At 51.2% G+C, this 69,095-nt stretch overlaps 4 protein-coding genes across 5 annotated transcripts; 1 reads left to right on the top strand and 3 right to left on the bottom strand.

Moving 5' to 3' along the window:
- Positions 1 to 1,280: 1,280 nt before the first annotated feature.
- Positions 1,281 to 4,674, bottom strand: SOST (sclerostin). Its single transcript, XM_044250400.1, has 2 exons — positions 4,455 to 4,674; positions 1,281 to 1,702 (listed from the first exon to the last, which is right to left on the bottom strand). The coding sequence occupies exons 1-2, from the start codon at positions 4,672 to 4,674 to the stop codon at positions 1,281 to 1,283; spliced, it is 642 nt and encodes a 213-aa protein (XP_044106335.1).
- Positions 4,675 to 11,956: 7,282 nt separating this feature from the next.
- On the bottom strand, positions 11,957 to 24,765 carry DUSP3 (dual specificity phosphatase 3). Its single transcript, XM_044247819.1, has 3 exons — positions 24,588 to 24,765; positions 21,594 to 21,820; positions 11,957 to 15,729 (listed from the first exon to the last, which is right to left on the bottom strand). The coding sequence occupies exons 1-3, from the start codon at positions 24,710 to 24,712 to the stop codon at positions 15,524 to 15,526; spliced, it is 558 nt and encodes a 185-aa protein (XP_044103754.1). The 5' UTR covers positions 24,713 to 24,765; the 3' UTR covers positions 11,957 to 15,523.
- A 1,585-nt stretch (positions 24,766 to 26,350) lies between these two features.
- CFAP97D1 (CFAP97 domain containing 1) lies at positions 26,351 to 29,390 on the top strand. 2 transcript variants are annotated; one of them, XM_044250399.1, is made up of 5 exons: positions 26,351 to 26,474; positions 26,993 to 27,063; positions 27,343 to 27,461; positions 28,743 to 28,798; positions 29,299 to 29,390. In XM_044250399.1, exons 1-5 carry the CDS (start codon positions 26,351 to 26,353, stop codon positions 29,388 to 29,390), a joined length of 462 nt encoding a protein of 153 aa, XP_044106334.1. The 2 variants fall into 2 exon arrangements, with proteins under 2 accessions (XP_044106334.1, XP_044106333.1); XM_044250398.1 differs by lacking the exon at positions 29,299 to 29,390 and adding an exon at positions 27,855 to 27,978 and having other exon boundaries at positions 28,743 to 28,799.
- An 8,198-nt stretch (positions 29,391 to 37,588) lies between these two features.
- Positions 37,589 to 62,427, bottom strand: MPP3 (MAGUK p55 scaffold protein 3). Its single transcript, XM_044247818.1, has 19 exons — positions 62,358 to 62,427; positions 61,429 to 61,491; positions 61,116 to 61,234; positions 60,786 to 60,863; positions 59,351 to 59,431; positions 58,967 to 59,104; positions 55,234 to 55,315; positions 53,767 to 53,852; positions 52,306 to 52,380; positions 49,291 to 49,487; positions 47,247 to 47,311; positions 45,876 to 45,896; positions 45,342 to 45,383; positions 43,881 to 44,045; positions 43,697 to 43,777; positions 41,222 to 41,315; positions 40,931 to 41,039; positions 39,240 to 39,362; positions 37,589 to 37,900 (listed from the first exon to the last, which is right to left on the bottom strand). The coding sequence occupies exons 2-19, from the start codon at positions 61,451 to 61,453 to the stop codon at positions 37,724 to 37,726; spliced, it is 1,758 nt and encodes a 585-aa protein (XP_044103753.1). The 5' UTR covers positions 61,454 to 61,491; positions 62,358 to 62,427; the 3' UTR covers positions 37,589 to 37,723.
- Between the last annotated feature and the right edge of the window lie 6,668 nt (positions 62,428 to 69,095).

Here is a 69,095-nt window from a genome sequence, read left to right as displayed (position 1 = left end):
TTTGGATGACAGCTAACGGGCTTTGCGGTTTTTTCAGCATATGTACAGCACTTGTAAATTTTCCCCAAGTAATATTATTTTAATGTAAGATGCGCCACCACCGGTAACAGTAGTAAGAAGCTACTTGCTAGACAGAATCATGTCTGTGAGTGCTAGGCGGGAGGAGACACCTCCAAAGGGATCTGCTGGTCTTAATGGGGGGCTGGCTGTTCCTTGGGCCTGGCAAGCCCAGTGTCCTGGGACTTCAAGCTTCTCTGAAGAAGGTGACTTTAAAACATGGCCATGGTGGGGGATGCTGTTCTTTTGGAATAGGGGATTGATTCCTGGCCGTGCTCCCCCAGCCTTCCCTAGCCTTGGGACCTTCTCCTTCTCTACCCCAATTGCAGGTATCTTTTCTGCATCCTTTGGGGTGGAGTGGTGGAGGTAGGCAAACATCTGGGGAGCCCAGGCTGGAAAGAACGAGCTTCTTCCAGGAGCTTGTCAGCCCTAAAAAAGACACCCCCCCCACCCTTGTTTGGCTGTCAAATCAGAGGATTACAGTTCTGAATTCTAGCCATGACCATGACCATGGCAGTAATCCAATCCAACCCCCCTCTCTCTCCTTTGCCCATTCAAACGGCACCCAAGGCCTTGGAATCATGTGGCAGTAGATTCCTCGAGATACAAATCCCAGGCCCACCTTCATTTTCCAAAGAGGAAATTGAGGACAGACTCTGGACAGAAAGGGAAGAGTGCGGTCCAAGGTCATCGGGCGAGTTAGTGGCAGAGTCCAGACTGGAAATCCTATCTACAGACCCCAGTCCTGGGTTCTTGGCACAACAAGGCACTAAAGGCTTTAGGAGGGGGCAGAGGAGTGGAGGAGGAATCTTAGCGAACTTTCTTAACCAGTCCCCGGACTCTCATTCCCCACCGCTCCCATAGAAACCCTGGGCGGCGAAATGCTCGCTTTTCTGCAGTCCTCTGAAGTGGGACCAGCAAAGGTGGGCGGCCCCGGTGGGCGGGGCTGCGTGGCTCAGTGTGTGTGACTCTCAGCGCCGTCCCTGCCCTGCGGGACCCCCCTGGGTCGCAGGGGAGTGGGGGTGGGGAGGCTCTGCTGGTCCCCCTCCCCGAGATCCGCAGGGCCGGGCTCCCTCCTGCCGGAGCCCGGAAGGTTTCCGCCCCCTGCCCCGGGCTGCAGACATTTACAAGGAGATACAAACAGTCAGACCGCGCGCAGAGGGCAGAAACTCCGGCGCCCAGCTTAGGGCGCGGGTCGGGGAGCGCGGCGCGGCGGGCGGCCTCTAATAGGCGTTCTCCAGCTCGGCCTGGTTGGCTTTGGCACCCCGGGCGCGGGGCCGCGGCTTTCGGCCCTTCTGCGGCCGCGCGGCCTCGGGCCCGAAGTCCTTGAGCTCGGACTGGTTGTGGAAGCGGGTGAGGCGCTTGCACTTGCAGGAGGCCACCAGGCGCACTTTGCGCGCGCGCGGCGCCGCATCCCCCGGGCACAGCAGCTGCACCCGTTGTGCGCGGTAGCGGTCGGGGATGCAGCGGAAGTCGGGCCCGCTCGGGCGCCACCACTTGCCGCGGCCGATGGCGTTGGGCAGCAGGCGCGCGGGGCCGCACTGGCCGGAGCACACCAGCTCGGTGACCGGCTTGGCGCTGCGGCAGGGTCCGTCCGTCACGAAGCGGGTGAAATGCAGCTCGCGGCAGCTGTATTCGGACGCGTCTGCGAGAGAGGTTGCGTCAGGCTCGGCGGCCTCCTGCACGCCACCCACCCAGCCCAACCCGCCTTTTCCAAACCTGCCACTTTCCAGCTGCATTTGCCCAGGTATTCTGGGGCTGATGCAAAGACCTCTGGCCCACCCTTTCCCCCTAAAACTTTGGAGCCAAGTATCTGTTGGGGTTCAAATACCAGCTTCAACGCTGTGTGATCTTGGGCAAGTCATTTAACCTCTCTATGCTTCCTATCTGTAAAATTGGTTTGTCCTGAGCCGTTAGGGAGTGAATCCATGGCGTATACAACTCAGGGGCCGCGGTGAGTATGCGGTAAGAGCTGGAAGTACTGGCTTTTATTATGTGTTCTTCTCCAAGGGAGTCTTTTTCTCCCTCTATAAGTCACATCGTGTCCCGGAGTGCCTGGTCTAGGCAGAGCAAGTGCTAGCCACACCCTCTGCATGATGGCCTTGGCTTCTCCTAAATTCTTTTTCCAGCCACTTGGGAGAGTTGGTGAGGGGATGGAGAAAGGAGTAGGGGTTAATTGAAGGGAATAAATCAGGGCAGCTGCTGCGGAGGACAGAAATGGAAGAGGAGGTGGGGAGGAGTCATTAGACTTGAAAAGAGCCAGAGGCTGCTTGTCCAGGCCCCTCATCATCACAGAGGACCGGGAAGCCTAGAGAGGGAAAGGCCCTTGCCTGAAAGGCAGAGTTGGGTGTCCTCACTGTGCTTTCTTGGGGCCCCAGCCCCTCTGGGTTCCTATAAGGGTGGAAGCTGTGTGTCTGAGCACCCACGTGGGAGGTTGGGGTGGGGGTGGGGGCGGGGCACAGGGCTGCCTCTCACTACAGTTACTTCTCTATCAGAGGGGATGGAGCCCTGTCTGAAAACCTATAGGTTCAGCTGCTGCAAACACTTATTAAGCACCTGCTGTGTACTAGGCATGCTGCTGGGCACATCTCTTTTTTTGTGCCATTTTAATGGATCTCCGATAGTAGCCCAGCCTTGCTCCTGGGTTGGGGTGGGGATGGGGGATGGGGAAGATTGTGCTCTAAGGTCTGGCTTGGTCCCCCGAAGTCACCTTAATCAACTCTCCTACTGTGGGCTTAGACAGATGGGAGCTTTTTAAACAGCTGGTCCTCATATGAACATCTGTCTGTCACCCAAGGGGATGAAAAACAGTCCTGGGACCAAAAGCAGAGAGAAGGCCAAGAAGGCCAGGCCTCCATTCCCCAGGCCCGGAGAACCAGCAGAGCAGGGGAGAGGTGGGTCTGCCTTCCTCCAGTGGCTGAACTTCTGGTTTCTGGGCTGGCTTTCCACCCTCACCCTTGCTCCCAGGCTGCAGGGGGAGTGTGTGGGGGTGGCCTGTTTGCCAAAGGAAGGAGGCTTTTTGGGCTTTCCAAGAATAGTACCCCACATCAGGCACTTCTATAGAAGGTGACTTTGTTTTGAGCTTACAGCTTCCTTGGGGGCCTGTGGCTTCTCCTGGGAGCCCAGGGAGGTGGGTATTTTGTATTTGGACCCCATAGAGCCCAGGAAGCAGTCCCTTAAGCTTAATCAACCTTGCCTGGGTGGTGCGGGGGGCAGTGGCGGGGTGATATGCTCCTGCCCTCCCTTTTGAAGACTTGAGGCCTTCAAGTCTTCAGGCCCCCGGTGGGGCTGCCCCTTTGGCAGAGCCCCACATTCCCAGCTGGCTGTGGGGCAGGGAGAGAGGAGATGAGGGGGCCTGGGCAGTGGACTCCTCTCCCAACCAGACAATGACTGGAGGGCAGTGAGGCCCTCCCCAAGAAGTGTCATTCCGGCCCCACCCCCAGCGGCTCCAGCCAGCTGTGCACACGGCCCCCTAGGCTTGTGCGTGCAGACCTGATCAGAAGCCCAGATGTGCCCTCCACGAGAGCCCTTGCCTTGTCACAACGGTCAGGCCCCCTCCCTAGTAACGAGGCAAGGCTTGGACCTGGGGACAGATGGGGTTACCTGCATCCACTGCCCTCACAGAGGATGCTACTTCCCCTCCAGGGCCTGGACAAGCTGCTACCCAGGTCAGACTCTGCCTACAGCTTCCCGTTCCTTCAAGGGCCAGCTCACTGGGAAGACTCGGGGCGGCGGGAATGTCCTCTTCCCATTGCTTTGTGGGGACATGCTCTGGCTCTCTGTCCCCAGCACTCCCCCCATCCAACCCCACCCCACATCTTCCACCAGGGCTATCTTGGCATGGGATCAGACTGGGGTCAAATCTCAGCTCTTCTACTCCCTACCAAGTTAACTTCACGTCTGGAGCTTTTGTTTCTTCACTTTCCAATTGGGGACTCACCTCCGGGGGCTCCCCTGCGGTGGATCCCCGGGGTAGGGTTTAAGTACAACCTGGGTAGAGTGTCTACCTCCAGCAGGTGCTCACGGATGGGAGGGCTCCCTTGCCTGGTTTCCCTTCCAGGGATGCCAGCGGCCAGACCCGTCTCCTGTCTTCTCAGGAGGGGATTCTTGGAAACTGTCTGCCTTCGGAGGCTCTGAGCCGGTCCTGAAGTTATAGTCTCACCACCTCAGCATTGATCCTGCCCCAGGCTCCTGTGGCCAGCCGCCCCTACCCCAGCTTCCTGCCTCCTGAGCTGCAACACCAAGGCTATGCTGGCTTGCCACCTTCCCCCTGCCTCCAGGCAAGGCTGTCCCTTCATTAGTACTGACAGCGGGGCGGAAGGTCTACCCCAGGCTTCAAAACCTTCCGGAGAGCCACCCCTCATGTGAAAAATGCTCTCCTCTACCCCCATGCATACCTTTGGTCTCAAAGGGATGGTGAGGGGGCCTCCCTCCGTTCTCTGCCCGGTTCATGGTCTTGTTGTTCTCCAGCTCTGGTGGGGGCTCGGGGTACTCTCCAAGCTCGGGGATGATTTCTGTGGCATCGTTCTTGAAGGCCCGCCAGCCCTGGCCCTCCACCACCCGGAAGGCCGCATGTACCAGCAGGCAGACGAGATACAGAGCGAGAGAGAGCTGCATGGTGCCAGCCGGAGGAGGGCAGCCTGCCTTGCAGTAGCACAGGCTTCGGTCCCTAGCCTGGGACACGTTTGCCTTTTTAAAGCCCCCTCTGCCTGATGCCAACCAATGAGGACAGTCTGGGGCAGGGCTGGTCCCACGTTTCTCTCAGCCCAGGGGGAGGGAACAGGGTGTGCTCACTGCAACCCCTCCCCAAAGACTTCCCAGGCACAGCAAACTCCCACATGGCTCTGGTGCTCCCAGGTGACCTAGAGAGAGGGGTGTGTAAGGCGAGCCTGCCCTCCAGCACCTCCCACGTGCTGGCAGCTGCGGTTTTCAGATATCACAATGAGCTCCAGCTCGTAATCTTTACCTCCTTGGGCCTCTTGGGCTTTCTCAAAAACAAACTGTGGACCAGCATCACAAAGAAAATGATGGCTCTGAGCCCTCAAAGTCCCTTTCTCAGGCCAAGTTCATTTGTTACCCCAACAACAAATGGCCCAAGGTCTCTATCTTTGGTCCCCACAGACCGAGGCAGAGGCAGAAGAAAGCTTTTTAAGATATCTCACTGGTCCCAATTCCATGAGACTCAGCATTGATGATCCTGACCAAGAAAGCCCCTTGTTGGGAACCCTCTGGAAGGCAAGAGAGAAAACTGGAAAGCCACGAGGAGGGGAGGGCATCTGCTTGCGCGAGGAGGCGGGATTCTGGTTACAAGTCCAGGATGAGCAAATCGGCGGGCACTGGTGATGGAACCCGAGAAGGAGATCTTGGGGCTTCCGCGCATGGTGACAGGGGCTTCTCGGCCAAGACGCTCACTGTTGCTTGCAAACATATGTACCAACGGCAGTCATTTCCCTGGCCAGGCTGTGGTTAGGAATGGAGAACACAAAACCCCTTTTCTTAGCAAAAGCCAAGGCCAGCATTTTTAATGCTGATTCTTCATCTCCTCTTTTTTCCCCCTGTTCTCTAGTCCATTAAGACTAGGGTCTCTAGTCCTCAAAAAGAGCTTTGAGTCGTATATGGAAAACCTTGCTGGTGCATGCTTTGGGACGCATTCCACGAAGCCATCCTAGGTCCGGATAGCCACAAAGAGCAGAACGAGGGGAGGGGTAGAGGTACCGGGGAGGAAGGTTCACACCTGAGGTGCAGGAAAAGAAAGGAGAGCCATCGGAAGCTTTCACTGCTGGTGGAGGAGGAGGGGCACCGGACTCCTGGACCTGAAGGAGGCAGGGAAGATGGCTGTGGCCCAGGTCCCCTTGGTATTTCCACTGGGCAATGAATCAGCACGCCCCACCTGCAGAGCCTTGCGGAGGCCTTTGCCACCTGCCTTGACTTGTAAGCCACTGTGTCCATCTGAAGCCGTCTGTCCCACTTTCCACCATCCATCACTCCACACATAAATGCAGCTGCTCTGACAGTTTTACAAGCCAGACAGAAGCCCCTGCAGGAAGGGCTCTCTCTGATACCTGCTTCCTAAGTCAGCTTCCTTCGGGGCAGACGAAAACAGCTGTGCCCATTGTTGGATGTGATCTATCTCTCCCAACAGAGCCCCTGGGTGTTGTGAGAAGCTGGCCCTCTGCGCCCCCTCCCCTTGTCTCTGACCCTCCAGCCCCCTCTTCCCTTGCTCTGGAATGTGGACCATTAACCCGATCATGGCCGGACAACTGCCTTCTTGCCTCAGATTTGGGAAAGTGCAAGTTCCGAGGCCGGATACTTTAAGCGGCCGCGATCCGGACGCTGAAGCCCCACCTGCTGGTGGGAGCTACAGACCCAACCGCCTGAACCGGAGCTCGTGAGGCCCATCCCCGAAGCGCTGCTGCCACCTGCTGGAGACAGAAGGAAGAGCCAGCGGCTGGAGGATGGCGAAGGGTTTAATTTCATTTCATTGTTTTATTTGGAACTGAAGTCTTTTTTAAAAGAAAAAAGAGAAGAATCCAGTGGGTTTGAACCTATGAAGTGTGTCCATCCTTTTGAATTATTCTCTGCCAAGGTATAGCCCTGCTCTTCCCAGAACGGCTCACACAGAACCTGCTAGGATATCATCTGCTTTTTCACTTCATGCTAATCCAGTTTTATGTTTACTCAGTTTGAGAGCTTGTCATTGTTCAGAGTTAAATCCCTGGGGTTTTAGCTGACATCTGTTGCGGGTATGTTAGGTTATTTCCAATGCTTCCCTAACCTCAGTAGGGATGCTATGAATGGATTCCTTGTACAAAGTAATTTTTTGAGTTAAATATTGAGATCATTGTAAATTCACATGTACTTGCAAAGAATAAAACAGGAAAATTCCATGTACCCTTGGCCCAGTTACTCTCAACGGTAACATCTTGCAAAACTGTAGTACAATATAACCAGGATATTGACATTGGAACAATCCACCAATATGTATGTACCCCTGTGTGTGTGTGTGTGTGTATGTTTCAGTCTATGCCACTTTATCACATGTGTAAGTTCTAGTATCCAATCACAGATAAAGAACAACTTTGTGACCATGAAGATCCCTCTTGTTTTCTTTTGATAATGACATCTACCTCCTTCCCATGCCCCCGTCCTTATCTTCTCCCTTAACCCATGATACCACTAATCTGTCATTTCAGAAGTGTCATATAAATGGAATCAAACAGTATGTAACCTTGTAGGTCTGGCTTTTTTCGCTCCACATGAAGCCCTGGAGATTCATCTTGGTTATTTCATGTATCAATGATTTGTCTTTTTATTGCCAGATAATATTCCATAAAATAAGTTTTTTTTAAAAAGTTAGGGTTTGGGGCAACTGGGTGGCTCAATGGGTTAAGCTGCTGCCTTTGGCTCGGGTCATGATCCCAGGGTCCTGGGATCCAGTCCTACATCGGGCTCCTTGCTCAGCAGGGAACCTGCTTCTCTCTCTGCCTCTCCCTGCCATTCTACCTGCTTGTGCGCTCTTTCTGACAATAAATAAAATCTTAAAAAAAAAAAAGTTAGGGTTATTTCCAGAAGAGAACAATGGGTTTGGGAGGGTGAACAGTTGGCCGTGGGTTGCAGGGTTGTCTCCCAGAAAGCTCAGCCAGGTCCCTGGTCCCACCAGTGACATACAGGTAGACGTGTGCCTACACATCTTGGTTTGGCTGGGGCTGCCAAAATCAAGCACCTCAAACTGGGTGGCTCGAACAACAGAAATGCATCGTCTCATAGTTCTGGAGGGTGGAGCTGTGAGATCCAAGTGCTGGCAGGATAGGCTCTTTGTGTTCTCTGTGTTTCATGCCTCTGCCCTCGCTGCTGGTGGCTTTACTGGCAATCTTTGGTATTCCTTGACTTCTAGAAGCTTCCCCCGATCTCTGCCTTCATCTTCACATGGTGTTCTCCCTGTGTGCTTGTCTATGCCTTCATTCCCCCTTTTTTTAATAAGGACCTCAGTCATATTCAACTAGGGCCCACCCTAATGACCCTGTCTTATCTAATTATATCTGTTACAACTCTACTTCCAAATAAGGTCCTGTTCTGATGTACTAGGCATTAGGATTCAAGATATGAATTTTGGAGGGGCACAATGAGCCCACAGCAGCACGTGCCTCCACAAGGTGGCCAATGCTGGGTTTGGGCTAAAAATCTAAACAATTTTATTTGTTTATTTGAAAGAGAGAGAGAGAGCACAAGAAGGGGGAGCGGGAGAGGGAGAGGGAGAAGCAGGTTCCCCGCTGAGCAGAGAGCCTGATACGGGGCTTGATCCCAGGACCCCCTGGCATCCTGACCTGAGCACCTGATCGGAAGGCAGACGCTTAACTGACTGAGCCACCCAGGTGCCCCAATGCAGCCTGTCTTTGTTCAGAATTGAAAGCTTGTTCCATGGAGAGCGTTAGGGTCTTGGCACAGGTGGAAAGTGGAACTCTTCCACTTGTTTATTCAGCAGCTTCTGGGACAAAGCGAGGAGTCTCAGAGAGCATTCACACACACACACACACACACACACACACAAAAGCTTAGAATGGGCTAATGGCTCCCCCAGCCCTAGCAAAATAGTGCTTCCGTGTCCTTTCCGGTAACCAAGCCCTCCAAGGTGGGTCCCAGCTCATCCCCAACTGTCATTCAAGCTACCACCCTCTGCCTGGAGGGCCCGTGTCTGCAAACCCTAAATAAAAAAGTATTCATAAGACTTGTTAAAAATGGTAAAGATGGGGCGCCTGGGTGGCTCAATGGGTTAAAGCTTCTGCCTTCGGCTCAGGTCATGATCCCAGGATCCTGGGATGGAGCCCCGAATCGGGCTCTCTGCTCAGCAGGGAACCTGCTTCCCTTCCTCTTGCTCTTCACCTGCCTCTCTGCCTACTTGTGATCTGTCAAATAAATAAATAAATTTTTTTTAAAAAAATGGTAAAGCTGACTTTGCTCAAGGGAGGACTCTGGGGATAGGAACCTCTTCACTGGGGTCTTGCACTGGCGGAGAGAGACCGGGCTCAGCTCCAACCACAACAGGAAAGTGGGAATCTGTAGCCCAGGAGCAGGGTAGGGTCAGTGGCCAGAAAACCCCTAAGAGGAGCAGGGAAGGTGGGATAAACCAACCAAACCTGATTCCTGCCAAAGGCAGCCCCCCGGCGATCAGACTTCACCTGCGGGATGGTGGGGGTGAAGAACCCGATTTGATATTGAGGATGATCAGATGTGGAAGTTGGGGGGATTCTGGCTAAAATGGGACAAAAAGGACACAAACATGGAAGTCCAAAAGTCGGGGCCCAGTTGAAAAAAAGAGAATGAGTAAAGTCTGGCCAAAGAGAGGTTCTGTCTCCCTGTGTGTTTGGAAACTGACTACCCTCTTCCAAACCCAGCTGTACCTGCCCTCTGCTCTCTGTTCTCCTTTTCAAGTCCTCTCTCTCTTCTTTCTGTCCTCTTGCCTTTCAGGAAGGCTGCCCCAGTGCTCCATGCACGGGGAACGTTCCACTGGAAGGCCTTCCTATTCATGGGCTTTCAGACTAGGTTTCTCAGAACTCCACATTTCCACATGGATGTCTTATGGTTTTAAAAATATGGGGCGCCTGGGGGTGCCTGGGTGGCTCAGTGGGTTAAAGCCTCTGACTTCGGCTCGCGTCATGATCCCAGGGTCCTGGGATTGAGCCCTGCATCAGGCTCTCTGCTCAGCGGGGATCCTGCTTTCCCCCCTCTCTCTGCCTGCCTCTCTGCCTACTCATGATCTCTGCTGTCAAATAAATAAATAAAATCCTTAAAAATAAATAAATAAAAATATATTAAAATATGTACATTTCCATTATTTAAAAATATAATAAAGGAAAGAAAGGAGGGAGGAAAACAAACCACAAGAGACTCTTAATGATAGAGAACAAACTGAGGGTTCATGGAGGGAGGTGCGTGGGGGGTGGGCTAAATGGGCGATGGGTAGTAAGGAGGGCACTTGCTATGATGAGCACTGAGTGCCGTATCTAAGTGATGAATCACTGAATTCTACTCCAGAAACCAATATTGCACAGTATGTTAACAAAGTAAACTTGTTTTTTAAAAGATTTTATTTGAGAGAGAGAGAGAGAACACAAGTAGGGGGAGTGGGAGAAGGAGAAGCAGACTCCCCACTGAGCAAGACCTTGGAATCATGACCCGAGCCAAAGACAGTTAGATGCTTAGCCGACTGAGCCACCCAGGCACCCCCTAAGTAAAAGTTAAATAAAAATATAAACACACCCATTAATTAAATGTGTTGTTTCGTTTTTAATGAAATGGAGACCACTCATTCATTGCGTTGCCTCTAGGTTAACCCATTTTAGTGTAGACTTCAAAAACAGAATCTCTGTGCATTTGAACTTCTTATAAATGGGTCATCGATTCAGAAGGCTATGGCTCAGGGACTCTTTGTAAAAATTAGGCTTGGGCAAGCCACCCCTATAAAATTATATATTTTTTAAAAGTCATCTCTACACCCCAGCGTGGGACTCAAACTCATGACCCAGAGATCAAGAGTTGCACACTCCCACTGAGCCAGCCAAGCAGGGTACCCCCCCTCCACCCCCATAAAATTATACAAGAAGCACAGAACAATCCTCCTTATATTTGAGTACTGGGATGTGTTTGACACGGTGCCATCATAGCAGATGACAAAAATTAAGAGGATATTAAGCAGACAAACTGCAACTGTTATTCCTAAGTGTCATTTCGACATTCTGTGCTCATTAGAGCAGTCTGGACCTCTGAAATTAGAGTATACAGAAATCACAGCACACCATACACAACTGAATGCTAGGTAGCTAGAGAAATGAAGGGTACTCTAAGAAATAACTATTTGTTGGGCACCTGAGTGGCTCAGTTAATTAAGAAATAACTATTTGGATTTTTAAAAAATTTATTTGACACAGAGAGAGCACAAGTACGCAGAGAGGCAGGCCGAGAGAGAGGGGCTGAGCAGAGAGCCTGATGAGAGGCTCGATCTCAGGACCCTGAGATCATGACCCGAGCCGAAGGCAGAGGCCCAACCCAGACACACTCAAGCACCCCGAGAAATAACTATTTGCTAAGCACAAAAGCAAAGTGCAGAACGTTTTCCATGGAGATCTCTAAATGCACACGTTCACCAGTGTGTACTTATATATGCGTGGAATTTTTCTTTTTTTTTTTTTTTTAAGATTTTAGGTATTTGTCAAAGAGAGAGACACAGAGAGAGCATGAGCAGTGGGGAGCAGCAAGCAGAGGGAGAAGCAGGCTCCCTGCTGAGCAAGGAGCCCGATGCGGTGCTCAATCCCAGGACCCTGAAATCATGACCTGAACTAAAGGCAGACACTTAACCGACTGAGCCACCCAGGCACCCCAGAGAGAGTTATTTCTGTCAGGGAGAAAAAGCACCCAACTCTCTTGAGTTTTTTTATCAGAGAAAAAAAGCCAATGCTTATCACAAGGGAGATAAATGCTAACAGTAGAACTGAAGGCAACTGGGGGCAGGGCTGTGTTTGGGGGCTGCCCATTTGTAGGACCATTCAAACCCTAAATGCCACCTAAGGGCAACCCAGTCTCCTACTTTCTTAGGAACGTAAATCTACCTCCCTCATTTAGCATGGACCTCTCTAGTCAAGACTATTCTAGTCAATTATCCCTCAAAAAAGCTGCAATTTTTTAGAAATTAAATAAATAAAAAGATTATTCCCATTGCGGGAAGTTTCTGGTACTGGCAAGATGTTTAACCAACGACTACTGCATAAAACTAATCATCACAGGACTAAGAATGAGCTCGGGAGGGCTAATTTTTAGATGATACTTATTTTTGAAAGTTAGAAAAAAGCAAACATAAGAGCATCAGAGAAAATCAGCAGAGATAAGAAAGACCAAAAAAAGACCATTTCTATGTAATGTAAGACATTTATTTTGGTTACAGTTAGTGTTTTAACACTGATTTGTGATACAACAGACGTTAAACTCACTTTCCTTTAAAACCAATGTTAATACCTGCCCTTTTCTGTCCAGGAAACTCACGCTTTCACAGTCAAATTACCCTGAAAGCTGACAGGAGATAAATCAAGCTTCCAACCACTCTCTGCTCTCTCAACGGGAGAGGGCCTCTACTTCCAATCAGGATAAAGTCTTAACTTGGTTAAGACCAACACTGTTGGCTCTTCAGTGGTTCTTGATACTGGTTTTATGGCAGAAATCTCCTGTGAGGAAAGTGCATATCTTCCTATTATAAGATCAGTGCTTATTTGGATTAAAACATTAGCATCTTAACATTAACTTGTGACACAAAAGGCACCAACATTCCCTTTCAAACCATCCATCACCATGGGTGGAACACAGCGCCACCTGCTGGTCACCGTATTATTACATACCCTATAATTCCCAGGTGGTGGGAAATTCCAGGTGGGGATTCTCAGAGAACCCCATACAGTGTCAGAGCCAAAGGGACCTTAGAGGTCTTCTAGATGAGTCCCCTTGTTTTGACAGATGGTGGTTTCTGCTCTCCAGATAACTCAGAGTGGCAGAGAAACAGACCAGCCTGTGGAAAGTATACTGTTTTTAGATTTGAGAAGAAAACCATCTAGTACTCTAATTTGACCGAGGTGGGGGTTTGCTAGTCAAAGAAAGGGATCAGGTCACGGGGGAGGGTAAGGGCACCCTGAGTTCCTATTCCATCACTTCCCAGGGGTAGAAAGCCATCCAGAAAACGACCATGAGCAGCTGGGCACGTGCTGGCTCTTACACCATAGAATTTTATTTTACTCAAAAATTAGGAGCTAAATCTCATGATGTAAAGATAGGGTTTCTGGGACCAAAGACTACCAAGAAATCCCCGTTATCAGCATAAAAGTAATTGCCCAAGTAAAGGCAGTAATTTTCCCAGTGGCCTTTTCTCCCTCAGGCCCCCACCAAAAGGCCTTCAAGAGGTCCTGATTAAAGGAGCCTGAGTAGCTAGCTGCCCCTGTCCCATGGCGGGACCACTGCTGATGGGTGGGAGGGGGTGCCCTTCCCCCCAGTCCCAGAGCCTCTTCCAGAAGCAGAAGGGAAAGCTCCAACTTAGGGATGCTATGTGCTTCCTGGAGGAAGAGGCACACCTTCTAACCAAATCAGGGACCCAGGCTTCTTGCTTCCTGCTCCTGGAGCGGGGATGGGCTTGTATCAAATCCCTCCCACCCTCTTCTGGACCCACCCTCCCTCTTGGCACCGCAGCTTGAATGGTTGTACTCCATCCACAAAACTGGCTCCTAGGCACACCGGCTGGGTCAAGGGCATATGCCTGCCCCTGGACACTCCAAGGGGGTTCCTTTCTTGATGGGAAGCCTAGTATGGGACAAAAGATTCAGTTTCAGGAAGCAGCAAACCTGAAATCTTAATTTGGCTCTTCCTCAGAGCCGGGACGGATAGGCACCCTGCCCTCCGTCAGTTCCTTTTCAAAGGTCACAATACATGAATAAGCTCTGCCAACTGGATAGGGTTATTGGAAGGATCAAGTTAGATTAAGTGGGATGGTTCTTGGGAAACCAGAAGGTGAGGTACATGGGTTAGAGGATGGCCATTTCACTGAGGTGGGTTTATGTGGGCAGTCCCGTCTCTGGGAGAGACCACAACTCCTAGTTTGTTCGATGCGGCTGTGGTCACAGAGGAAAGCGACCGTCCAGACCCCGCGCTCTGGCCCTGTGACGGGAGAGGCCACGATACCCGGGAGTGAGACCCTGCGGCACCCTGCTTCTCCTCGTCTAGCCCGAAGCCCCTGGTCAACTCTGAAAAAGGCACATTTCCCCACCTCGACAGGTGAACACTGCCTGAATTTCCATTTACAATGGAATTTTGAAGACTCGACAAAAGTCCTTGGTTTTTTACTTCTGGTAAGACTCCTTCTGCAAATCCTTGCAAGGGATCCTACCACAAATTCAGGTTTCTGGGAGCTTGATAACACCCGCCAGAACATCACCCTGCATGGGTCTGGGGCTCAGAAACAATAAGGAAAAGTTAAATTCTGCAAACTTTTCTAGATCTCTGTGTGCGAGGAGCTGGGGGAGGGGGGGCGGCAGGTATGGCTAAGGACCACCTCTCTGCTGTCGGGGAACCTGAAGACGACAGGAATGCATCCCTTTCCATGGCAACAATCACTCAAAGTCCTAACAAGACTGTTTTCAAAACAAAACTCCTATATTCTGACACATGTGTGCACACGAGAAAGCATCATCCTTATGGATGACTAACGTCATCCTTGAATTAGTCCTAAAAAAAGGTGGCTCTGTTTTGTTTGTTTGCTCTACAACCAGTAAAGTCTCCACTTGGAGGCCCCGCTGTGCTTCATTTTGGCCTGGCTGACTCACTTTTGCTCCCAGGGCTCCGGGATCGGTCTTGGCACCACAGAGCCCTAAGACCCACCTAGAAGTGGGCGGGGTGAAAGCCTGCTCTTCCATCCTCTGGCTGTGTTTCTGAGACACACACCCCCCTCCACACCCACACACGCACCCTGTAATTGGCCAACTTCCTCCTTCTGTCCTTGGAATAGCAACAGAGACAAAAAGCAGTTGGCATGAGGAGCTCCAGCTCGCCCACGCTATAATTCAGGACAAAACCTTTATAATTCTTCAAATGGTGGGGGTTTTAAATAGGCTGGAACTTCAACACCCTGTTTTCTCAGAAAATAATCATAATAATATAAAATAAAACCATGCCCAAGACATCACTCTTCTAACAATCCAAGTGACTGCCAAAGATTCTGCCATTCTAGATACTGTGGACTGACAGGAGTCCTCCAGAGGAATGTCTGCCCACCTGACGGCCTCTTTGTTTGGGTATCTTTAATCCTACTGAAATACTTAAAATGCAGTCTCTTCATGGGAATTTCCACCCACTATCAACTGCTGGCCGGGGCCGGGGTGGGGGGCCAGCTTCAGCCCTCAAAATGCAAACCTCTGCCTATGAACAGCTGGGATGAGCGAGGAGGAGGCAGGCAGGGAGGGGAGAGAGGGGCCTGTGTTTGCATAGTTCCCTTACAGGGCTCGAGGTGCTGAGGGCCCCACTCAGGAGAGGGCCCAGGGTGCATGGTAGGGAGCGGGGGAGGGAGGCAGGGGGCAACAGAGGTCAGGAAGGGCCCCTGGGGGCATCTCAAGCCTTTCACTGCCACAGACCTCCTGCCTTGGGTCATCCAGGAGAAGCATGCACGTCACAGGCCTTCCCCCTCTGCGCCCCCACCTCAGGGAGAGGACATCATAAACTACAGGCACAGGACACACCAGGGAGCGACAATGCCTTCCTTAGCAAGCTTGTTTATGTGCTCCCCAGGGGGAAAGTGGCCCAGGGCTGTGTTGGGACAGACTTGTGGGCAAGTGCCTGGTGATGCTGGGAGCAGGGTACACTGTGTTTCCTAAACATGGCGGCTTCGGACACCTCGACCAGGGCGTCCCTGGCCTGCCTCTAGAGAAGAGGCCGAGGGGGTGCCCTAGAGTTTCAACTTCCCCTCCTTGACGAGTTTGTCATTGAGCTGGCACAGCTGGGCCAGGAAACCATCGTTGGGGCCGATCTCACGGTTCTGCCTCACGATGCTCAGGGCAGACTTGACGTCCATCTTCTGACGCATCATGAGGTAGGCGATAACTAGGGTCGGGGAGCGGCTGTAACCTTCCCGGCAGTGGACGAGGACCCGGCCTGGAAGAGAAACAGGGGCTCGTGAGCTGGAGCTGGGGGCTGTCCGCACACAGCCCGACTCAAGTCCCCACTCTTCTGGGGGAGCACCGATGAGTACCACAAGACGCCACTGTGCTGTGGGGCGGGGAGAGATGTACATAAGCACATCACCCTGGCAAACTGTGGGGCAGTATGTACTCAAATGGGACACACGCAACCCCTACGGCCCAGCGGGGAGGTACACGCATGCCCACAAATGACACGCACCCAAATATTTCAAGGGCGGCGCTGTTCCTAACAGCTGGCAGCTCCCAGAGGCCCATCAATGGCAGGACAGATTGCTAACAAGGAGGGGTGCCTGGGCCACCCAAGCGCCCCTGACTTTGATATTTCAATCAAAACCAAAACACATGAGGCACCTGGGTGGCCCAGTTGGTGAAGCGTCTGCCTTTGGCTCAGGTCATGATTTCAGGGTCCTGGGATCGAGCCCCGAGTCGGGCTCCCCCACTCAGCAGGGAGTCTCTGTTTCTCCCTCTGCTCCTACCCACCCCGCTCATGCTCTCTCTCTCCCTTGATCAAATAATTAAATAAAATCTTTAAAAAAAAAAAAAAAGAAGAAGAAAAAAACACAGAAATGACCCAAAGGTCCACCAGCAGGTCAACGGACAAACTGGGAAGACTCGTCAGCGTTCAACGGGAAAGGGCAACGGCCACGGCAGCCGCACGGATGGAAGCCCCAGCAATGATGCAGACAGGGCGGGGCCGAGAAAGCGAACCGGCCGTGCCATTCCATTTATACAAAAGTCTACAAAAGGTACACTCCTGGGGCACCTGGGTGGCTCAGTGGTTAAGCCGCTGCCTTCGGCTCAGGTCATGATCTCAGGGTCCTGGGATCGAGCCCCGCATCAGACTCTCTGCTCAGCAGGGAGCCTGCTTCCCTTCCTCTCTCTCTGCCTGCCTCTCTGCCTGCTTGTGATCTCTCTCTGTCAAATAAATAAATAAAATCTTTAAAAAAAAAAAAAAAAAAGGTACACTCCTGTCTGGTGACAGAAAGCAGAGCAGTGGTTGCTTGGGAATGGAAGGCAGCGGGGGCGGACGGGAGAGGTCACAGAGGCGCCCGAGGAAACGCCAGGGGTTGCGGGGGGGCGACGGGCGAGCTCATGTCGCCCTTGAGGTGCTGGTTTCACAGGTGTACGCGTAGGTCGAAACGTCAAATCGAGGTCTTTGAATACGTGTGATCTGTTGAATGTCAATGACACCGCAACCAAGCGGTTTCAAAAACATAAAAGGAATATGTGTATCAAATACACACACAGGGACAGAAAATCAAAACACACCAACGGAAACACCCTCTCACGTCCCCCCTCCCGCCAGGGCCCATGAGGCCCCACGCAGTCCGGCTCCCCTTCTGCCATCATCTCCTCCTCTGCCTCCGTCCCTCCAGCCAGCTGGCCTCTCAGCCTGCAAAGCTCTTTGCCCAGGTGTCTGCTCCCACGGCCCTCCTCTCCACAGCCATAACGCCCTCCCCAGCCCTTCTCCTCCTCCCTGTTCTAGCGCACCGCCCTCCCCCCGCCCCCCCCACAGGCCTTGCTCGCCGTCCCCCTGCACTTGGTGAAAGGAAGCATCAACCCGTCCCACCACATTGCATGTCCACTGGGGGGGGGTTCCCAGGAGCCCCAAGCCTTGGCTTCTCTCTGCCACCACCCCCTTCCGCCACACAGCCTTAGTTCAGGTCCCACACTCCACCCAGCAGCCGGAAGGGGCTTTCTAAAATTCAAATACAACCTGTCACCCTTTTCGGGGCTTCTAATCTCTAACGTGTGGCTGACAAGGCCGAGTGCCCGTGGCCCGGATACCTTCCCATGCTTTTTCTCCACCCCTGTGCCTCTGCACATGTCATTCCCTCTACCTGGAACGTATTCTCTCTCTTGGCCACCTGGCAAACTCCTACTCATTCCTTAAAACCCCAGTTCAGGGGCTCCTGGGTGGCTCAGTGGATTAAGCCTCTGCCTTCGCCTCAGGTCATGATCTCAGGTTCCTGGGATCAAGCCCTACATCTGGCTCTCTGCTCGGCAGGGAACCTGCCTCCCCCTCTCTCTCCGCCTGCCTCTCTGCCTACTTGGGATCATTCTCTCTGTGTCAAGTGAACAAATAAAATATTAAAAAAAAAAAAAATACCCAGTTCAAATATTTCCTTTGTCAGCACAGGGATTTAGAACCAAAACCTTTAGGGCACCTGAGTGGCTCAGTTGGTTGAGGGTCTGATTTAATCTGGGTTCATGTCTGAGGGTCATAAGACCAAGCCCTGCGCTGAGCCCTCCCCCTCCCCCCACCCCAGGGGCACATGTGCACACAACTCTCTCTTTCTCTCTCAAATAAATAAATAAATACAACTTTTTTTTGAGAGAGAGAGAACACATGCGTGCTGGTGGGGGGCGGGGGCGCGGGAAGTGGCGGGGGAAGAGGAAGGGGACAGAGAGAATGGGAGAGGGTAAGCGAGACTCCTTGCTGAGCTCAGAGCCAGAGGCAGGATTCAATCTCCAGAACCCGAGATCATCATAACCTGAACCGAAACCAAGAGTGGGACACTCAACGGACTGAGCTACCCAGGTGCCCTGATAAATAAATCTAAAAAAAAAAAAAAAGAAGAAGAAGAAGAAAAAAGGGGCATCTGAGCGGCTCAGTGGGTTAAAGCCTCTGCCTTCGGCTCCAGTCATGATCCCAGGGTCCTGGGATAGAGCCCCGCATCGCATTGGGCTTTCTGCTGAGTGGGGAGCCTGCTTCCTCCTCTCTCTCTACCTGCTTCTCTGCCTACTTGTGATCTCTATCTGCCAAATAAATAAATAAAATCTTAAAAAAAGAAAAAACTTGAAGTCATGTGAATGTGGGTTTAAATTTTAACTTGCTGGTTGTGATGGTTACAGGAGTCAACTCAGCCTGCCTATGACCAGGCAGCTGGTCCAGCACTAGTCTAGAAGGTTATTTCGTGGATGTAATTAACACCAACTATCCATAACTATCAGTTTCCTTCAATAAAGGAGACTGCCCTTGATCCTGTGGCTGGGCCACATCCAATCAGTTAAAGATCTTAAGAGCAAAAAGTGAGGTTCGGTTGGAGATGAAATTCTGCCTCGAGGCTGTAATAAAGAAGGCCCGCCCGAGTCTGCAGCCTCCCAGGCTGCCCTCCAGATTTCAGATCTGCCAGATCCTACAACCCTGTGAGTCAATTCCTTAAAATAAATAATATCTATTGCTTCTCTTGGTTCTGTCTTGCTAGCCAGTACAATGCTTATGAACTCTACGACCCACTACCCCCCCCACGCCTCCACGTCCTCATCTGTGGCCCTAGTACCCATTGCTTAGTGTTGGGGGATCGAAGGAAACGTCCTATAAAGCCCTTAGACCAACGCCCAGCATACGAACTAACTCCTAGCCAGCAACAGGAGTTGTCTGGTGGAGCCCAGTATTTTCTAGGACAGCAGCCCGGTTCTGTGTCCCTCCCGGCCACGCACGGATCTACTCTCCTCCGCCAGACCGCACGTGCCTTAAGAGCAGACTGTGGGGTACTGATTTTTGGATGCCCTACAACTTCTAGTATGCACTTGGTGCTCAAAAAATGTTGGCTGATTAGCCAAGTGGTTGAATGTCCACCAATGCTTCTACCCTGCCACTATTTTGAAGGAAATCTGGTGGCCCAGAGTCAAACAGAGTCTCTTCTGTTCCTATCACCCTCTGCTCAAAACATGACTCTATTCTCCCCATGCCTCCCATGCAGGAAGGAGGACCTCGCCCGCCACTCCCCTGCCCCTTCTCTCTCTAGCCAGCATACCCAAAGGGTGTGGAGGGAGGCTTTCCCTGCCCCAGCCCTGGTGAGAGAACCCTTGTGGAGCCACTGCCTCACCATCTGGAACATACTCAGCAGCCCAGGACTCCCCAGAGCTGATCAGGAAGGGGAAGGTTCGAATTTCCAGCCTTCCAGGCCCCACCCAGAAGCCATTCCTCCCTAGAGGCCTCCCTTGATCCGGACTGGAAGTGACCGCTTCCTCCTCTGGGCACTCCTGGCTCTTCCCACTTCTCCAAAGTAATGGGGGCCTGGCTCCCCCGAGTCTTGCAGCCTGTGGGAGGCCGCTGTGTTTCTGTTGACTCACTTGGCCAATCTTAGAAGCGTTTACACTTGGCTTGACAGCCTATGGAATTCATTTTTGTCACTCACTCAATAATTATCTGCAGCATGTCTGCTATGGGCCCAAAGCTACCTCGTGTGCTGGAGGGACAGACAGGGACCCCGTGCATCCAGCCAGAGGGCAGGTCTCACGCAAGAGAGTTTGCCAGAAGACGAGGTAGGGAGAGGCAGAAAGAACTTTCCAGATGGACAACTCAGCCCACGCTGCCTCCCGCTAAGCTGGGAAGTCACAGAAAGTCAAGGTCTGTTCCTAGTGGGATGGAAGGGGGAAACAGAGTCGGAAAGCTCTAAGTTTCCCGAGCAGCGGACCAACCCATGTACAAGAAGAGCAAAATCCATCCCCTTAACTGGGACCCTCGTTCCCATCTACATGAGGACTCCGTACAGCCGGAACAGAGGGGGTGACATACATGAGACCATGAAGGACCACAAAGGGCCTGACAGTAAAGCCTAGAGACGCCCCAAGTGATCACATCTCCCTCCTGAGCCCCAGACACACGATAACCAAGGTCTAGTACATGCTGTTCACTGGGAATCATTCCAGGGGGAGGCTGCTGGGCACAGGAAGCAGAGACAGGCTGGGAGCAAGGGGATATGGGGGCTCACTTCCCCTGCAAAGGTTGTGGGTGGGGGAGGAAGAGGCTGGAAGAGGCAGCTTGAAGGTAAAGGCAGTCCTTGAGAGGAACGAGCTATAAGCAGAAAGGGCAGGTGGCCAGGGCTGGTCAACTGACATCTGCCCTCTGCGTTCTAGGGATTCCACCCCAGGGATGGCCTGCCTAACTGCCAGTGCCTCAGCAGGTCCCCCTCAGTCGCAGATGTGGGAGCCGCAAGAAGCATTCAGAAAGTGGCTGGAAGATGTGGCCTGTGGGCCATCGCCTGCTGAGCTCCAGGCTAAGCCCAGCCATGGCAGCCCCATTCCCCTGGCCAGGCATTCGTGTAAGCCAACTCCAGCCAGCGAGATCTGAGGGGAACCCTACTGAGGATTTCTGAGGGCCCTTCCACTTGCTGCTCATTTTTATTTATTTACTTATTTTTAAGATATTATGTATTTATTTGAGAGAGGAAAAGCACAAGCTGGGCCAACGAGCTGAGGGAGAAGGTAAAGCAGACTTCCTCTGCCAAGCAGAGAGCCTGACATGGGGCTGGATCCCAGAACCCTGGGATCATAACCTGAGGCAAAGGCAGACGCTTAACTGATTAAACCACCCAGGCGCCCTCCTACAAGCTCTTTAAGAAAAGGAAGAAACATGGGGATGAGACGGCTGCCTGGTCTTTTGCCGTACTTTGTCCTGCAGGGATGTGGTGACTGGGTCTGCCACCGCCATCTTGGGACCCTGAGGGGAAAGACCAGAGGGTTGGGGGCGGAGGGGGGGGAAGCACCTTGTCCTGACACGGCCACTGAGCTGCTGAATCAACCAGCCCCAGAGCAACTTTACCTCAGCACTTCTCACCACAGAAGATAAATCATTATTGCTGAACCTATTTTGGGGGCACGGCAGGGAGTGGGTAGAAATGAACTCTCAGCCAGCCAAAGTCCACTCAAACACCAGGACCCCAACCAAGGCTGCCGCTGTGAGAAACGTTTATACATCTTGGGTAACGTGGGGCCTTTTGACAGAGAGGAAGCCGGTGGCAGGCCTGTTTTCTAGAGAAGTCCGGTCAAAGCTGCTTTGCCTTGATTCCTGGCCCGCAGGTGCCTTACCATTCTTTTGAGCCAAGGCCTGGTCGATGAAGTCTGCAGCCCTTTCAAAGTAGGCGCTGAGGTTGAACTCCTGCGTGTCATTGGCCTTGATGCCCAGGTAGGTGATGCCGGAGTCCTTGTAGAAGTTGGCATTGGTGTTGACGTGCATGAAGGACCTACCCTCCGCGGCATTCAGCACGTGTGTGATGCCTAGTTTCTGCAGCTTGGGGATGTCTTGAGCCACAGACCTGGACAAGAGACAGCAGCAGGGGATGACTCACTCACCAGCTGGCAGCCCAGGGGGAGGAAGATGGAGAAGATTCTAAGTCTCCCAGCAAAGCGAGGAACCCTCGGCGCTCGGCCCCTGCCAGCTTCCCCTCATCTTATGAGCCACCTCCCTCCCTCCAGCCGTATCTAATTACCAGCAGCTTCCCCAAATAGCCGGGGTAGTTTCATGCCCATGTCGTTCCCTCTCTTTGAAATGCCCTTCTCGAGCTTCTCCGTGGACAGACACCCTCTCATTTTTCACCACCCTCTGCAATGTGTCCCCATCTCCCCTCCACCCCCAATCTGGCATCTGGCTTCCTACCCAGTGGTGGGGGGTACAGCCTAGTGGGCTCAAAATGGGCTCTAGAGCCAGACTGCCTGGGTCTGAATCCAACCCTCAGACCTACCATCCAGGTAACCTTGAGCAAGCCACTTAACCTTCTGGTGACTCAGTTTCCCTGTCTGTCAAATGGGGAGACTACCCCTTGGGGTGGCCCATGTTACATGAGTGGGCCTATAGACAGAAGCCAACACTATAGTCCATGCTCTTCTAATGCCTGATTGTGCTGCTTTGTTCTGAGCCCCTTGAGGGAGTAATCCGCTCCACTGCCCAGCACCTGCTATCAGCACCCGGTACTTAGTAGGCGTCAACTGACTACATAGTGAATCCGAGAAAAAGAAGGAAATCAGCACTTCTGAGGCAGCCTCCTTCCTTGGATAAAATACAGTAGCCCCTCCAGTCCCCCAGAGGGACCCTTTCTGTCACAGAGCACCAGCCACATCTCTGAGGCTCTCCTGGGTGAGTAAGCACTTGGGGACCCAGTGGCGCCAACTCTGGGGCTTATAAAACATTTGATCTCAATAGTCAAAGGGCCCCTTTATGTCATCTCCCAACAACGTCCCAATTCAGACAGCAGTTTATACTTTACAAAATGCCTTCTCCGACAGGAGATCTCGTCTGCCTGAAGCAAGCCCTGGCCTTGAGCTCTGGTCCCACTGGACAGTGGAAGGATGAGCTGCGGGCTCACGCAAACAGCTGAGCGGCGAGCTGGGAGGAGGCCCGACGCCAGCCCTGTTCTCTCTCCCCCTCACTCTGCCTGTCATGTTCACATCAACTGCATATCCTGAGTTCTAGAAAATGAGGCTCATACAGGCTCCTCTCTGCCGTGAGAGCCCTGATTTGATTCAGGGGCTCCCAACAGGCAGGGAGCATGAGGCGTTCCATGCTGAGTGCCCCTCCTCCCCCAACACACACCCCTGGCCAGGTCAAAGTCAGATTCGTTAACTGGCCGGGGAACATGTTTTTCTACCGTGGCCATCGGCACGGGCCACTCTGGCTGCCACTAGACATTCACAAGCTCGGTTTCCACTAAGGAAGTGGGGGTAGCTGAATGTGCCCAAGTGCCCTGGAGAGCAGGATCTCCGAGGGAGCCAAGGCCCCTTGCTGCTTTGGTGTCAGGACAGGGCAGAACTGTCCTCAGAACTTTGCAATATCCTGGGCCCTTTGGCTGAGGCTCTGGGACTGTTTTCGCTGTCCCTGCTCACCAGGCTGCACATAGAGCAGGGATCGATTCTCTGAAGGTGAGCTCCCATTCACCTCCCTTCTCCATTAAACATTCAACAAATTCACCATTACCATTACTCTCACTGTGAATGCACACTCAAGTGCCTGACACACAGTAGGTGCTCAATATGGTGAATGAATGGACACGAGATTATCCCCCATGACAGTGGGACCTGCTTTAAAGACCCTATTTAGGGCGCCTGGGTGGCTCAGTGGGTTAAAGCCTCTGCCTTCAGCTCAGGTCATGATCCCAGAGTCCTGGGATCCAGCCCCGCATCAGGCTCTCTGCTCAGCAGGGAGCCTGCTTCCTCCTCTCTCTCTCTCTGCCTGCCTCTCTGCCTACTTATAATCTCTGCCTGTCAAATAAATAAATAAAATCTTTAAAAAAAAAAACAGACCCTATTTAGCCCCACGATGACCCCCATTTTTGTGGCAGCCTTTAGTAGGATAAGGAAGCAACACGTTGTAGTACAGGATAGGGGATACAGACATGAATGAGACATTAACCCTGTCCTCATGGTCCCTCAACCACCCTGTGCCACCATGTCCTCCAGGGTAAAAGGAGAGAGGGGAGTTAATTCTGGGTTTCCAAAATGCAGACCCTGGCCCATAGAGCTTAGGGCGTTGGTAAATCAAACCCTATCTGGAAGGCAGGAGAAGGAGCGAGGAAACCCCAGCCCAGCCCTCCGGATCCCTCATTTGGAGTCTTTCGATTCCCTGATCTGGTCTGCCCAGCCGGGGAAAGTTCCACGCCCGGTTTGTGACGTCAGCCGGTTGCCATGGCAGCGAAGGCAGACATTCCGCGGTGACCTCACTGCAGAACCAGGCAGCTGTCACATGACGCGCGGGCTGGAGACCGGCCGGGTGACAGAGGGCCACCTGTTAGGTGATCACGGTGGCCCGACCCCGCCCAAGGCCGAGCCCCTAGCGGGTAGCGCCAGGCTGTCCGAGCGCCCCGGAATCCGGGCCCCCCGCGAGGGGGGAGGACCGCGCGGGGCCGGGGCGGGGTCTAGCCCCTCCGCCTCCACCCGCGCGGGGGCGGGCGGCGACTCCAGCCCCTGCCCGGCCCCCACGGTGTTCCAGGAGGTCGACCACGCCCCACAAACCGCCCCCCCCAACCCCGCACGCCCGCGACGCCCCCACCCCGGCTTTCCGGTGGGCGGGGCGCCCCAGCGGCGACTCACGCGTTGCCCACGTAGATCCTGGGGGTGACCTCGTTGCAAGGCTGGCTCGGTAGGCTGTAGCAGCCGCTGCCGTCCGACAGCAGGTCGTTGAGATCCTGCACCGAGAGCTCGAACGGGCCCGACATGGCGGCGGTCGGGCCCTGCACGCCCGGGCAGCAGCCTGCGAGGGGAGAACCGCCGGGTCAGCTGGGCGGGGGCTCCCGAGCCGGGACCCGCCCCGTCCCGCCCCGGAGGCGGGCCCGCCGGGCGCGGGAAAAGGCGGAGCGCGGACGGCTGGCGCGCTCAGCTCCCGGCAGGGAGGCGCGCCGCGGTGGCCCGCGGGGATGCTCCGGGGGCCCCGGGCCTGCCCCCCCGCCGGCGGAGGTGGCGCCACCCGGGTGTTTTAGGGGGTCCTCGGTCCATCCCCAGCTAAGGGCTTTTCTGCATCATTATAAACGGGGAAGTGCTGTAACAACTTTGTATTAAACGCAGAGCAACATTAATTGTTCCAACTGAACGGGGTACGCACAGGTTTTGCTGTTTCTGCAGTTGTAGGGGGACACCCGAATTCCGCCTGTGAGCTGACTCTGCCTGCTACGGACCAGCGGCATTGACATCCCGGGGAGCTCTTCAGAAACGCAAAGTCTCTGCCCCAGCCCCACCATGCTGAATGAGAATGTGCATTTTACAGCCCGCCCCCCTCCCGGTCCCCCGCGATCCTTACAAAGGTTCAAGTTTGGGAAGCCCAACTCTGAGGCACATTTCTTCCAACATTTATCCGGCTTCAAAGCTTGGACTCTGTGCAGCCAGGCTTCGCATTCTGACCCTGGCAAATAAGCCTCTCTGAGCCTGTTTGTTGGGGGAGGAGAATAAATGGGGATACTGTAGCACCTAACCCCTACGGTTGTTTGAAAGATTAAATGTGACACCAAGGAAATCGCCCAGCACTGTATAGTGAGCACCCGGTAGGTTTCTGCCTCTACATCGGCCAATGCCGTGAGCACCCAGTAGGTGCTACTCCACCTGTACTGGCCTGGAAACCATCAGGCTCCTTCACAGCCCTTCCAGGAGCAGCTACCAGCCCACCATGAGCCGTGATCGCGTTGGCAACCCCTCATTTGCTGAAAGCCCACTAAAAGCAGAAGACAGACTCCGTCTTTCCCCAGTGCGGATGGCAGACTCCCGCCCCACCCCCACTCCTCCAAAATGCAAATACCCCGGGAGTTTAGGAAACCCCCCATCCTGAGCCCAGCCGCAACACGAACTTGGTTCTTGAGCAGCAGAGCAGCCTGTTGCTTTGAAGTTCAGATTCTTCATCTGCAAAACGAAGAAATTGCATGAGCTTCTCACTAAGGCCATCTTTCACCTGCCCCCATGAGCTTGGGGTCTCACACCTCGGGAGGATCCACTGTGGTGGAGAATCCTGAGCTTACAGCTGAAGGTGTGTGAGCGAGCCTGGACTTCTCCATCCTCACCCCCACTTCGCACCCGCACCCGGAGCCTTCCTACACCTCCCAGCACACCACACCTTTTCCCCCTGCTGTTGGGGGCATCCACATGTCAGGCAGGTTCTGAGTCTTGTCCCCCATCTTGGTTTGGACCTGTGTTAGCCTTCAAACAGAAGTCCAGGGATAGCCAGGCACGTTCTGTCGCTCCTCTTCCTTCCCCAAGACCTGTCCCTGATGTCATAACGGGGTAACTATGACAGCCTGTCGTGGGGACAGCTAACTACCTCACAGAGGAGGCTGGGTGCCTCATTTCTGAAGTGAGACTAGGAAGAGAAGATGAACAATTCCCTGGATTATCTAGCCTACCCTGTAATCGTCTCTAATCACAGACAGAGCACAACCTTCAGGAAGAAACTGGACTTTGGCCACTATGTATTTCATAAGAATAGAATACAAATAGGTATGTGGACCGTTGGGGTGGGACATCTGCGATTAGGGGTTCTGGAACGGTTGGCCTTAGAGAGATTGGCAGTAAACCAGATCACTACTGGCTTTACAATGATACGACCTTATCAGTTGGCTTGGGTCAAGAGGACGTTGGCATCCGTGACAGATTTATCTCCCAGCAGGAGTTCAGTGGTTGGAAACGCTCACTTAAACTCTTTTAAAGCCGGAGTAAGCTAGAAAGAGGCTAGGACTCCAGCTCCCAATAGGCTAGTCATACTGGGAAAGGACGCAAAGGACATTTATCTCTGTTTTACTTGTTCTGGCCCTCACGTTCTGTTATTTGTGCTAAAAACTCTTCAAAGATGTCTGTTTGGGAAATTAAGCGAACATAAAGTCCCTGAACCGGAGTAAGGTCAGAATTCAACATCATCCTGTTTACTAATAGGGGGCAGTTGTCTAGAACGGGAGCGGGTTTTCAAGGCAGCTAGGAGGACCCCTCTACAGTAACGTGGCTCTCTTTTACCCTCTTAGTGAAGGCGACCGTCGATACAAAACCTCCAGTGGCGCACACACATCACATTTTGAAACTGAGCAAACTACAGGTATTGGCTCTTGCCGTCTGTGGATGTACTTTATTGATTTTTATCTATGTCCCGAAGAGGTCCGGTTTCCCAGAGCCTCATAAGTACCCTCCTCCTTAACAAATCCAGAGATTTCTTAAGACTCTCTGCCCTTTGCACACCAGCCGTCCCTGCGCGCTCCTCCCAGTCTCCACTGCAGCCCTCGATTTGCCCCTTTCCCACCATCCCAGAGGAGGGTGATGCAGAGCGCCGGGGGTGTTGGCCGCTGTCACCACGGAGGGGGGCACGGTTTCTTACCAGGGTGAACAGAAGCGAATTGACAAAATCGAATATGAAAACAAACAACTGTGTCAGAAGATTGCAAATGCCCATCGTGGTCCTGCCAAGGTGGATTGCTGGAACGAGTATTTTTCCAAGAGGTAGTGTTCTTTCTCCTTTCCTGTGTTTGGGAAGTCAGTCGACTTTCCCCCTTGTCGGGTTTTAGTGCAAGGTTCTCCTGAGCAGGAGGCATCCTAGAGAGAAGGCATCTTGATGGGAGACCAAGTTAGGGAAAATGAGAACTCTCCAAAACAAGGTCCAAGCTGCACCCAGGCCAATAGAGTAGAATTCTCTAGGGGACATCAGGGTTGAGAACCACTGATAGGAACCTGCCAGTGTTGTGTACGGACCCCAGAGTGTCGTCTGGTTCAACAGGTGTAGGGGGTCTCAGGGCTCAGTGGGAAGCCCTTAGGCAGCCTGGGTTTATGACATCACGACTTCATCCAAGAGGGGATTTTTTTTCTCCAGCCATCTCAGGATTTTGTGTTTTTCAGCTTAAACAGAGAAACAAGGAACCGGGAACTCGTGAGAATCACCGTGGAAAACCAGGGCATTCTGAAGAGGCTTGGTGATCGCAAACCCCACTATGACCGCAGGTTGTCCGAGATGGACTGGCAGGCACGTGGTTGCTCTGTGTGCCTCCCTTGCGCCTGCGCAGTGCATCTGTGTTCAGAGTAGAGTCAGTCTCAGAAGGCATTCCTTAAGCAGCGAAGGGGAAGTCATGCAAAATGCAGCAATTGGTAAAAGAGAAACCACCCAGAGCCAACAAAACTAAGGACAGGAGGGGCGCCTGGGTAGCTTAGTGGGTTAAAGCCTCTGCCTTCAGCTCAGGTCATGACCCGGGGTCCTGGGATGGAGCCCCACCTCAGGCTCTCTGCTCAGCAGGGAGCCTGCTTCCCCCTCTCTCTGCCTGCCCCTCTGCCTGCCTCTCTGCCTACACTTGAGATCTGTCAAATAAATAAAAAAAAATCTAAAAAAAAAAAAAAAGCTAAGGACAGGAGCTAATCCATTTGCTCTCTGGGTAGCAAAGCTGCCATGTATCAGTTTCAAAAACTATCTATTGGCATCTTCCGTCAAGCTTTAATTCATTAAAAAAAGAATGTGCAAGCAAGGAGGAGGAAGGGTACATGATTCAGCGTGCGGTTGATTTCCTTCATTTAGGAACCAACTTTCAAGAAGGAAAATAAAAATAAGGAAAAAGCCTTCTGTGGTGGCTTTTTTTTTCTTTAAAAAAAAAAAAACAAAAATAAACAAACAAACAAAACCCACTCCCTGACTTTTGTCTGTAAGTATTCTCTAAGCCAGCCTTAGGAGCTAGACCTCCAACTTTAGCCCCCGCCCTGTGGCACTGACAAAAATCTTTCTGATTTTTTCCCTTCAAGAATTCAAGGCGCTATATCAAAAATACAACAAGATATCTTCTCTCCCGAGATGAATAGGTATGTCTTAACATGGCTGCTTCTTACTGGGAAATAAGTGATCACGTTTGATAGCAAAGCCCTAAGAGCCGTACGGATGGAGCATAAGGGACCCAGTTTTAAGGGGATGGATTTTTGCCCTTCTGTAATATAACAGAACTTAGAGCCCTCTGTTTCCTCTCTCCAAACGAGTAGGAAATGGCTGGCTTTTGTCATTAGCCTTGAGTCTCTCCATGAGTCTAAGGGGAAGTGATTTGTTCCAGTAAAATATAAACAGGAGGTCTCGTGATTTTCATATTGAGTGAAAGTTACATTACAGGTTTCTGTCACTATTCAAGTACTATTGTGTTGGCATTTTGTATTATTTAACATTATTAGGAATGACTAAGTTGTGTGTGTGTGAGTGAGTGTGTGTTTTGCCCCTGGGGAGAAGGATAAATGGACACTCAGGCTTTCCAAAGTATAGTTCCATATAATTGATATTTCTCCATTTCTCTCCCTCTTTTCTCCCTGAAAACAGGGTTACTCACCATGGAAAAGATACAAGAGAAAGCCCTAGGATTTCTTAGCTGCTTAGAATTTCAAGACACTCCTAAGTGGCTGAATGCTTAATCTTAGGATGCTACAATAAAGCTTGGAACATAAAATGAGTAAGTTACATTGAAAGTATGTACCCAAAGGCGTTGAGTCCCATCCCAAAATGGAGACAGAGTCGGGCAGGCAGAAGGCAGGATGCAACAAGCATTTTTATTTGGGGCTATAAAAAGGAGTTTCTATGAGAGCGTAAGAGAGAGAAATACCTTTTTAAAACACACGCCATCGGGGTGCCTGGGTGGCTCAGTGGGTTAAAGCCTTCGCCTTCGGCTCAGGTCATGATCCCAGGGTCCTGGGATCGAGCCCCGCATCCGGCTCTCTGCTTGGCAGGGAGCCTGCTTCCCTTCCTCTCTCTCTGCCTGTCTCTCTGCCTACTTGTGATCTCTGTCAAATAAATAAATAAAATACTAAACACACACACACACACACACACACACACGTCATCGTCAGCATCCTAGAGGGGAGGAAAGTGGGGAAAGATGACCCAGCCCTAAGTACAGCTCTGTCAAAATGGAAAACAGAAGCACGTGATAAGATTAAGGTTCAGACAACACAGAGAACAAATGCCATTAGTCTCTCTGTGAATACACAGCATTGGAAAAGAATGCTTCATTGAAGTTTCCGTGTACTCTGTTCATTTATAGGGAGCAGCAACAGTGAATGTGTCAAACACATCTCAAAACATAGGCAAGACAACGCAGCTTGAGGGTTGTGACTGGTCGTGCTGGGTTTGAGCCTGACATTTTAAATTCTTTATGAGAGAGGGTAGACCTTAAGTGTTCTCATCACAGATAAACTTTCTATTTTAAAATAATTAGATTCACAAGAAGTTGCAAATAAATGTTTGGGGGTGCGCGTGGGGCTGGTGGACTTCTTCACCCTTGACACAGCCTCCCGCAGAGTTAGCACCTGGTGTAACTGTAATACATATCAAACCAGGAAGCTGACATTGGTACAATCCATACAGTGTATACAAATTTCACCAGTTATGCATGCACTGGTGTGTGTGTGTGTGTGTGTGTGTAGCTCTCTGTAGTGTTATCAGACGTGTAGCTTTGGGTAACTAGAGTCACATTCAAGGTACATAGTTGACTGTACCATCATCAAAAGACTTCATGGTACCACCCCCCCCTTTTTTTTGTTGTTTTTTGTTTTTTTTTTTAGATTATTTATTTATTTATTTGACAGAGAGAGACCACAAGCAGGCAGAGAGGCAGGCAGAGAGAGAGAGAGGAGGAAGCAGGCTCCCCGCAGAGCAGAGAGCCCGATGCGGGACTCGATCCCAGGACCCTGAGATCATGACCCGAGCCGAAGGCAGCGGCCCAACCCACTGAGCCACCCAGGCGCCCCCCACTTTTTTTTTAATTTGACAGACAGAGATCACAAGTAGGCAGAGAGGCAGGCAGAGAGTGGCGGTGGGTTGGGGGGCGGAGAAGGAAGCAGGCTCCCTGCTGAGCAGAAAGCGGGATGTAGTGCTGGTTCCCAGGACCCTGGGGTAATGATCTGAGCGGAAGGCTTTAACACACTGAGCCACCCAGGCACCCATGTACCACCCCTTTTAATGACAGCTCCCCCTTCTTCCCATTCCTAACCATGGGCAGTCACTAATCAGTTTTCCATCTCTGTAATTATGTTATTTCATGAGTCTTACATAAATGGGATCATGTGGTAAGTATCCATTCTTTTGAGCCTGGCTTTCTTAAATTCCATCTAATTTCCTTGCGGTTCATCCAAGTTGTGTACAACAAAAGTTCATTCCATTTTTACTGCTGCATAGTATCCCATGGCATAAATGCACCAGGTGTTTTGGAACCACTTAACTGTTGGAGGACATTGGGATAGTTTCTAGCTTTTTTGACTCTTATGAATAAAGCAGCCATGAATATTTGTTACAAGATTCTGCATGAAAATAAGTTTCATTTCTCTGAGAGAGACACTTGAGAGTATAATCTGGGATGAACACTTGAGAGTTGTATGGTAAGCCCATTTTATTTTATTTTATTTTTAAAGATTTTGTTTATTTATTTGACAGAAGGAGAGATCACAAGTAGGCAGAGAGGCAGGCAGAGAGAGAGGGAGGAACAGGCTCCCTGCTGAGCAGAGAGCCTGATGCAGGGTTCGATCCCAGGACCCTGGGATCATGACCCGAGCCAAAGGCAGAGGCTCAACCCACTGAGCCACCCAGGCGCCCTGGTAAGCCCCTTTTAAAAGGAACCACAAATCTGTTTCCTGAGTGGCTGTACCATTTACATTTCCACAGTGGATGACTGATTCCATTTCTCCACATCCTCACCAGCATTTGATAGTTTTCATTTTAGCCATTCCGATAATGTGCATGGTGACATTTCCTATGGCCCTAATTTGCAATTCTCTGGTGATTAATGAAGTTGAACATCTTTCATAGGCTTACTTGTCATCTGGATGTCCTCTTGTGTGAAATGTCTGTGAATGTCATTTGCCCATTTCCTAACTGGACTGTTCATTTTTTTAAATATTGAATTTTGAGAGTTCTTTAAAAATTCTAGACCAAATCCTTTGTTGGATATAGGTCCTGCAAAACATTTCCTCCAAGTCTGTAATTTGTTTTTCCTTCCTCTTAACAGAGTCTTTCATAGAGCAAAGTATTTTTATTTTGATGTCATCCAGTTTGTCAATGATGAAACTGTTCTGTGTTTTGACCATATCGATAATCAATTGATATCAGTCAATCAATCCTGGTGACACTGTGTCATAATTTTGCCATGTGCTACCCCTGGGGAAATGGAGTAAAGGGCACACAGGATCTCTCTCTATGTTATTTCTTACACCCATGTAAATCTCCAATTATCTCAAAAAGTTTAAAGAATAAATCCTATGTCTGATTATAAATTCATTATTCACTGGTTCCACTTGATCTCAGTTTGAGGAATCACCTTCATCTAGATTCTTCTCTAGAGATACAGGTTAGAAACCTGGGAGTCATCCTTTACTTTGCTCTCTCTTTCTCCTTCTCCCAAGTACATCATTTTTTTTTTTAATTTTTAGAAGATTTTATTTATTTGAGAGAGAGAGCATGAGCAGGGAGAGGGGTAGTGGGAGAGGCAGATGCCCCCCTGAGCAGGGAGCCGGATGCAGAACTCAATCCCAGGACCCCAAGATTATGACCTGAGCCGAAGTCAGACAATTAACTGGCTGAGCAACCTGTGCGCTCCAGCTCTGCCTACACATTTTCAACCCAGCGCTCGTACCGCTAAGTGTCTGCATATGCTATTGTTAATTTTCCCTCATCTGAGAATGTCTTCACTTCCCTTTCGCTCCTTAAGGGTAATTTCATCGCATATAGAATTCAAGATTGACGGTTCTTTGCTCTCAGCACTCTATAAATGTTGCGTGACTTCTGTCTGCCTCCATAGTTTCCTTTATAAGCAATACTGAAATAGAACTCAAATTGGTGTTCCTTCCTGGTTGTTTCTCCCTGTTTTTCAGATTTTTTCTTAGTCTTTAGTTTTCAGAAGATTAGCTATGATGTGTCTTCTTTGGTCTTAACCTACTTGGAGTTTATTGGCTTCTTAAATCTGTAGGTTTCTATCTTTCACCAAATTTGGGGAGTTTTCAGCCCAAAAAGTTTGAATACTTTTCAGTTCCACATTTCCCCTCTCCCAGGATTCCGATTTTTCAAACACTGGTCTTTTGTTATTGTTCCTGATCCTTGTCTTTTTTTTTTTTCCCCTTCCAGTCTGTTGTTCAGATTGAGTAAATTCTATTGATCTGTCCTTAAGCACTCTGCTTTGATCTTCTGTCATTTCCATTCTACTACCGAGTTCATCCAAATTTTACCTTTCACAATAATTTTTCATTTCTGTAATTTCCATTTGGTTCCTTCTCATAACTTCTATTTCTTTGCTAAGATTTTCCAGTTCAAGAGAATTTGCAATTGCCTATTGAAGCATTGTTATTACAACTGCTTTAAAATCCTTGTGAGATAAATTGTAACATCTGAGATATATTCTAACATATCAGTATTGGTATCAGTGGGTTGTTTTTTCCTTACATTGTTGTTTTTCTGGTTTGGGGTATGATGAGAAATTTTCTATTGTATCCTGGACTTTGGGGTTATTATGTTAGGGATCTTTTTTTTTTTTTTTAAAGATTTATTTATTTATTTGACAGACAGAAATCACAAGGAGGCAGAGAGGCAGGCAGAGAGAGAGGAGGAAGCAGGCTCCCCGCTGAGCAGAGAGTCCGATGCGGGGCTTGATCCCAGGACCCTGGGATCATGACCTGAGCCGAAGGCAGAGGCTTTAACCCACTGAGCCACCCAGGCGCCCCTGTTAGGGATCTTTTAATTTTATTTACATCTTCTAGTTTAGCAAGTAGGAGACCTGCTTAGGTGTAGTGCATTGTTTTTCATTATTTTTTTTTTATGGGCTTTAGTTCCAAGGGAAGTTCATTTCTCTTTCCTCTTTCTTTTTTTTTTTTTTTTTTTTTTTTTAGTTTTATGGTTTTATAAACACAAACACGATATGCATATAAGCTGTCTGTCTATGCGTTTTCTTCACTGTGCCACCAGGCATTGGGATTGGCTTCTCTGATGACCAATTGGGTTATTCTTTCTACCATGGTCTTGCAGTTCTTGGATTGTGACCAATCTCTGCCCAGTGAGATTTGTTGCCCATCAATAGCATTTCAATCTCCTTGATGTTGTGGACTAGGGACTTCCAGAAGCCACTGGGCAGCATGCATTCTGTTTCCCTGTTGCTCCTGTAACCAATGCTGGGCATCAAGATCTGGTTCTTGGGGCGCCTGGGTGGCTCAGTGTGTTAAAGCCTCTGCCTTCAGCTCAGGTCATGATCTCAGGGTCCTGGGATCGAGTCCCACATCAGGCTCTCTGCTCACCGGGGAGCCTGCTTTCCTTCTCTCTCTGCCTGCCTCTCTGCCTACTTGTGATTTCTCTCTGTCAAATAAATAAGTTCTTTAAAAAAAAAAAAGATCTGGTTCTTGATTCTTCTGGGCACCATATTGTCAATGCCTCCGGGCTTCCGCTGGTTGCACTCATTTTGACATGCCAGTCTGACAGGTGCCGAAGAACTTCTTGGTCCCTTGTTAAGCTCCTCAGGCTTCACCAGAGGTCTGAGGGTGGCCATGATGCCGAGGAAGATGGCTGCCACCAAGCCAGGCAGCCCTGAGGAGGAGACGGCAGTGCGGTTTCTGACCCCTGGCAATACTGTTCTGGTCTGCATTGTTCTGTGGGTGCTGCTAGGGTTCCTGCTCAGTCCCTGCTGGTATCTTCTGTGGTGTCAGAAGGTGCCTCCTTGGATTGCATGGTATTGTGTCCTTCGTTTTTTTCCTTTTTTCTTGTTTCCCCCCATCTTCCTCGTCTACGTCTGTTGGTGGCTCTGGGTTGCAGGCCCTTCAGAGCTTAGTCCAGGGTATATGGCAGATGAAAGGAAAACCCAGGAAAATCCCCACATTGTTGTTCCTCAAGTCCTGAGGTCCCTAGCCAGCCCACCATTGTCTTTCTTTCTTTTTTTTTTTTTTAATATTTTATATGTTTATTTGGGACAGAGGGTACACAAGCTGGGGCAGGGGAAGCAACAAAGAAGCAGGCTCCCTGCTGAGCACAGAGCCCAACACAGGACTCAACAGAGGGCTCAATCTTAGGACCACAAGACCATGACCCAAGCCAGACACTTAACCTACCAAGCCACCCAGCAGCCCCCTTACCCCCCACCATACACACACACACACACACACACACACACACACCAAACCATCATCTTTCCAGCTTTCAGTGTCCTTTTATCATTGTTTTTAAACTTCCAAGGTTTTCAGTGGTACTTAGAGGAGAAGGAAAATGTGATTCTACACCATCTTGTTCTGAAACCACAAGCCTGACTTGAAGGAAGCAATAGATTGAGACTATATTCAAAGGGCAGGAGGAAAAAAGTAGAGGAAGAAATTGCCTCACATCAACTCCTCCAGAAAAATGCTGCTTATTGGTTCTGACCTGGATGACTTACGACTGGGCTTTGGGCTTGTGCTGGTGTATTGTCATTAACTAAATCACCAAGGGCTGTCGCTTTGCTAGGGATAATCCCTGTGACTGGCGGGGGGTGGGGCATCAGAGATGAGACACTGGGTAAATGGATGTAAAATTGTTAAAGGCTACACTCTTGATGTATGTACTCAAATATGCAAGGGTAAAAGCATGATTGGTTGACATTGATCCTCGCTAAGCGCTGCCTGAAGGATGGATGGTTGGAACTTTCTTAAAGCCCCCTCTTGCAGAGAGTGGAAGGGATGGCAGAGGAGCTTACGAATTGCTGGATCAAGGATGGCAAACAGGATTAATTCACTTGCTCATTCTGCCCCGTTGGTAACTGGATAACTTGTCCTGAGAGATCCCAAAGCCGTGCCTAGATTCAGCAGGCGTGTCATGTTCAGTGAGTCCCATTGGCCACTGATAGGATAATGGGCGGTGGCAGCAGATATGCCCTACCCACTGAACATCCCCAATCTAGAAGAGTCCTCTAGAGCCCACATTCTTTTTATAGACACAGAGCTTACCCAAGTTTAAAAGCTCATGGGGGGAAGAAAGCTGTATCTTGAGGGGTGTGTAATAAAGAGATTTCTTGGTATGGGGGCTCAGAGCTTTTGCCAAGATTTTGCCCAGGGGTTCAGAATGTATGTAATTCTAGCTGGAATGGGACTGGGTGTATCATTTACACACACCCCACCAGTATCTATGTGTAAACAAGTGTGTGTGTGTGCATGTGTCTTTTAACAAGACTTTTCCACTTTTTACAAACAGCATGAACACTTTACAAATAATCTCTGTCTCTGGGGCCCTACCCATTCTACTGTCGCAGACCAACAGCAGGTAACAGCTTATCTCAGGGGTAGGGAAGTTACTTGGATGGGAAGTGAGGCAGGCATCCCACTTCCATGCCCTGCTTCGTGATATGCACAAAGAGAATTATTACCATTTTATCTGACAATTGCATAAAAATATTCCAAAGCCAAAAACGCCTGTTGAGTAAAATGACAAAGGGGAAAAAAAAAACCAACTGGTGTTCAACCCCTCTGTCCATTGGAGGAAAACCCATCCTAATGGGATTTTGCTAAGAGTCGGTTAGTATCTCTCAAGAGTCATTTTGACTTAATTGTTTTCAGCCTCAGACCTGACTTTAGATCCTGGCTCTCCCATATAATACAAACAACTTTGTACATGTCCTTCACACTTCAGGACAGTTGTCCCAACCCCCACAACCTACCCCCACTCCCGCTGCTATTTGGGAAAACTCGAGACTCATTTCACTTGTTAAGGATCTGTGCGTGATCAGTGCAAAGAAGTCCTTATCCTTTTGCTAGAAAGATCTGAAGAATGAGATCCTGGCAGGTGGACCTACCAGGTTAGTGAACTGGAAAGTTGCAAAGGTGGCTTTGGGGGAGGAGGTAAAATGGAAATTCCTAAAGAGGCAGCACATCTTCTTCCTGGTACTTTGCTCTGAACCTGGCCTCCTTTACTTCTCATGAGGGAAAGAGCTTGGCATGTGTAAGCAGCTTCTTGGCAGTCTCAGAAATTATTGCCATGCTGAATTTTATTGTAAATTCAAGCTATAGTGAGAAGGGCGAGAGGGACAAGGGATGGAACGGAAAAAAGCAAAGCCAGGGCTTAAGGTTAGAAGTCTGAGGGGATCTAGAAAGGGGACAGGCTGCCTTACATTCCTCCAGAGTCCCTGAAAACACCACTGTTATCATACAACAGCACAGAAATTCATGATAATGGTGAAGTGTGTCTTAATCCTCAAAAAAAAGTCTGTGTGTGTTTGCTATTTAAGAAGGCAGAGAACCAAGATTCCTACCGCCAAGCAAACACTATCACAAAGGTTAAAACCAACATTTTAGTGCTTGAGGACAAGGGAGCTTCAGTTGCAAGGAAAAATCTCCATGGGTAAGGATAACTCTATTTCCAGCAAAGCTGAATCAGTGAAGCATCCCTCTGTTTATAATCTCTGCAAATGGGTACCTTGTAAATCCCACCCCCAAAAGAAAATGACTACATAACTTCTATATAGCTTCCAGGCAAAGAATCAGGGTCAACTTGCTTCTGACACTTGAGTGAATGAAACGTTACTTTGTGATACACCCTCTTTTCAATTCACATTCTCTGCTCCAAAGGAATGCAATGAAAAACAACAGACAAAACCAATAACGGACCAGACTCCACACACATATTCTTCTGCACAAGGACGTTTATGGAAAATTCTGCTCCTCTCCACACTTAAGATTCCTTGATGGTTGCATGGGGGAGGGCTGGACGAGGGGGTCCTCCTCCAGCTCCTCTCCAACCCAGATGTTCTGGCATACAGTTACCTGACCCAACTAATAGGCACCCAGTGAGTGTCCTTGCCCAGCTTCTCCAAGAGCGCTCTGAGCTGGCTGTGGGCGCTCTGGAGGTCCTCCTTCACCAGCACGCTGTCCACCAGATGCCCGTAGTGCTGATCGATGAAGGCGGCGGAGGCAGCCATCTCTTGCTGCTCCTCGTCCTGCAAGGAAAGGGGCCGTCATGGAGCCACTGGGTGGTCCTCCCTCAAAACAAGAAACCTCCAGTCTTTTTCTTGGGTGGTGTTCTCAGGTCTTGCTTTTAAGTGATGGGGGGGTGACTTGGGCCCGTGAATAACCCGTGGCGTACACAAGAACAGAGTGTGGTGATAACACCCAATCACACGTCCAATAATGTGGCCAGGAAGTAGACACAATCCTTGTTCGTCTTCTCAGAATATCTACTGTTAGCTCTTAGAACCTGTTAACCTCACCCATGACATGGGCTTTGGGTGGACGCTAATTCTATATCCGTGTGTACCAATAATGTCAGTATCACACTTCCGGGTAGAAGGTATTTCCAGAGAAGGGGGTACCATTGTGTTGTATGTCAAGGTGGTTAAGTAATTACGGCAAAGAACTACAAATACTATTAACTATAAGCAAAGCAAGCATTTCTGGAATCAGCGAGGGGGAAAAGAAGGAGGATAAGTAACTCTCATGCCCTCTGAATTCAGACTCCTAAATTCATCACGTAGAACTTAATTCTTCTTGCCATTTCCTCATACCAGAGCCCATTACAAGCACAGTAGCTGGAGTTCTTTACAAAAGTGCTGGGACATTCCTGACCGAACACGCCATTTCCCTGGGGTCCCTGCCTTCCTTCATCAGACTGCTTTCCTGGCCCCTAACACTGAGGGACAGGTAGCTGGCGAACCCTCCTTTGCCCGGCTTGCAGAGGGTTTGCTTCTTTATTCAAAAACACCTTGAAGACGCAGACCCTCAAGCAGGTAGTTGACTGACATTTAACTTCTGCCTTCCCTCTTGTGCTCATAGAAATTCAGTGCTCTTACAGTGTGGGGGAGCCGTTCTCCCCCAAAGAGACCCCCATTCCAAAATATTCCCTCCTCTTCCTCCTCTTCTCTCTGTTGCCATCAGCCCCAGGTCCCAACTTTAGCAAGAGCACTTGTGGGGTCAGAATATAGGTTCTAAAGGCCTAGGCAAGGGTTGGGCATGCTGCCACAGAGACCGGAGAGACTGGATCCAAAGCTGGTGTTTCAATTAAGAATGACGGGGGTGTGGCCTAGGAATTGAACAGATCAGTGTGGTCGAGTCTTTGACAGATGTCCCCTATTTTCTGGGAGGCTCCTTCTGTGAAGGAGTGAAGGGTGTCTGAAGCTCGAGGAACTTTCAGCTGCCCTACTTGGGCCTTCCAGTAACCCAACCATCTAAGTCTGGCCGACAGGCAAACGGAAAGACAGCCCCATGCAGAAGGTACGAGGACCCTTAGGCAGCTGTCATGAACCCTTTCAGGCCTTGAGAAATGATCCACTTTAAACTTACAAGTGGGGATGCTGTGTCCTCACAAGCAGGGGACATGGGTGGTGTCTTCCTCTTCTCCTGAATCGCAGGCTTGACAAATATAACATAGGGCTTGAACTCTGAGGTCCTCAGTTGTTGCAGTGCCTGAGAAAGTAAGTTCAAAAATATTACGCATTTGAGAAATATTTTATTACGAAACCCTTTCTGAATGCTCCGTAAGGGTGTGCTGTATCTCAGAACCTCAGGGGCAAGGGTCCTGATCGCATGGTCTTGTGACAACGGACTTCCACTGGGCAGACCCAGCTGCTCATTTTCCCATCCTCCACTTTGACACTGGACTTGGCCAGGCCCCAGAGGCCCGCTTGCTGAGAATGAACGTTCCGAAGCCCCGGCTCCAGGTGCTGCCGTCTCTCTTAGCTCTGACCCCATGAGCTCTGATTAACCTTCATATGCCCTTCTCCATGTGCCCCGTCCTGATAGAAGATTTAATGTGCAACTCTTATTAGTCAAACATCAGTTTGGACTACACTAATTCAAAATATGTGTTATCACACAGGCCTCCTTATGATATTCAGAGAAGAAAAGGTTTGCTAAGCAAATGAAGAGCCTAAGAAACCATTTGAAACAAATGGTACAGACATTAGAAGCTTTTCAATATGCAAATCATCCTGTTAGCGCCTATGACCTATAATGTAAGGCCCTCAATTTGGAAACACTGGCATTAAACGTTTATGTATGCTCTGCAGCCCCCCCATTCAATAAAATCACTTTTCAGATAAAATTTTGCAATTCAGACTTTTAATTTTGCTGATCAACTCCGAGCAAGTCCAAATGTGAGAGGGTTTTTCCTTCATAAATATAATGTGCTTTTTGGAATCTGTCTCAAGCCAACTCCTGTTAAATAAAGCCTACACCTTCTAGCATAAAATCAGAGCTCCATTTCTATAGAGGAAAAAAAGAAAAACCCAGAGTGAATTCAAAACTTCGCAGTTTTTGTCAAAGACAAAGTTAAAAAGATGCTTGAGCCCCCGTCAAACACACGGCAGGCAGGGCACGCAGAACTGGAAACAGGCTGGAAGCCCTTCACGGGGTCACGTCTCCTTCCCTTTTCTCTTTCAAATGGCTCTCTGGGTCGCCTATCTCTCAGTGATTCCCTGAGCCGCTGACTTGACTTGTCCTGGGGGAAGGGGGCGGTATCCCGGTACAGGGAGCTGGGCCCCGGCACCCACCCGTGCCCTGGCATCTAACTCCCTGTCCTGTCACCACGGATCAGTGGCGCCCGTGCTACTGCCTGGTCCCCTCCACGCAGAGGCCACGACCCCAGGTCTGCAGGCCACCAGGGGGTCTGGGAGCATCCTCCTATGAATGCCGTTTTGTGTAAACATGTGCACATTTCGGGGTACAAAGCTTTCCTTAGATTCTCAAAGAGAGACCTAAGGAATTTTAACATCCAGTCCCTTGGACTAAAAAAACCTTAGGTGGTTTTGTGTAATATACAGCTCCCTCGTTTATTATTATTTTTTTTTGAGAGAGCAGAAGGAGAGACTTTCAAGCAGACTACCAACTGAGCACAGAGTCGGACGCGGGGCTAGATCCCACGACCCTGAGATAGGACCAGAGCTGAAATCAAGAGTCAGACTCTCAACCGATTGAGCCCCCCCCCATGTATATATTCCACCAACAGAAAACACCCAACTGGCTCAGAAACTCACGTCCGGCTCCACGTCCACCAAACACACTTTGTTTTTGGCCATCACTGCCTGAATGGCATCCAGACTGGTTCCGTAGAGGTTTTCCTTATATTCGCCATGCTCCAGGAACCTAAAACACCACCAACAGGCCTTCAGCTCCTGAGTTTGCCTAAATTAGCAGGCAAAGCTGGATGGACTTTCTACCACCACTCCTGTCCCTGGTCCCCTGCCTTCCCAAAAGCGCTCCCACAAGGCCCAGCGGAACACCAGCCGGGGCCCCCGAGGGCCCGCCGGACCGTCAGGCCCACGCACCTGCTGTGATGTAAGTCGGCCTCGAACGCTTGCTTAGAGACGAAGTGATATTCCAACCCCTCCTTCTCGTGGCTCTTTCGGGGCCTGGTGGTATCTTTGAAAGAAAGGAAAAGGGAAACCGGGCAAAGAGAGGTCACCTCGCAGTGCATGAGAACAGCAACGAGCCTGGGTCTCCCCTTCCCCCCTGGAGGTCATTGCTGTTTTGTGAAGGAAACCACCACTCCCATTCCACGGTGTCCCCGAGGGGCAGGCACACTCCGCGATGCGGGAAACGAGGCCTCCCACTCTGCAGGGGAGGACAACGGAGATGGAGGGAGATCAAGCCCAAGCCAGGGGGTGAGCTCTGTCCCATGCCATGCGTTTGCCCCTAGCGGCCCCGCTAGATGGCCTGGCTGGGGTGGTGTGGGTTGTTAAGAATCGCAGGAGGGATCTCTAGCCCTAACTGTTGATTTCCTCCTCATCTTCCTCTCTGCGAGCCATGGGGCCCCAGATACAGACAGCCCTGCTGGAGACCTTTAAATCCTTATTCAGTGACTTCTCATTTCAAGAGCAGAGACATGAAAACAGACGGTCCTGTGATGGACAAGATGCGTTTCAGCAAATCTGGCTCTCATACAACTTGGCGCAAATCAGGCAGCACTTCTCCACTGGTTTCCGTGATAGAACTAAGACGTGCACTTCAGGGGAAAACCAGGTCCTTCCCAGGAGAGCACACGTGAAGGAACACATTGCTCTTTTCTAGAACATTCCGCAAGAAACGATGGGGGTCCTGAAGGATAGAATTTTCATGACCTTGGGGACCAACCCAGGACGCTCTGTGCTCCACATGTGGCATCTCTGTCCCACGCTGAGGAGAGCTGCTAGGGTCACTTTTCTGATCATGTCATTCACTTGCTTAAAAACTTTTTATTCACCACCGATAACATTCTAAAGACCTTAGAGGAGTATCTCCTCCCACATGATCCACACAAGCCCCCCCCCCGCCACCCCAGTCCCTAATGTGGCGACCCTGGGTCGTCTCCATTATGGACGACCTCCATCCCTTTGCACAACCGGATCCCTCTGTATAGAGAACTATTCCTTTCTTCCCTGCCTGGAAAACTCCTATTTATGCTTCAAAAACCAGGATTAAAGTCACTGCCTCTCTGAAGTGGGAAGACTTGCTTGACTCTTTCAGGTCCGCAGAGCAAGGGGCGGGGGGATGTTCACCTATCTGTGGGGTGCCTGAAACGGGTAGGCCTGACCAACCATGTACCCCTGCCCCGGGGGATGGATCTGGAGGTTCTGAAAGATGCACATATGAGCAGCTTCCACAGGTCCTGCAGGTTTCAGTCCACCCTGGAAGGCAGTGGCTCTCAGAAGCCTACCTCCCAGGTCCATCAGGGGCGTGTCGCTAGAATGGCTTCTGGAGCCCAGCTGCCTCCCTCCCATCCCTGCCACTTTAGATAGGGTTCCGAAAGACAACTCTGACAACCTACAGACTGGAGTATGGGCCCTGAGGCCCAGGGGACAGGGGTCTGGTAAAAGAAAGGATGGGTAGCTGCCCTCAGAACACTCTGGAAAGGTCTCATTGCTGCCACCAGAGCCTGCCCTTTCGGTGACTACTGGGTGCCCACATTGCATCCCTCTGAGGCCAGAACTGAGTGTTCCAGAAAGGGAAGGGACAGCCAAGGACAGGTGTGGCAGGCAGGAGGGGAGACGCCCTTTGTGCAGTCTCATCAAGGATGTGACTGGATAGGCTTCCTGGGTTTGAATCTTGGCCCCACTACTTCCCAACTGTGTGACACTGGACAAGTTACTTAACCTTTCTGAGCCCCAGCATCTTCCTCTGCAGTATACGATGGTGATCACCCTTCTCCTCAAGGGTATCAGGAGCGCTGCCCAAGCCACTGCCCATAGAAGCTCCCAGACCCTTCGTTCCCCTCTTTTGCGTCAGATCCAAAACCAGGCCCCCCTGCCTCCTTGGTCTCAGCCTCCACAGCTGCTCCTAGCCTCAGGAACTGGCAGGGGTGTGAACACCTTAGAGGGTGCCTGGCCACTCTGATGGCCCAGAAGCCAGCAGCGAGGGAGTGCCCGAGCAGTCTCAGAACTCATCAGGCTCCCAGCTTCTCTGTCCTACTCTCTTACTCAAGCAGAGGGTGGGGGCTATCAGAGTCAGAGTCACTGTGAAGAGGAAGCTGGAATGCCCCCTTGGTACCCAAGGTTGCTACTTTACCTGCAGTGTGCTCTAGACCTATCGCCCATTCCAGGAAGGAACCAAGAAAGTGGTCCTCCAGCTTCTGCCTCAGAGGGTCCTAGTGGACCCCTGAAAGTGGGTTTCTTATCATGCCTAGGTCCCATGATCTGCCCACAGCAGGCAGTGCCCATCGGTCCCTCAGACCTGAAGTAAGGATTGGGATGGATCTGGGGAGTCAAGTCCCTATAAACTCTTCACACACGGGTGTGCACACACAAACCCCCCATGGGCCTTCTTACGTGGAACAGCAACACCAAAGTGCTGTGGGTTCTCTGCCACCACCTTCTGCTTCAGCTCGTGCAGTCGGGCTCCTAGAGATCCTGGGAAACAAGAGGAAGGCTGACCAGGGTCCCCCCTGAGCTCCCTCCCCACTAGTCCAGGAGGAAACCCACCCAATCCCTGGAAATGCAGGCCCTCACCTACCAATCAGAACCACCAAGCGGGGCCGTTCACCAGGCTGGTGCTGGTACCTGGTTACCTCCTCATAGGTCAGCAGCTCTGGAGACTCCGCTCCTGCACACCCCTTTCCTTCCTGGGGGCTTCCTGGTCTTTCCCTTCGGCCCAGCCGGAAGCTTCTCCGAAGACCAGCTTTGCAGGAAGGGTGGGGAGAACTGTGGCATCTTTCCCAGGATCTCCCAGTAAAGACTTTCTCTACCTGGCCACACCTGGAAGGTGGGGGCTAAGTCCCACTGGCCTCTCCCAACCACCTCCTGCTACAGGAAGAGGCTGATCAGGATGCCTAGTAAGATGTAGAAAGGGTGACCATCTGGCCTCCAAAATTAGGGTTCAAGGTCACTGTTTTATTTAAAGATGTTTATTTGTAGATAACACAGGGGGAGGAGCAGAGGGAGAGAAAGTCTTAAGCAGGCTCCACGCTGAGTGTGGGGCCTGGCACAGGACTCGATCCCACGACCCTGAGATCAGGACCTGAGCCGAAACCAAGAGTCGGACACTCAACTGACCGCGCTACCCAGGCGTCCCAACCCGTTTTATTTAGCACGTGGCTGACTTTGGCTGGGTCATCACCTCTCTGAGCCTCAATTTCCATATCCATGAAATGGGAATACAAATCTACAAGGGCAACATGTGGTCCTGGTGCGGGGGGCGGGGGGGGGGTCCTGGATCCGGGAAAATGCTCTACAGGGTATTACTGGGGCAACTGGCCAAATTTTAATATGAACAGTGTATTAGATGATGGAACTGCTTGCATGTTAAACTTCTAGAATTTTAATAACTCCCCTCGGTTCTATAAGAGAATGTTTCTGTCCCTAGGGAATACATACTGAGGCATTTAGGGGTAAAGGGACGTGATGGCTACAGCCCAAGTCACAGGACTCAGGAAGAAACTGTGTGCGTGTGAAAAAGGGGATGACAAGCAAATAGGGCAAAGAGTTCTGGGTATAACTCTTGCACCTTTTTGGTAAGTTTGAAATTACTTCGAAATGAAAGGTTAAAAAAAAAAAATCTCTGCCAGTCTCTAAGGCCTTTGAGAAGACCAAGCAGAATAAAAGTAGCAAAGGACCTTTGGAGACTGGTAAAAGGCCAGTAGAAGGCTCCGTCACTGAGTGGTTGGTGGCACACACGGACTAGACCGTGGCTGAGACCGTGATGATAAGAGATCGGTGGTAACAGAACGCTCTGCGTCCCTTCCCTGACAGAGCTCTGCTCCCAGGGGGCTGGGTGGAAGTTGGGGAGATCCCAAAGCCTGGGCTGGTCAGCCCCCCTCCCCTGGCTGACAGAGATGAAGGGGAATGTGGGTCCCCCAGGCTCGGCTACTCTTAGAGCTCAGATCACCCTGCCTCTGTCTTCCCCTAGTCCAGGAGCCCACGGTTGGCTTTGCATAGGCGGGGCATGGGGTGCTGGGGGACAAGGCCCGATACTTACCCACATAGTGTCCTTTGAGGTACCCTTCACAGTCACAGGTCTCTGGGAACCAAACAGAGATAGGCAGACAGTAAGCCTTGCTGGACACATAGTCTGACCCAAAGGGACCCGGCTCCTAGGTGGCCACGAGGAGGCCACTGGGATGATGTCTCATAGGGGGCCGGGAGAAATGCCACGTCCTGGCTCTCCAGGAAACCAAGTCCTTCTGTTTCACTCAATTCTCCATGCTTAGGCCATGCTTAGACTTTGCAGGACCCGGCAGGAGTTCTGGGCCAGCAGGCCCCTCTGGATTAGGCTCAGTGTGCAGGAGGAGGGGACAGTCACTCGCCCCGTTCCCCCTTCCTATCTCCTGCCTCCCACCCAGCCAGCATCTGGGGGAGAGGGGGTGCTATGTGCCGGGTGGGCAGGGAGGAGCTCTGTTCCCTGCAGCTCTTCACACCTCAGGGCACGGGGGGCGGGGAGGAAAAGAAGCCCCTCCAGCTGCAGACAGTCTACACTCTTGGCCGGGCGCACAGGGGATAAACACCAGCCTACCTTTGTCACAAGGCTGATCATCTTCGGTTTGCACAAAAGACAGATGGAAGAGCGTTAGTGGAGGGGAACCAGGAGGCTCCGCAGCTGAGAGGCAGCCGTGGCCTCGTGTGTACAAGGAGCCCTCCATCTGTCCCCTCTTTCTTTCCTCCAGCAAACCTGTGATCCGAGCTGTGGTGCATTATGAAACCGAGCCTAGCTCTCATTAGTCTCCCCGTGTGTGTCTCATTAGCGGCCCAAAGCAAGCCGGTGCAGCACTGGCATGAACAGCTCCAGGGCCGATTTACTCAGCAGCCCTTCTGCCTTGAGAGCTGGTCTGGAAGACTGGCCGTGGGCAGTGGCCCCCAGCCAGGGAGCAGCTCACCCCAGGATGCCTGCTTTGGGGCCGGGACCTCCTCTCTCTTTTCCGGGGCTTGAGACGGGCCTGGTCAAACTCAGGTGCCGAAGGATGGCGCGGTGCAGAGCTGGGCTCCCAGCCAGCTCTGCTCTGGTCACCTGACACCCCTCTGGGCCACTCATTTGGTCCCAAGTTCCCCCCTCTGCCCCCGCCTGAGCCTGAGAGGCCATATCGCGGGCAGCTTCATCTCTATAGAGGGCTCTAATCTGGAGGCTGAGGGCACAGGCCCTCTGAAAACCTGACCCCAGCCCCGCTCCCTTGACCTCATGAGCCTCCATTTTCCCACGTTGGAAAAGAGGACGTCCTGACTCCACTCCTTCCCACTATGATGACTGAAAGGCAAGGTGGTTGGTGAGTGTGTCTTCTGAAGGTACGGGCTGCACGGGATAGGGGAGCCAGATAAAACAGAGGACCCTCAGTTAATTCTGAATTTCAGATACACAACAAATAATTTCTTAGCATAAGTATGTCCCAAATATTGCATGGGCTATACTTACATGAGAAACCCATTTATTATGTATCTGAAATGCAAATTTAACTGGGCATCCTTTATTTTTATTTGCCAAATTGGGTGCTAACACAGGATCACTTGCAGCTTTCTCCACTCCTGTCCAGCATCAGTGGTTCTAAAACTGTCAGGATCAGAGAGCCGCTTGGCAGTGGACACTCTTCCAGAGAGAGAGAGACACACACACATGCACGCACACACACACACACACATGTTTGCACGCTGTTTTGGAAGAAGTATTTAACATGCCCCCTAGTATCATCTATGGGTCCCAAATACAGTGGCTCCTCTCCAGAGAATAGCTCCCCCCTCCCTGACCTACTCCAGTTTCCCCTCCTGCCTCTGGAGGCCTGTCCAGCTCAGACGGGACCCCTGATGCCCCTGATGCCGTCTCCAGTCCAGTAAGCACTTCTTTGGGGCACAAAGCCCCTGAGTCCTAACCCCAGCCCCTTGCTGCCCATCTACTCACAGGGAGGCTTCCTGAGGCTCTGAGGGCTTGGCAGGGTGCCGGTGGCTCTCCGGTAGCTTAGTCGTCTATGGGGACACAAGGAGATGGGCAGGCCCATGAGCTCAGCCACAAAACCAGTCAGAGAGAACCTTCTGGAAAACTAAGAGAAACCAAGGCCTGGATTGCACAGGTGGGTACATCCTGACATTCCAAGGGCCTCCCTCCATAGTCAGTGACGGTGAAGAGAGACACTTTCACAGAAGCTCATTGGTTCACAAGCTGGAAGAAAGCAAGTCTCCTGCTCTAGGAGAAGCTCCTCCAGCCCAAGATGGTCACACACGGGGATGGGGCCCAGGCCACATCGGTGATTGGTGGTTACTTTCCTAGGGCTGATTCTCAAGGAAGGGAGGCCTCTCGTTCACTCTCACCCAGCCTCCCTAGATCTGGGGACGCTGGGAGGTAGCACAGCAACTCCAGGAGGGCGAGGGTGACCCTAACTTAGCCCTCTCTTCCCCGTCATCAGGGAGCTCAGCCGGACACATTACCCAATTTGATCATCAGTGGCCAGGCAGTCACCAAGGCCTCACCTCGGATCCTAGAAAACATCCAGGACTCTTGGAGGGGTCTAGAGCCCCACATTCAAATGCAGCTAAAGAGCTCTCCCCTCAAGACCCAGGAAGCCCAAGATGCATATGGGTCTGAGGTTCCTGAGGAAAGAGGGCAAGGGTTCTCCAACTTCAGCACCTTGGAACCATCTGGACGCTGTTGGAACACAGAGCTCAGGACCGGCCCCTAGAGTTTCTGATTCAGCAGGTCCGAGGAAGGACCCAAGGGTCTGCATTTCTAGCCAGTTCCCAGGGGATGCTGACATGCCTGACCTAGGGACCGTGTACGGGGGTTGGGAGCACTGAGGCAGATGACCCCTGACATCTGTCACTGCAGCATTCCACAGCCCCAAAAGATGGAAAAAGGCTACAGGACAGGCAATGCAGGCCGTCACTGCCCCACCCTCCGGGCCAGCATTTACACTTCTGGAAATCTATCCAGAGGAAATCATTCGAAACAGGAGGAAGAGTCTCAAGAGCAAGGCGATGACTGCGGACTCTTCGCAGTGGAATGGTGCAGACAGCTTAAAAGTACAGCCACGGGGAAGGAGCGAAGTCAACCAGAGACGCCTCTGCGCACACCCAGGGGAGGCCAAACCCTCCCAGGATGCAACCTCGCAGAGCCCCGTGTCCTCCTCCCCCCGAACCCGTCACATTTCTAGAAAGCGTCGGAACCACCAGCTATACTTGTCAGCTCCTCGGTGGGGCGGGGGACAGAAACCATCCTCATTGCCCGTGAGTACGGTCTGCTTTCTGATGGAATATCATAGAGCTATTAAAAACCACACAATAAAGACGAGGTAATAATGTGGGAAATGCTAAAGGCACCATGTGAAGGGACACGGGACACATGCCCACCCCCACCGCCCCGGCCAAAAGCATGACTTCCCATTCTTTCTGCGTCTCTCCCATAAAAAGCACACGAAGGGGGCGCCTGGGTGGCTCAGTGGGTTAAAGCCTCTGCCTTCGGCTCAGGTCATGATCTCGGCATCCTGGGATGGAGCCCAGCAGGGAGCCTGCCTCCTCCTCTCTCTCTGCCTGCCTCTCTGCCTACGTGTGATCTCTGTCTGTCAAACAAATAAATAAAATCTTAAAAATAAAAAAGCACACCAAGGGCATCTATCATGATGCCTCGATGGTGGCGACACTTCGGGGACTTTGTTTTCCCTTGTCCTCCTCTTCTGTAATTTTATATTTTATTTTTCGACTTTCTCTAAGTACGTACTATAAAACATATCCGCATTCAGTGACATCATAGATTTCCATACGTGTATTTAAATCGCCAACGGCCATCAGCGCTGGTTAGAGCACAAGAAGACCGACCACAAGGGGGATGGGTACTTAACCTAGGCCACGACACCCCGCTCACCCCTCCCACTGGGGCTCCGGCCATGTACCTATGCCTCTAGCCACGCCACAGCTGCACCCCCGCCCGCCCCGACAACACACCCCAGACCCACCTTTCCTGGAACTGCTTGGAGGGGATGAGGCCAGCTCGAAGGTTGGTGTCCCCTACTCGCTTGGCCTGCCACCACGTGGGATCGTCCTGGCTGACCACCTCCAGGACCTGCCTCCGCTGGAAGGGCAGGCCCGCCTCCTGGCAGGGGATGGCCCGGTCCTCCCGGGGGTCATAGTGGAAGAGCGCCCGCATGAACACCTGTGGGGGGCGTGAGCACAGGTGTGTCTCTGCCGCATCAAAGGCCGGAGGACACCGCTCATGGGCCAGCAGGACAGGCAAGCAGCCTCGAGGACAGAAAGCTAATGGTTTCCTCTTGTTCTTCAAACTGTTTTGAATATTATAGTTGGGAAATCTGTCCAGGTTCACTCTATCTGAATTTCTCTTTCCAGCCTAAGTACTTCTTTATTTACCCAATCTGCTGTCCTTGGAGCAGCCTCTTAGCATTACGCAAAGCAAGAGCTAGGCCTAGGAACCAGCATGATTTTAACAAAAATGTTATTTTAACAAAAATGTTATTTTCCCTAATGAAGTCAGTGGCCATCGGTTAAATAAGTGATCTAGACGCTTTGATGAGAGCATGGATACCAACAGCACAACTGTGACCGATTTCTTGTTACCACTCTGCAGTGGACGACTGATGTCCACTTTTTTTTTACAGCTCACCCTGCCCCATCTACCCCATCCTCGGCCACCCCCAGCTCTTCCCTTTACCCTGAAGTCACCCCTCTAGAGAAGATGGCATTTGTTACACTTTCTTGTCCTATATAATTCAGTGGATGGATTTAGTTTATCTCTATGACCAGACCACTAGGGCCCAATTACTTTAACAAACAGGAAAAAACAACAACAACAACAACAAAGAGTTTTCTGAGGCAGATCTAAGTCATATTCCTTATGTGTCAACCAGAAAAAAGATTCAGTTAGGGGTTCCCCGGGTGGCTCAGTCGGTTAAGCGTCTGCCTTCAGCTCAGGTCATGATCCCAGGGTCTTGGGATCGAGCCTGAAAAGGGCTCCCTGCTCAGTGGGGAGTCTGCTTCTCTGTCCCCCAATACCCCTCCTCTTGATTGTGCACATATGCGTGCTCTTTCTCTCTCTCTCTGTCAAATAAATAAACAAAAATCTTTAAAAAAGAAAAGAGTCAAAGAACTTTCTGGCCAGATATTCTGAGGACAGATGTTCTCACCCAGCCACAGATGTTATCAGGGTCCCAGGTGCTCGGAAGAGGGTATAATCTTATATGGCCATCCCAGCTCAGGCTTCTGGATCAAGAAGAAATATTTAGAAAGGATGGGCTAAGGGACAGGTTACCCATTTTCTCCAGGAAAACCATGTTTTCTCCCTGTGCCAAGTTAGAACCTGCACAAGCTGTCTATGGAGATCATATTAGCAAATCCAAGAAAGAACCAGCTTCCATCAGGTTAAGAGTCTATACTAGGCAAGCCCTAGGGTTCAATCTAAGTATGCAAATAAGAAATAGTCACACAGAGATGATGTCTTTGTTTGCTGTCAAAATCTGACATCCGAGACATTGCCCATGATTGATCCCCAATCACCAAAATACTTGTCGACATCTACTCTGTGCCAAGTGCTGTGATGTCCCTTCTCTTCCTGCATTCCATGCCCAGAGGAAGGGGCTGGGAATCATCTTTCTTTAAAGAAATGGGCATGCTTCCTTCCATCTGTTGAGGAGAAGTGTGTCCTGCCTTTCCTCGCCTTTCTGCCCTGGTTGCTAGGTCAGATCCCAATTTATTTGAAATCAAAGCAATGCCCTCTCTTGTCCTCTCTACCACCACCTCCACTCGGGTCAGAATAATCTCTCCCAGAGGCATTTTACAAGAGCCTCCCTAGCAGGTCTCCCTGCCTCTTGTCTCTACCCATTCCAACCCCACCCCTGCCACATGGTCGCCCGGGAGCTCCCACATCCCCCAGGGTCTCACCATTTCAGTGTCCCCCGCCCCCCGCCAGCCAGACCTCCAGCAGCCAGCCCTGGTGTCTCTCTGGCCAAGGGCTTTCTCTGGCCACTGCTCTACTCTCATGCAGCCAGCAGAGAATGCTGGGAATCCATCCCCGGATGCAGCCTGGCAGGAGTGGGTGCCCAGATCTCCCAGCTCCCCTGGCTCTTGGGTGGGAAGACACATGTCTATGCGGGATCCCCGAGTTCCCACCAGGATGACGCACGCTTTGTTGCACTCACTGCCTTCCCTTCCCTGGGGGGTTTCCTGGGGTTACCTCCAAATGAACTACTTGCACTCGAATCTTCATCTCGGGGCTGACCTCTGAGACCTCAAACCAGGCCGGAATTACACCAGCCCCCTTAGGAAAGCATTCAAGGCCGTTCAGAAGATAGCCTTAACCTACCTCTCAGCACAACACCTCCAGAGCCCGACCACGGTGGCTCTCACCAACCCCCGAATGTACTCCTCTCCGCACCTCTGAGCCTCGGTAGATGCAGACCTCTGAGTGCGAACTTTCCACCCCCTCTTCTTCACCGGCGATGTCCTACTCACCTTCACCTGTCTCAAGCCTCATTTCCAGTACCCCTCCTACCCAATCCCTTCCACAGTGTCCGTGACTCTGCTCGGAACCTTTCTAGCACTAATCACATAGAAATGAAACACCTGCTCCCTGGCCTCCCTCTCTGAACCAGGAGTCCTCAAGGCTACCAACTGTCCCTGTCTCCAGCATCTGGCAGAGCGCCCGGCACAGAGGAAGTGCCCAAAAAAGGTAGGCTCACCAAAGAATTAAGCAAATGGCAGTTACTTAATTGGTCCCGAATCCAGCACATTTGGTACTTTCTCCTCTTCGTGGCCCTGATTTTCTATTTCAATTAAAATAACCTCGTCTTTTATTAGTAAGCCACGTCAAATCCTGTTTAGAAAGAGGCAGGTACAAATAAATGAATCACAGCGTGACTGAGTTCCAGTTCTCTACTGAGCGCATGTTTGGAGAACTAGACATGTGATCTCTTCCAGAACGACTGCTTCAAGGCCCTCCCCCACCTCCAACCCCTCCCTACCTTGCTGTCCTTTAAACGGTCCTCCTCCTGGGTGGCTGGAATGATTTTCAGGGTAATGGATCCCTGGGACTGAGCCTGAGAGGAGAGAGTTCGAGGCTTACCACCTCCCACGTCTAACCCTCACCCTCGGTGAGTTCAAGTCTTCCTGCCCCGACCTGGAAACTCACGTTCAGAAAGACGTCAGACACGCCGCCTCCCCCGTGGGCCCCATGGCGGCTCCCATGAATTAACTAAAGCAAAACTCGAAAGCCAGTATCCGCATGATCATGGGACAAAGGGACGTGGAACTCTGAATGAGCACCAAGGACAGCGCACGTGCTGAATTCGGCCTTTCCTTCCCTCCTGACTTCTAGAGCCCACAGGCCACCCGTCTTTCCTCTTTTCTCAGGGTTTTTTCATAACCAAGTTCAGTTTCACTTCCCTCCTTTGCTCCCATCTTCCCCATCAGGTTCTCCAACCTCAGGCTACCCCTACCATGCCAGGGTTTCCCCTTCCCTCTATCTGACACAGACCTTGCATCTCCATGGCGGGGGAAGGGGGGGGGCACCAGGCAGAATGTGGTCTGCCCATGAGAGCCCATCTGGCCCAAAAGTCTCCCTGAACCAGCACTGCCCTAGAACACAAGGAGCCCGGGACCTAGAACCGGGGAAAGGGCAGGGGGGCAGGGACAGGAAGACCAAAAGAGCCTGCTTGCAACCAGGGGTCCCAACAGTGGGGTTCCCTCACTTCAGATCGGCCCATTTCTGCCCCCTCCTGAACCATCAGAAACTAGCAAAGAGGGTTGTGTTGGGGGAGAAGGATAAAGAAGTGTTGTGCCTGAGCATAAAGAAGACAAAACTATGACTGGAGCTTTTGACAACTGTAACTTGAACTAGCAGAATCGGTTCTGGGGGTGGGTTGTGTCTCAGCACTTAAGGCCCTAGAATCCCCTCACAGACAGGAAGTGCTATATCCTTTTCCTGATGTTTACATCCTGATCACAACCACACATTGGAGGAGAAACCCTCCTCCCTGTTCCTACTTTCCAGGAAAGGAAAGTGGAACCCAGGGGGACCTAATGGGAGGCCCAAGGCTGCCCGGCTGGAAAGTAGTGGAGGCAGGATTTGAACCTAGGACCAGCTGACCCCCAAAGCCCTTGTTCTTGGTCCTCCCTGTACCACAGCTTCTTTTTCCATATTCCTCAGCCCGTCAGAAGAGGAGGCCCTTTTGAGGGCATGTTGCCACAGAAGGGGCCTTGGGAAAGGGCTATGCTGAAGAGGTCTGAGGCAGGTGTCCTGGGAATGCCGCTCTTCCTGTCTCCCACCCCAACTCTGGGCGTACTGCAAAGCCACTTTGCCTGCAGCCTCCTCGTGAACACAGAGACTGAGGCAGAATCCTCCCTGGCTCCTAGAAGTACCTTGTTTTGGTCTCCAAAGACCACCCCCCACTTCCCCACTACCCCAGGACACATGCAGCACGGACCAGAATCTGGCTGATCTCATCAGGGCGCTTATGCAGGACTGTGATCCCATTCACTTCTCGGAGCTCATCTCCAACGTGGACCAGACCTAGGAGACACAGGGGCTACCCATCAGCATAGGAAGGGGCCCCAGGCCCAGGGCACCACAGGAACCCACAGGAGAAGCCCACCACACGCACGGCAGACTCAAGGTGTGAAGATGGCCGGCAGGCCTGAATCCAGCTGAGTCCTACTGTGCACAGAGTGCCCCACTCAGCATCGGGGGCCTCCAAACCCCCCAGGCAAATCCCCAGTCTGCAAGCAGCCAGCTGAGACCAGAGCAAGTACACCACTTGCCCAAGGCTACTCTGCTAAGATATCATGGAGCCTGTGTCCAAACACGCTTATTTTGGCATCGAAAGCCTGGTTCTTTCCGTTATAACCTCTGTTTCTTTAAAAATATCATTAACTGGGGCGCCTGGGTGGCTCAGTAGCCACTGCCTTCAGCTCAGGTCATGATCTCAGGGTTCTGGGACTGAGCCCCGCATCGGGCTCCCTGCTCAGCAGGGAACCTGCTTCCCCCTCTCTCTCTGCCTGCCTCTCTGCCTACTTGTGATCTCTCTTTCTGTCTAATAAATAAATAAAATCTTTAAAAATATATATCATTAACTCTTCACCTTCCTGGGTTAACAGACCTACTCTTAGAACGTCTTTCTCAAATCCCAAGAAAACTTAAAGTCACCTGGAAAGGTATCGTCGAGAGTATGAAACACTCCTGCCCAATGGCCTCTGCTCTAACAACTGTCTCTGCCCACGAGGCCATAATTGCTTGTCAAAGAGACAGCCGGCAGCATGGGCAGCCCCCAGAAGGCGGTCATGTGTGCAGGATCTCAGGGGTAGCCCCTACACCTGCTGAATCCGAATCTGCATTTTAACAAGGTGCTGGGGGGGGGGCTGGGTGGGTGTTTGTTAGTGTTTGAGAATCACTGGTCTCTACAGGGGTGATCCCGGGGCTTCTGGGGTAACACCTCTCCCCACCAGGAGGTTTGCCTCCCAACCGAGTAGTTGTTTCACACAACAATGATTCTCCACCTGTTTTCTGCCCAAACAAATCTGGGGCGTGAACACCCTTTCCTCCATAAGCGTGACAACCATGGTGGCAGGGATGGGCGTCCCTGCTCCGCAGTCAGGAAACCCGTCAAGCCCGTGCTGTGGGTTCAGCGACCCCAGTCCTCAGCGAGGCCAGCACAGGAGCCCGTCTGACCAACCCCAGTGTTCTCCGTGCCTGAGGTATGTTCAAACAATTACAATTTCTACCAGGCTCGGGAGGGAGGAAGAGAATTCCAGTCCCACTCCTGGAGAGCAAAGCAGATTCCAAACAGGGGACCAGAGAGGAGAAGGAAAGGAGACTCGTGGCCTTGGGGCGGGCTGGGGGAAGCCTGGGGCACAGTGGCTGTCACCTCCACCAGGCCACCAGGGATGCCACTCACCGCTGCGGTCTGCCGCGCCCCCTCGCATGATTCTGGCCACCACGACAGCCCCAGAGTGCTCATCCCGCCGGATGGTGGCGCCCTGCATCGGAAACAGAGCAGACAGGCTCTTCAGAGGCAGCCCCAAACCTCAGCCACCGAGTCTCTGGACCCCACAGAGCCTCCCCATCTCTCCATCACCCCAGAGGGCACATCAAGGACAGCCCTTTCCAGCGCGGAGGATGCGCGACACCAGCCTCTCCTGACACCAGCCTCTCCTGTTAATACAGCACAGCGATCCCCACATCTCATTTTGGGGATGAGCGAACAGGGGGTCAGTGAAGGTCAGCATCCCCAAGGTCACCCAGCTGCGAAGGCATGAAAGATTGTGGGACTCCAAGTCCAGGGCTTGTCTCTCCCATCACAGCCCTTGTCTCTCGGAAAGACATTTAATAATAATTTGGAGAAAACGCGGTTGCAAATTCTAAACCTCTAATCAATCACAGAGTACCAGACCCTCTGTGGTTGCCAAGAGGCACCAGTTATGACCAGCCAGAGCTTTGGGACCAGAACTTGGCCCATGGAGCCCAGCAGAGATGATGTCTCAGATGAGAGGTGCTAACAAGCCCTCAATTTCGTGCACCCCGCAGGCGGGACCGCAGCAGGCAGGGCAGCAGGCTGTGACGCACTGCGCTCGGGTGCTGCATGACCCTGGGTTCGAATACACCTGCCACTCCCTGAAAGCATGCAGCCTTAGCAAGGAAGCCCCTTATCTCCTCTGAGTCTGCTTCCTCTGGGGTGGGGGACAACATTTAACTTCCTGGGGCTGGTACACGGATTCTATTGGGTGATACGGGCAAGCCTCAATTATGTTGCACAGCCTAAGTGCATGCAGTAAGTGCTCAATAAATGTTAACCTTTTATTATTGGCTGTTACTGCAAACACACGGGCACGCTTGTTACTAACTCTGTTTATGTCACCTATTTGAAGTCCGCAGGACAAATACTGCTGGAAAGAGAAATCATCAGCCAAGAACCCCATGGTGTCTTGCCCCCTAGACCTTCAAACTTTCCGGCATCTCCGTCCATCCTGTCCTCCTTTCCCTACTCTCAGCAGAGTGGCTCCTCCCATCTGGGCTGGTGCCTCTGTCCCCTCCCTCCCTCTCCGGCAGACTCAATACTTACTCCCTGCTGGCTCCTCCTGGATCCAAAAATACTATCACGTCCCCCTCATAAGTAAAAAGTCTGCCCCTCCCTCCGGCAGCCCCCCATCTCTGCTCCCTTGGAGCAAGCACCTGTTTCCCCTGCCTCCTGCCCTCCAAGTCACTGCCACCTGCATCCTCGATGACAGCGGCCACAGCACTGACCGCCCACCAGCTGCCGGCTCCCACACACTCCCAGCCTTCTTGCCTCTGCCTCCCGCCTGTCTGCCTCCAGTGCCCCCCACACTTTGGGACTCTCTTCTAGCCAGGGTGCTGGTGACACACCTCTCTCCCGGGTCTTCTGCCTTTCGGATTATGACGAAAGGGGCAAGATTCAGACCCGGACCCCTTCTTGCCTCACTGTCTGTTCTCTACCCAGGTGGTCCAGACCTCTCAGGTGTGGCCTTGGGGCGCGGTGGGGAAAGGCAGCCCGGATGCAGGCAGCTGCCAGATCTGTGTCTTGGAACAATTATCCCTCCACTCCCTGGAAGCCTCCGCTTTTGTGTTCAACGGGACCTAAGCTCCATTCCTTGGACGACGGCCGCAGTGCCCACCTAGTTGTCCCAGATGGACATCTGGGCACTATCCTGGGCATCCCCCCCCACCCCCAGACTCCTGCCCAAACCAGGGCAGTCACAAAGTGATACTAACCATTTTCCAACATACTTCTTGCATTTCTCTTCTCTGTTCCCACAGGCCTAGGTCAAGCCCCCCTCTCTGGACCTCCCCGTCAGCTCCCCACCTTCACACCAGTCCTCTGCTGCTGGCCTCACTCTCCAGGCCACCTTCTACTTGGCAGCCAGGGCGATCTTCCCAAACCGCAAATCTGATCATGTTATTTCATCTGTAAAACCGTACAATGGCCTCCCGCTGCCCTTGGGAACAAGCTGTGACACTGCGCATGGGCCGTCGGCATCTCCCTCTGGTTCTGCCCCACCTCCGTCACTCCTAACCACAAACTTGGCTTTCCACATCTGCACCGGGAAGCCCAGAGCACCTTGAATATGACAGAGTAGGCAATGAGCCAGACAGGAGCAGGGAACAAGTGTTTACCCACTGATGAAAGGGTGGAGGCCAAGTTCCAAACAGCCAGGACAGACCCCAGGGGATATGCCCATGTTCTTCCCTATGACCAGTGCCTTGTAGTAACCTAGAGCTTCATTGTAATACATTTACATTGCGGTTTTAACCCCTTATTCTGTCCTCCCTTCCCCCTCCCCCAGAATGGCTGCCAGAACAGGTCAGACAAGGACCATATGGGGTCCAAAACATCAACCCCGCAAACAACAGGAGTCCCTTAGGTGACTGGCTGCAGCCTTTGGTAAAAACCAGCCCAGCTATGACCCATAACTTAAACCAAATGTAAAAAGACAACCCTGATCTCCCAGTGTCCCATCTCCAGAGGGTCCTTTCCCTTAAACTGCTATCAAACCTTTGCTTGCTCCAGAGTCTGGTTCTGAATTCTTTCTTGGCCAAAATCAAGAACCAAGGCCGGGGAACAGGAGTCTCCGTTGACAAATATATCATGCTGTTTCCCTTACCCTGAATTTGCTCAGTTCATTCTACTGGGTGGGGTGTTCTTCCTCTCTCTTTTCCTCCTGGGAAACTCGTTCCTTTTCTTGGAATTCAGCCTGGGCGTCACCTCTTCCAGAAAACCCCCGTCACTCTCCTACGACCTCCCAGAGGGCAAGGACTAAGTCTTCATCACCTCTGATCTGTAGGTGCCCAACACGGTGCCTGGCACACGGTATGTTTGCTGTGTCAATGGATGCCTGCCCCATTTTTGCAAGGGGGGAAACAGAGGGGACAGAGAGCTCCCTTTCCATTTGCAAAAGTAGTTTAGCTGAGGGCCCTTGGTAAAAGGTGAAAATTCAAAATGCCAGCTGAGGCATTCTCTGGGGCAAGCAATCAACTCTCAGACTTTCTCCACACTCCCCCGTGTAATAAACAACCCCGTCCCTTTGCTCTGTAAATCAGTGCTGCACTTGGACCAAAATGATAACAATCTGTCAGCTGAGGAGAAGAATGGCTGCTGCCCAGGGCTTCCTCAGTATTCAGAGCAGGATTTGGCCAACTTTTCTGTAAAGGGCCAAATGTAAATATTTCAGGCTCCACAGGCCACACCGTTTCCGTGGTAACTACGCCACATTGCCGATGCAGCGCAGAGGCAGCCGCAGATGATACAGAAATGAAAGGCATGGCCTCGTGCCAGTAAAACTTTATATACAAAAACTGGCAGTGAGTTGGGTTTGGCACTTGGAACCTAGTCTGCTAACCTCTGATGGGGACCGTGATGATCAGGGCTGCCCTGTACAGCTGCGCAGATTGTGTACTGCACAAAGGAGCTTGGCCACAGTCAAGGGAGGCTGTGTACACCCAGAGAAAGAGGTACCCTGCACACAAAGATGTCACGGGGACTACTGGCAGCCCCCAATAAAGCTGCTATCACTCACTCCGGAGACTTTGGCGTGGGGGTGGGGGGAGGCTCTTCCCAGTTTTCTGGGTGGATGGGAGATAGAAGGGGTGGGGAAAGAGGGGTGGGTGTCACATACCAGGGGCTCCTTGTTCTTCACCAGGCGGACAATCTTCACTGATTCTTCATCAAAATCCTCATCAATATTATCAGGCAGAGGGGGAAGAACAGGGTCGAAATTCTTTTGGGCAACGGTGTCATGTACCATGAGCATGGCCTGTCAGGAAAGCAAGAGAAGTGACGGGCCAGCCCCAGAGCTCCCAGGGATCAGGGGGCCTTGGCCTAGCAGTGATTTGGGGGGGGGTCTCAGGTCGCATGCCAGAGAAACCACCACCCAGACCCTGGTACTGAGGACTCCCCCACTGAGAACTCTCCTTTCCTCAGCCTCCCTGCTGAGCGCTCCCCACGGCCCCCACTCCAGGGGAACATGAGCTGCGTGGGTAGGCAGGGACTGTGTGACTACCCTAAGGTGAGGGGTGGACAGTAGCTGGAGCAGCTCCCTCTCATCGCTGTGCACGGAGGCGGCCTGCAGCTCCTCCATCACCTGTGGAGGAACGAGACAGAACGTCACACGCGGCTGCCCAGGCTTCGAGCCTGCTAGGAGTCTCCAGGGGAAAACCCTGCTTCCTGAGCTTTGGACCCAAGTGTCCTTGAAGGAATGGTTGACAGCAGCCGAGAGTGCATGGGACACTCAGCCGCCCCAAAACTGACACTCAGGGAAATCACAGCCCGGATCAAAAGAGCCTGAGTAGCTCGTGTGGGCTACTCCTACTGGGAGCTAACTTACTAAGCCCTTACTAGGTGCTATCTGCTTCATGAGGACAATTTTTTTTTTAAGATTTTATTTATTTATTTGACACAGAGAGAGAGATCACAAGTAGGCACAGAGTCAGGCAGAGATAGAGAGGTGGAAGCAGGCTCCCTGACAAGCAGAAAACCTGATGCGGGGCTTGATCCCAGGACCCCGGGATCAAGACCTGAGCTGAAGGCAGAGGCTTTAACCCACTGAGCCACCCAGGCACCCCTCATGAGGACAAATTTCACAATGAACTCAATATAGCAGGTATTCTCATCTTGCCATGTGACAGACGAGAATGACACAAGAGAGACTGAACATCTTGGCCAAGGTTGAAAAGCCAGGATTTGAACCTGGGTCTGTGTGGCTCTATCATATGTGCTCTCACTGCTGTGCTATTTTCTAGATGAAGAAACTGGGGCTCAGGGCGGTTGAATGACCTGTGGTAGGTCCCAGAGCTGGTAGGAGAGGCAATGCCGAGCCTGGGAGCCTGAGAGCCTAACGCGGTCCTCATCACGTCACATAGCGCAGAAAGGAGGGAAGGTCTGCGCCCACGCCCCGCCAGGCCATCTCCTGGGGTTAGGTGAGTATACCCAGGAGCTGGCCTTGGCAATCAACTTCCCAAACCATGTAACATAGAGAGCAGGTCCGCGGGAAGTTAGGAAGTGTTCCTTTAAAAGATGGGAACCCAGGGCCAGTAGAGGCGCACCGCAAGTCAAGTGACCCCAGGACTTTACACTGGGCCTCCCCAAAGCACAGCACAAGGCGACTGTTTGACCTTCATGTCGCCAGACCTCAACAGTCTGGAACTGCTGATATGATTCAAATGTTCTCATTTCACAGCGGGGGGGAACAGACTTTCTCGGGAACACACAGTAAGTGAGCGTCCTCGTGTCCCTGTGTCCCTTGGCCCAGACCAGGGCTCACAAGTCCCCTTTTGCCCATTAAGAAGCCCAAGGAGGAGTAGGAGGAGAAGCAAAGGAGATGTCTCTTCCCTCTTTGGGCTCCAAGCCCCTATGTCCCCGACAATCTAAGCAATGGTGATGGAACCCTATGGAGTAGGGAGGGGGGCTAACAAAGTAGGGGAAAATCTGGGGCTTACATCCTCAGCAAGGGCCACAGCGCTGTGCAGAACAGGGGTTGGACTTTGCCTCTCGTAATAGCGAAGCTTCTCGTGAATCTGCAAAGACAGTCAGTTTCAGGCTGGGGCCTCCCAAGTCAGCAGCCCAGGTGCACCAGAGACATCCCACAGCCTGCCCACGAGATAGCCGCAGAGTGGGTCACGGATGGGTCAGCCCAAGAGAAAGCCACCCACAGTGGGCCAACAAAGACCCTCCCAGGGCAGGGGAATGGTTAAGATGCACTTGGGGGCCTCAGCCAGCTCTGAAAACCTCTAGAAACCCTCAGCAGATGGGATGAAATGGGGCCTTACCTTCATTAAGTAACTGAGGCTTTTTTCACTGAAAACATCCCTCAAGAAACCCATCTCTTCCTTGTGATTGGAGTCAGGTCTGAGCTGAGAAGTCAATAGTGCCAGGGTCTCATGCAAACCTGAGAAGAGGGTAAGAACACGAAGTATAGTCCATGCCCTGGGTACTTCTGACTCCGTGGGACCCCAAGGGGATTGTGCAGTGTGGACACTGTCTCCCCAGGCTCTATCTCCTAGCGCTCGCCAGCAGTCCCTGGGGCTGGTGGGCAGGGTCTTATCTCAGCGGCTTTGGGCAGGCCCTGGGAAAGGCACTCACCGGAGTCCTCCGACAGCACGGGCATGTCTGTGCCGCTCAGCTCCCGGGCTCTGCCTGCAGATTCTGGGAGAAGGAGGGTAAGTGGGGTCGATCCATATTCATTCAACCAACAGGGTTTACACGCCTGCTGTGTCTGTCCATGACCAGTTTGGGGACAGAGGGGATGGAAACAAATAACTCTCCGCTTGTTTTTATTTGTTTTTTCATTTGTTTGTTTTCAGAGAGAAAAGAAAGAAAACTAAGACTTGCTGGCACCCCAGATGTGCCAAGCATTCTGCTGAGAGGTTTCATATGACACTTTTCTCAACGTGCACAGAACCCTGAAGAATGGGCGCTAATATCCCCATTTTGCTGATGAAGAAACTGAGGCTCAGAGGCGTTCAGCAGCTTACAGGTCTGAATCCATACTCCGGTGGCCTTTCCCGACTGGTCTCAAAGGTATGAGGTTGCCCTTGCTTACAGGGGGCGCTCTGCTCTGCAGCACCCCTTGTGCCCTGTTCCCTTTCGAGAGGCCCTGCTCAGGTCCCTTGTCCTCCACAAGTCCGCTGTTCACCTTCAAGCCTCTGGTCATACCTTCAGCAAGTACCCATCTGGGCCTACAAGCTCCCTCCTTCCCCACCGCCCCCAAGTCCCAAACTGAAAGCAGTACCCCCCAGAACAGAGTGCGAAAAGGTAGAGAAATGTGAGTCGGGTCTCCACTACGCAGGACTGGGCAGCCCTAGCTCAGGAGTCCCTCCCCCCAGCCCCCCAACGTGCTCTGCAGCACGTGGACCTCAAAAGTCCTCCTTCGGAAGGGGACAAGGAGAGTAATGATTCATTCATTCCGCAGACATGGAGCCAGACCCGCGGCGCGGAGCACCGGGGATACCAAGATGCGAAAGAATGGTACTGGGCTCTCCAGCCACCGCGCCGCCCTCCGCCAGACTCACCCTCTGGCTCCTTCTAGCTGTGCCCCCACCTCCCACGAGGCGGCCAGGCACAGACTCCAGCTCGCTTTCGGAAGGAACCTGTGGGACGAACAAGGAGCGCTGCTGGCCGAAGGGAAGGGGAACCCCGGGGGCCGCTGGCGGGCGGTGCGGAGGAAACCCAGCGGCTGGAAAGCAGCGGGACGCACCGGGGTGGGGAGGGGGTGAGCGCGGGGAGGAAGGCCGGGGGCCGAGGGGCGGGGACTCAGCGCCCCCTCCCCCAGGCGGGGAGCTTGGGGGGCCGCGAGGCAGCCGCGCGCACGAGGGGCGGGGCTCGGCGCCTCCTCCCGCAGCCACCCAGCTCCTGGGTAGCTTCCCCGCGGGGTTCGTACCTGGGCGCTCCGGGATCTCCGTTCCGCCACCGGGAGCTGCGCGGGTGCCGGGAGCCTCGGCCGCCGCTGGCTCCGCCTCCCCGGCCCCTCCCTGTCGCGGCCGCGCGGGGCGGGGGTAGCGGAGCCGGAGCGGGCGGGGCGCGGGAGGAGGCGGGAGAGGAGTGCGGGAGGAGGCGGGGGAGGAGCGCGGGGATCCTGGGCGTCCGGCCCCGCCAGTCCTCTGCGGACCCGGGCTCGGCTCTCGGGCCTCCTCTGTCCTCCGGCCCGGGGTCCACCCACCGAGCCCCCAAGGAGCCCTCCGCCTCTGCCTGTGTCCTTCTACGCGGCCCGCGGCCAGCCTTGCCTCTTCCCCCGCGCCGCCGCCCGCACATGCCCCACCCCCGCGAGTTGAAGGCTGGACGCTTGCTTCACGTATTATTCAATATCGCAAACATTTATGGAGCGCTCTGCAAGTACCAGACACTGTCCCGGGGGCTGGGGCTTCAAAGACGACCAAGACAGACAACCTGGATTTGAGGAACTCGCGTCCCGGACGGGGACCAGTCAGAGGCGAGGGCGAGGGGCTGTAACAATGCCGCGTGCTGGGAAAGATTTATCGGTGCCCTGTGCCCTGGGGGCGCGGGGAAGGGAGGGAGGAGAAGTCGAGCTGGGGAGACCGCCTGGCTCAATTCTGCCCTGGTGTAGGGGGGGTGGGGCTGCGGAGCGGGGGGTGAGGGGCGGAGAGAGGGAAGGCCGCTTGTACGCCGCGGCTTCTCCCGGGCGACGGGCTCTGTGAAATGGCCGTGAAGATCACTGACTTTTATTGTGCTGCCTTCATGCCCAGGTTCTGCTCAGATCACTTTGCATCCCATTAGCCCTTGAGATAGACACCATTATTATCTGGGCTCCGTAATTGAGGAAACGAAGGTTCAGGGGCGGAATATGTGTCTGGAAGAGAGGGCAGAAGAAGCTGCTGGGTGAGTGAGCAGGTGGCTGTGGGTATTGGACAGTGAGGAGTAAGCGATCGAGTTCCCTCCGCTGTCTCCCAGCAGCCCAGACCGCGCAGCAGCCCTCGTTGGGAGTGGCGGACCCTGAGATTGCGTCTGGGACTGAGTCTAGCATATTCAGAAGATGAAATGAGTTCCCAGGACCCCGCAGTCTGCAGTACACGGGGAGGCTGTCAGTGGCAGAGTGTGCCAATGTGATATTTCCCCTCCTTCATCAAAAATGATCTACACCAGTGCTTCTCAAAATGTAACGTGCCTGTGCAGTCAAATGCTCTACCCCTGAGCTATACCCCCCCGTAATGTGCCTGTGAATTACCTGGAGGTTGCATAGGGTTAAAGGGATGCTGGATTTGGCATTTCCAACAGGCTTCCAGGTGACCTGATGCTCCTTCTCTTGGGGACTTACTTTGAGTACAGAAAAGACTGCATGAAACACATTTTTACTTGGGAGCTTAGTGTTGGAGAGATACCTAGAGCCCTCCGATATATGGTCAAATGATTTTTTTTAAAGATTTTATTTATTTACTTGACAGACAGAGATCACAAGTAGGCAGAGAGACAGGCAGAGAGAGGAGGAAGCAGGCTACCCACTGAGCAGAGAGCTGGATGCGGGGCTCCATCCCAGGACCCTGGGATCATGACCTGAGCCAAAGGCAGAGGCTTTAACCCACTGAGCCACCCAGGCGCCCCGGATCAAATGATTTTTAATGAGCGCACCAACAAATGATGCTGGAACAACTGGATATTCATGGGGGGGGGGGGAACTGCCATCCCTATCTCACACCACACACAAAGGTCAATTTAAGAGGGACCATAATCCAAAACATAAACTTAATTGATAAATCTTCTAGAAGAAAACATAGGAGACTATCTTCTCAATCTTTTGGTAAGCAAAGATTTTCTTAGAAAGGACATCAAAAGCAGAGACCCTAAAAAAATTGATCAGTGGATCTCATCTAAATTTAAAACTTCCGTTTATCAAAAAATGCTGTCAAGAAATAGGCAAGCCACAAACTGAGAGAAAATACTCGTAGCAGATATATCTGACAAAGGACCCGTATCTGGAATAAAGAAATCCTGCAACTCAATAATAAAAAGACGACACGGCCAACCAACAAACAAAACCAGGCAAAAGATGTGAACACACACTTCACAAAAGAAAATATATAAATAGCCAATAGGCATAAAAGAAAGTGCTCATCCCGTATCATTTGTCATCAGGAAATGTAAATTACAGCCATCAGCAGGTATCACTGTGCATGGAGCAAAGAGTTGCCAGCTGCAGCCCTCCCAACTATTATGTGCCTCTAACATGGTACCACCACTTTGGAAACTGTTTTGCATCTACTTTGAAAAATTAAATACACATCTACTGTGTGATCCAGCAATTCCATTCCTTGGTAGTCATCCTAAAGAAATAAAGCCATCTGGCCACAACAGCCGTATAATGCATCTTTATTCATAATAATCAAAAATGGAGAACAACCCAGATGTCCTTCAGTAAATGAGCGGATGAACTGTGGTATACCCACACGGTGGTATATTTGCTCATCGTTAAAAAGAAATGAGCTACTATTCATGGGGCGCGTGGGTAGCTCAGTCCTTAAGCATCTCTGCCTTCAGCTCAGGTCATGGTCCCAGGGCCCTGGGATCCAGCCAAGCATCCCATCAGGCTCCCTGCTCAGCAGGAAGGCTGCTTCTCTCTCTCCCACTCCCCCTGCTTGTGTTCCCTCTCTTGCTGTCTCTGTGTGTGTGTGTGTGTGTGTGTGTGTCATATAAATAAATAAAACCCTTTAAATAAATAAAAAGAAACAAGCTACTATTCAAAGAATATCCCCAGTATGCAACAATGTGGGTGAATGTTAAGATATATTACGCTGAATGAAAGAAGACAGACAGGGGTGCCTGGGTGGCTCAGTGGGTTAAGCCTCCGCCTTCAGCTCAGGTCATGATCCCAGGGTCCTGGGATCAAGCCCTGCATCAGGCTCTCTGCTCAGTGGGGAGCCTGCTTCCCCTCTCTCTCTCTGCCTGCCTCTCTGCCTACTTGTGATCTCTCTCTCTGCAAATAAATAAATAAACATTCTAAAAAGAAAAAAAGAAGACGGGAAAATACATACTGCATGATTCCTGGGGTGTTGTGATCTTGATGCTGTCACTGCACTCAGAGGACTTGACTGGTTCAGAAACCCAAAGTATTATTACTATTATGCGTATTAGTTAAATTACCCCGGAAGAGGGAGAAATAGGAACAGACCCATTTCAATAGAGTAGAATGGTTGGGGTCTCTGGCTGGCTCAGTCAGTAGAGCATGTGACTCTATCTCAGGGTCATGAGGTCAAGCCCTATGCTGGATGTGGAGCCTAGTTAAAATTAAAAAAAAAAAAATAGAGTAGAGTTGTTAAAAAATTGATCCCTCCAAAAGCACTGGATAGTTGTGCAGGAGAATTCAACCAAACACTTCAAGAGGTATCCATACCTCTTCTAAAACATAGAAACAGAAGGAAATCTTCAAAATTCTTTTTATGAAATAAACGTAGCATTGAGATGAAAACCTGTGGGAGAAAGGAAAAAACAAAGAAACCCAACCCACAACCTATCTCACTCAAGAAAAAAATCCTGAAAACTGTGTGAGCAATTTTACCAGGACACCCAAAGAATACTACACCATGCTTAAGTAGGGTATATTTTTAAAAAGTGCTTGGTATTTGGAAATTTAATGGTTTGCTATTTGGAAATTGACTACTGTAACTCCATATAGAGTAATCTATGAATAGAATAAAAAGGGGAAATTAATATTATCTCCATAGATGCTTCCATACATGAATTTTTACAAATATCTTTCAAAAATGAAGGTGAACATAGGTTAAAAGTTAAACCTACGAAGGTTAAACATAGAATTACCATATGATCCAGCAACTCCACTCCTAGATATGTACCCGAGAGATGAAAATGAAAACACAAAAGCCTGCACAAGAAGGTTCAAGCAGCATTATTCGTGATAGCCAAAACGTGGGAAAACAAAAAACAAAAACAACCCATGTCTATCAACTGATAAATGGATACATAAAACGGGGCATCACAATACAATGGAATAAAAAGAAATGAAATAATAAAAAGGAAATGAAGTCCTGATACGTGCCAAAAGAACCTCAACACATGAGGGTAAATGGAAGAAGTCATTCAAAAAAGACCACACATTGTATGATTCCATGAATATGAAAAACCCAGAATAAGCAAATGTACAGAGAGAAAGAGATATGGTTGCCTAGGCTGGGGGAATGAAGGTGAGGGATGAATGCTGATGGGTACCAGCGTTCTCTTTAAGATGATGAAAATGCTCTAAAATTAGATTACGGTGCTGGTTTTACAACTGTCTGTTGAATATACCAATCCCTGTGAATCTACTGAAAATTCCACTAGTCAATCTCTGTGTATACTAAAAACCATTGAATTGTACACTTTATTTTATTTTTTAAGATTTTATTTATTTATTTGACAGACAGAGATCACAAGTAGGCAGAGAGGCAGGCAGAGAGAGAGAGAGAAGCAGGCTCCTTGCTGAGCAGAGAGCCTGACATGGGGCTCGATCCCAGGACCCTGGGGTCATGACCTGAGCCAAAGGCAGAGGCTTGAACCTACTGAGCCACCCAGGCGCCCCTGAATTGTACACTTTAAATGGAGAGGTTTTATGGTATGTTAATTATATCTCAATAAAGTTGTTTTTTATAAAAAGTCAATGGACGGCTGCCTCCAAATTATAAGGGATCATCAGGCTGGATTGAAAAAAGCAAAACTTAACTGTATGCTAGCTAGAAGAAACTCACTTTGAATATAAAAATACAGATGTGATAAAAGAAAACGAAGGAAAAAAGATTTACCCTGAAGATACTAATTAAGAAAGCTGAAGTGACTACTTTAATGTCCGGCAAAGATAGACCTCAAAATGAGGAATAGTGCCAAGGAGAAGGAGGATATTTTTATAACAAGAAGGAATCAGTTGGCCAAGAAGCCATGTCAACCCTAACTGTGCATGAACATTATAGTTGAACTCATGGTATCTGCCATTACTACCAGTTATTTAACACTGCTCTGGGTGTGGTGGCCAATATGTTTGGATGTTTGGGGGGAAAAAGAGCAGCATAGGGTGCCCGGGTGACTCAGTCAGTTAAGCATTCCTTCAGCTCAGGTCTTGATCCTAGGGTCCTAGAATCACACCCCATGTCGGGGTGGGGGGTTCCCTGCTCAGTGGGGAGTTTGCTTCTGCCATTCCCCCTACTTGCACTCCCTCTGTCTCTCTCTTGAATAAATAAATAAAATCTTTTAAAAAAATAAATAAAAATTTTGGGATGCCTGGGTGGCTTAGTGGGTCAAACCTCTGCCTTCGGCTCAGGTCATGATCTCAGGGTCCTGGGATCGAGCCCCACAGCAGGCTCTCTGCTCTGCAGGGAGACTGTCTCCCCCTCTCTCTGCCTGCCCCTCTGCCTACTTGTGATCTCTGTCAAATAAATAAATAAAATCTTTAAAAATAAATAATAAAAAATTTTTAAAAATTAAAAAATTAAAATAAATAGAAATAGAAGTCCTGAGGAGATAAAGAGAGCAGAATATGCAATTCATATTACAAATTCGATGACCTTTTTATGAACAGAGACAAATAATTATAAAGTATAATGAAAGAAAACAATTGCATAATAAGAGAGTAACCAAAAGATTGAATACTTACTGATGTATGGGAGGGAGAGACATTTAAAAAACTATTAAAACATGTATACAACAAATAGTAACTCAAAAGATTCAGAAAAGGATAGCTTAATGTTGTAAAATCCTCTCCAAACCTGATATAATCGCAATTGAAGTATAAAAAGGATCTTCAGGGGCGCCTAGGTAGCTCAGTGGGTTAAGCCTCTGCCTTCAGTTTGGGTCATGGTCTCAGGGTCCTGGGATTGAGCCCCGAATTGGGAGCTCTGCTCAGCAGGGAGCCTGCTTCCCCCTCTCTCTCTGCCTGCCTCTCTGCCTACTTGTGATCTCTGTCTCTGTCAAATAAATAAATAAAATCTTTTTTTTTTTTTAAAGGATCTTCAGAGGAAACTTAAAATGCTACCAAAATTCAGGACACCTGGGTGGCTGAGTCAGTAAAGTGTCTGCCTTCAGCTCAGGTCATTACCCCAGGGTCTTGGTATAGAGCCCCACATTGGGATCCCTGTGGGGAGCCTGCTTCTCCCTCTGCTTGATGCTCTCCCTGCTTGTGCTCTCTCTCTCTCTCTGAAGTAAATAAATAAAATCTTAAAAAATAAAATAAAATGCTCCCAAAATTCATCAGAAAAATGAGCCTTGGTGAGCAGCAGGAAAGTTCTAGAAAAGAAGTTACAGGACCAGGTGGGGTG

This window comes from Neovison vison, chromosome 5, assembly GCF_020171115.1.
Source record: "Neovison vison isolate M4711 chromosome 5, ASM_NN_V1, whole genome shotgun sequence".
Lineage (NCBI taxonomy): Eukaryota > Metazoa > Chordata > Mammalia > Carnivora > Mustelidae > Neogale > Neogale vison.
The sequence above is the reverse complement of the archived record's forward strand: the minus strand, read 5'-3'. Positions and strand labels throughout refer to the sequence as shown.

Coding starts and splice junctions, on each gene's coding strand:
- SOST (XM_044250400.1), bottom strand. CDS start 4,674: ATGCAGCTCTCTCTCGCTCTGTATCTCGTCTGCCTGCTGGTACATGCG. Junction 1,703..4,454: donor CCATCCCTTTGAGACCAAAG/GTATGCATGGGG, acceptor CCTCTCTCGCAG/ACGCGTCCGAATACAGCTGC.
- DUSP3 (XM_044247819.1), bottom strand. CDS start 24,712: ATGTCGGGCCCGTTCGAGCTCTCGGTGCAGGATCTCAACGACCTGCTG. Junction 21,821..24,587: donor AGGATCTACGTGGGCAACGC/GTGAGTCGCCGC, acceptor TCTCTTGTCCAG/GTCTGTGGCTCAAGACATCC. Junction 15,730..21,593: donor GGCCTTGGCTCAAAAGAATG/GTAAGGCACCTG, acceptor TTTCTCTTCCAG/GCCGGGTCCTCGTCCACTGC.
- CFAP97D1 (XM_044250398.1), top strand. CDS start 26,351: ATGAACAATTCCCTGGATTATCTAGCCTACCCTGTAATCGTCTCTAAT. Junction 26,475..26,992: donor TAAGAATAGAATACAAATAG/GTATGTGGACCG, acceptor TTACCCTCTTAG/TGAAGGCGACCGTCGATACA. Junction 27,462..27,854: donor AACGAGTATTTTTCCAAGAG/GTAGTGTTCTTT, acceptor TGTGTTTTTCAG/CTTAAACAGAGAAACAAGGA.
- MPP3 (XM_044247818.1), bottom strand. CDS start 61,453: ATGCCCGTGCTGTCGGAGGACTCCG. Junction 45,897..47,246: donor GAGCCTCAGGAAGCCTCCCT/GTGAGTAGATGG, acceptor TGCAAACCGAAG/ATGATCAGCCTTGTGACAAA. Junction 41,040..41,221: donor GCCGACTTACATCACAGCAG/GTGCGTGGGCCT, acceptor GTGGTGTTTTAG/GTTCCTGGAGCATGGCGAAT.